This window comes from Saccopteryx leptura, chromosome 1, assembly GCF_036850995.1.
Source record: "Saccopteryx leptura isolate mSacLep1 chromosome 1, mSacLep1_pri_phased_curated, whole genome shotgun sequence".
Classification (NCBI taxonomy): Eukaryota; Metazoa; Chordata; class Mammalia; order Chiroptera; family Emballonuridae; genus Saccopteryx; species Saccopteryx leptura.
The window spans coordinates 96471645-96543733 of record NC_089503.1 but is presented as its reverse complement, the minus strand read 5'-3'; the positions used below and the strand labels follow the sequence as shown (position 1 = coordinate 96543733).

General features: G+C 42.3%; 1 protein-coding gene across 1 annotated transcript; it reads left to right on the top strand.

Moving 5' to 3' along the window:
* Nucleotides 1-22228: 22228 nt before the first annotated feature.
* On the top strand, nt 22229-51519 carry POU2AF1 (POU class 2 homeobox associating factor 1). Its single transcript, XM_066371645.1, has 5 exons — nt 22229-22460; nt 45990-46120; nt 46606-46648; nt 46733-46998; nt 49357-51519. The coding sequence occupies exons 1-5, from the start codon at nt 22445-22447 to the stop codon at nt 49669-49671; spliced, it is 771 nt and encodes a 256-aa protein (XP_066227742.1). The 5' UTR covers nt 22229-22444; the 3' UTR covers nt 49672-51519.
* Nucleotides 51520-72089: the final 20570 nt, after the last annotated feature.

Below are 72089 nucleotides of genomic sequence, written 5' to 3'. Positions count from 1 at the left end.
TAGTTAGTGGTCACTTTTCTGCCACATCTGCTGGAGCTGCAATAGAATAGGAGCACGTGGGTGGACTTGGCTGGGAAAGCATGTGAGCTGATTTGAAGATGTCTGGGAGGCCACAGGGGGCCTGGCACTGCTTCAGGTGCGCGCAGTGGGTCCTCTGTAACTGACTGCTCAACCCGGAATTCAGCGTGCACTGGATTTTAGAACATTACCTAGTGCTAAGGCAGTTTTTGAGAAGTTACATGTAACAGAAGGGTCTATTTCTAAAGTCACACCTACCAGGAGTTCCAACTCTTTGCCCCTTGGTGCTGAGACTATCTGCTTGTGCAGAAGTTCAACTGTTTTGAAGGGGAGACTTGACTCCAAATTGACCCAGGTACAAGTTGCCACTTGATGGCCACCTGCCATTACCCTGGCAGCAGGTGTGGAGGAGAGTGAAGGGCAGCATGACTGGAACTGGACTTTGCAACAGCAGCATCAGGTCTGGGCCTAACTGAGAGAAGACAGGCGCATCTGGCCAGAAAACATTCGTTTTTAAGATGGATTGAAAGGGCAATGTCATAGGCAAAGGCTTTCTAGGTGTGGGTATTCTTTGGAGATGCCCATAGGACTGCCTTGATGGAGGGCCAGAGACCCCAAAGATGGCCTGTGTGCCCCTCCCTGTTTTCACTGGAGTTGGTCCTTTTCTATTGGTTTTATATATTGGGAAATCTGCTTAATTATTAATTTTTTATATGATTTCACATAGGTGGGATACAAAACTGAAACTCATGGACATAGATAAAAGTGAAGTGGTTACCAGGGGAAGGGGGGTAAAGGAAGGAGAAGAGAGTAAAGAAGGACAAATATAAGGTGATGGAAAATGATTTGACTTTGGGTGATGGCTATACAACATAGTCAACCATTCAAATGCTAGAGAAATGTTTACTTAAAACCTATGTATTCTTTTTGACCAATGTCACTCTGTTCAAGTTTATTTTCTAAATAAAATTACAAAAAAAAGGAAAAGAAAATCTTTGTCAATAGAATGGCCTTTTCACCACATGCTGTGTTGCTCCCTTCTTAAAGAAATATCCCCCCATACTGACCAGGCGGTGGCACAGTGGATAGAGCGTCGGAATGGGATGCAGAGGACCCAGGTTCAAGACCCCAAGGTCGCCAGCTTGAGTGCGGGCTCATCTGGTTTGAGCAAAGCTCACCAGCTTGGACCCAAGGTCACTGGCTTGAGCAAGGGGTTACTTGGTCTGCTGTAGCCCCACGGTCAAGGCACATATGAGAAAGCAATCAATGAACAACTAAGGTGTCGCAATGAAAAACTGATGATTGATGCTTCTCATCTCTCTCCGTTTCTGTCTGTCTGTCCCTATCTGTCCCTTCCTCTTACTCTCTCTGTCTCTGTAAAAAAAAAGAAAAGAAAAAAAAGAAGTATCCCCCATCTCCCATATACTTGCTGAGCGCCAGGACTCTGTGGTGCCCACATGCTCAGCATGTACAAACCAGGTGAGGCTCTGCTGGGGCCCCTGGGGGCAGGGATGGGGAACAAGAGCCCCAGAGCTGCCAGGGAAGAGTAACAATGGCTTAGTGTGAGTCCTGCCGGAGGAGCCAGCGGAGGTGACAGTCCACCAGGGCTGTGGGGGCATGTTTGTCCAGGCAGGGAGCCACAGGATATCCCAAGCCAGCCTCCCCTGGCATATATCCTGACAGCACCTGCAGCGAAGCCCCTGGGCACCTGGAAGATGGCAGGAGCGGTTGCTGGAAGCCTGTCCCAAACCACCTGGCTAGGCCAGTTCCTTCCTTATTTCCTGGTTGTGCTAGAGGACTGTCCCTCCCCACACCCCCCCCCCCCTCACCTCCCCACAGCTCCTGGAAAGATTCTCCATGTGTCACTGTGTTCAGGCTGCTGGCCTTCTCCCTTAGCCATCTCAGGGTCTCATGATTCTAGACGTTCCCTGACCTTGGACTGTCCCTCCCCACCTCCCCCCCACCTCCCCACAGCTCCTGGAAAGATTCTCCATGTGTCACTGTGTTCAGGCTGCTGGCCTTCTCCCTTAGCCATCTCAGGGTCTCATTGTTCTAGACGTTCCCTGATCTTGGACTGTCCCCCCCCCCACACCCCCCTCACCTCCCCACAGCTCCTGGAAAGATTCTCCATGTGTCACTGTGTTCAGGCTGCTGGCCTTCTCTCTTAGCCATCTCAGGGTCTCATGATTCTAGACATTCCCTGACCTTGCAGGGAGGGAATTAAGATATGATGAAATAACTTCCAAGGGGGAACAGTCTGGTGGGGACAGGACGTCCCACAGGCTCTCATTGACATTTCTGTAAAATGAATGATTTTGAGTGTGCTGGGGCTCTCCCACTGTGTTAAGACTGTTGGATAAGACAGGTGTCATTGCATTTCGGTGGGTGGGGGTAGTGTGGCAAGGCAACACCATTTCTGGTGTCAGTCCCTTTGGGAGGAGCATGCTTCTCAGACCAGGCATGGCTGGAGCACAAGGGTCAGAGGAGGGAGTCGGGGTGGGCCCACGGGTCGTTCACCAGTAGAAATGAGGCAGTAGAAATGGACTACACATCTGTCATTAGTTTGAACACTGTGTATAGAAAAGGCAGGATCAGTGAACCCTCAGAATAAGCTGGTTACAGCAAGCTCTGTGGCTTGACTGCTTCACCCGGTGTTCTCCGGGCTCATGCCTAGTGTACTCTGGCTATGTTTAGTAATACAGTGGTCAATAATTTCTGGACATCTACTATTGCTGGCATGTGGTCCTTTTTTTCATGTAGTATTTGATTTGATGCTGACAATAGCCTGGTGAGGAATTATTTAACAGATGGGGAAACTGGGACACAGAGTGTTCTGTGAGCCACTCAAAGTAACATAGTTTTAAATGGTAGAGTTAGGATTTGTACCTAGATCTAATTCCAGAGATCAAATTCTTAACAGCTTTCTGCTGTGGAGCCTTTTAAAAAATACCTGCTTGTGTCGACTGTGCTGAGTGTTGCTAAGGGAAGCATTCAAGTTCAAGCTTGAAGGAAGCTTTTCAAGGGGTGGTGGAGCTCCCTGGGAGGACACAGTGTCACTGTGAGGTGGGACTTGGGGAATGGGTCATCCCGCTTGGTGAGTCGTCCTTCCCTCCTCAAGCGCTCCTTCCCATGCTAGACCTCAGACACTCCCGTCTAACTCGAATAATCTGGGAGCCACCCTCATGGCTCTTTCTGCAATCCTGTCCAGCTGTCCCCCAAAGATGGCAGTGACTAGAGGGAATTCTTCTAGGAGTCTGACAGTGCATACAAGATTTACGGCTAAAGTAGAAGATAGACAATGGACAGCTCTCTGGGTGACCAGCATCTCAGGGACCCACACTCAGATACTTCTTGGTTTCAGCATGAACTTCTCAGGCATCCATGGGAGCTGAGACCCACAGTCAGCTGCTGATGCTGCCTGAAGGCATTTGGAGGGCTGGACAGGGGAGCAGGTGTTCAAAAGTTTGATGTCTGTCATTTGCTGTAATCAATCTAATCAGTCCAAGCTGGCCTCACAGCCTATGACAGATGGAAGCATATAGCTGCCTAGATTAGATTATCTGACTCGCTGTTATTTGTAAACTATGATTTAGTAATCTGGTTCCTGAGAAATAATGAGCGACTGCCATGATAACACACCCTTAGTGGAGTTCTGGGGGAGGTCAAGATAGCTCCAGCCCACAGCGGTCTCCCTCTGTGCTTCTAGCAATCTTTGTACTTGTTTATGAATCTAGGTGACTGTATCCTGCGATCTATCATCACTCTCTTACCTATTCTCATACCTCTCAGGTCCAGGCAGTACCATAGGACTTCCCTGAGGCCCAGGTACAAATCCATCCATGATTTTGTGAGAGTAAAAGCTATCCCTTTTAGATGCTTACTATTTTTCAGGCATTGTAGTGTTTTATACCTATTTTAAAAAATCTAATCTTTACAAAAATTTTATAATATGTGCACACAGATTAGATAAGTAACTTGTCCAGAGTTGGTGAAGGCAGGATCAAACCCAGGCATTGGCTGTGAGTTTGGGCTTTCAGTCACCCGGCTATATGACAATGCACAGACTGGAATAGGCTGGGATTTTTATTCTCCCCAAACTTCAGAGCCAAGCAATGGGGGCTGACAGGCCAGGCTCTACTTCCTGAAAATGAAAGCTTGGTGTTGTGGAGGGAGAGCTGTATAAAGCAACAGTTCTCAAATGAGATCCCTGGACCAGCGGTCCCTGCAGTGTTGGGGACCAAATAAATAAACGGGGTAGTTTTGCAATCTGGACAGAGGTGCTGGGCCCAAACCCCACTTCATTTGCCTAGTTAACAAAGAGCTACACCTGATTCTCATTTGTCTCACCCATGTTCTCCGGAGGAGGCTGGAAGCTAGTTTCTTATTAGAATAAAGTAGATTTGGATGGTACGGTGGGGGTTGTCTTTTAGTTGCCTTGGAATCTTAATTGAATTGCTGATGGACCACATTTTGTCCTATGAATAAAAGTGAATGTGCATCTGGGAGCACGGACTTTACATCTAAGGAACAGTAGAGACTGTTTGCCAAGGCGTCCTCCTGAACCTATCTCCCTCTCTCTCTCTCTCTCTCTCTCTCTCTGTGTGTGTGTATGTATCTTTAAGTTCCTATCATTTATTTCAATTCCATACCTTTTCTCATTTGAAGACCCTGTAATAGACTCGTCGTGACTGGACCGCGACACTGCATCACCTCAGAACTTGTTAGACATGCGAATTAACCAGTCCCATCCCAGATCTAACAAGTCATAAACTCTCGGAGCCCTGAGCATGATGCATGCTAGAGCTGACAAATTGCTGGAACAGGGAGCCAGGAGGCTAAGTTCAGGCCCACCTCTGCCTTTGCCTGGCTAGATGACCAGGCACAGATAATTATCTCTCTCTGATCCTGGCTTTCTAGCCCTAAAATAAAGGGCTCATTCCAGATTCGTTCACTTTTTCTTCCAACAAACATTTCTTCAGTGCCTACCTACTATGGGACAGATTCTGAAAATAAAAGGACACTCTGCTGTCTGAATGGAACACAATGACAGCCAGGTGGCTTGGGATCGTTTATGGTCACTCCTAGAGGTTCACCCCTACTTAATTCTTGCTGGAGCAATTATCAGAAAGACTCTATCCTCTCTCTCCTAACTCCTAGATAGATCCACGCTGTTGCCAAGGCTACATGCAAAGGGAGCATGCCTCTGACTTCGCTGCTCCTCAGTTACAAACTTCCAGTGACTCCCTATTGTCTGTGCTTCCTAAATATAATACAGTGAAGACCTAGCCTGCTTTTGGTCCTTGGAAATGACAGAGGCCTTGGACATAGCTCTGCTCACAGGGCCTCTGGATGGTTAGGAGGAAGAGTCCTGGCCAGCAGAGGTCCTAGGTTCTATAGATCATGAATTCAGGGACTGAAAGAAGAAAAGAGGGTAAGATTCTTGTGCATCATTTGCCAAAGCTCTGCTCTTCTTTGGGACTCATTTCCTTGGAAAAACTGGGTTAAATTACTGCCTGTATTTCAAAACCTACACAAAAACTGGAGCAACAGGAAATGGATGTGTTAGCAACAGCATCTGTGTGAGTCTACTGTGGTAACTGCAGCCATGATACTCACCAATCAGCATCATATATCAGCATCCCTGGGGCTTACGGACTGCAGTTAACCTGGATAGACTAGGGAACTTGCTCCCACCTTCAGATGCAGTCACTGATGTCCACATGGTTGCCTCATCCAGGAAAGAGGGTGGGGGCAGTGATTACTGGATCCAGGAGACTTTATGGAGCACATACGCTGCAATTAGCATTGTGTCAAATTTTCAGGACCTAAAAGAGACCAGTGGTGCTTCCCCTTAGGAAGTCATATTTCTTGCATCAGAAGAGGTCATCTGCCAAGGTTTCTGCAGTTTATGGTTTGGCATCATCTATACATTGGACAAACCATGCTCAAGCTGAGGTGGGTCTGGAACGTTGCTCTGGAGCCCGCGCATCTGCCTATGAAGGCCATCTCACTGGTGCAAAACAGTTGCCTCGTTTCAGAGCTAAGTGGTCTGAGTGGGCTGTGGAGACTGGACTGGAATCCTGTGGGAAAAGAGGGAAGGCAAGGATATTTGGAATCCTATTCAGACTCTTAGCTTCAGGGCTCAGCACCTTCTAGATAAAAACCTCCTCGGCATCTGTGGCACAGTGAAAAGCCCACCAGGGCCTGGTCCTCACTCTCCACTATCTGAGTGAACCTGGGCCTCCCCGAGCTCTTTTTCACTTTGCCATTATGGGGACAGCGGCTGGTGCTTAGCTGATGAGTGTTGAATTTGTAAAATGTAGAATATCTAGTTTTAATACCATTGATGGTTTTTAGGTATTCCTTAGCTGGGATTTTAAAAATGTTTTTCTTTCCCTCCCTCCCTCCCTCCCTCTCTCCCTCCCTCCCTCCCTCCTTTCCTTCCTTCCTTCCTTCCTTCCTTCCTTCCTTCCTTCCTTCCTTCCTTCCTTCTTTCCTTCCTTCCTCTCTTTTTTTTCTTTTCTCTTTCTCCTCACTCCCTCCCTCCCTTTCATAGTATTTGTATTTTTTCCAGCTTTATTGAGATTAATTGATAGATAGTATTGTATAAGTTTAAGGTATACAAAGAGTTGACTTGCTATTTGTATAATACATTGCAAAATAATTACCATTATAGCCTTAACAAATACCTCTATCATATCACATAATTAACATTTCTTTTTCTTAATTGCCTTTTTTTTTTTGCAGTGAAAACATTTACGATCCACTCTCTTCACAACTTACAAGCATATAGTATAGTATTATTAGTTATAATGACCATAGAAATGTTTCTCTGAATGTGCCTTGTGGAAATATCAGGCTGAAGGCCTCCAGGTGTTTGTTTGGAGATATATATATTTTAAGGAAGGCAAAATCTCTTTATTTAAAAAAAAAATTTTTATTATTAAAATTTTTTTCACCTTATCCCACCCACCTCCCCCATGGCAATCACCACACTGTTGTCCAAGTCCATGAGTTTATTTTTTCTTTTTTGCTCATTCTTTCTACTCTCTCACCCCACCCCTCCCTCTGATAGCTGTCAGCCTGCTCTCTATCTATGAGTCTGTTTCTATTTTGCTTGTTAGTTTATTTTGTTCATTAGATTCCCCATACGAGTGAAATCATATAGTACTTGTCTTTCTCTGTCTTGTTTCACTTAGTATAATGCTCTCCAGGTCCATCCATGCTGTCACAAAGGGTAAGATTTCCTTCTTTTTTTATGGCCAAGTAGTATTTCATTGTGTAAATGTATCACAACTTTTTTATCCACTCATCTCCTAATAGACAATTGGGCTGCTTCCAAATCTTGGCTATTGTAAACAACGCTGCAATAAACATAGGGATAGGTATACTCTTTATAATTAGTGTTTCAGGTTTTTTTGAATAAATTCTTAGAAGTGAAATTGCTAGGTCAGAAGGAAGTTGCATTTTTAATTTTTTGAAGTGACTCCATACTATTTTGCAGAATGGTACACCAGTCTGCATTCTCACCAATAGTGCACAAGGGTTCCCTTTTCCCCATATTCTTGCCAACACTTATTGTTTGTTGATTTATTGATGATAGCCATTTTGACAGGTGTGAGGTGATATCTCATTGTGGTTTTAATTTGTGATATCTCATTGTGGTTTTAATTTGCATCTCTGCTGATTAGTGACGTTGAGCATTTTTTCATATGTCTCTTGGTCTTCTGTATGTCCTCTTTGGAAAAGTGTCTATTCAGGTCTTTTGCAAATTTTTTAATTGAATTGTTTGATTTATTGATGTTGAGTTTTATAAGTTCTTTATAAATTTTAGATATGAATCCCTTATCAGATGTATCATTGGCAAATATGTTCTCCCATTCAGTGGGTTGGCTTTTCATTTTGTTGATGGTTTCCTTTGCTGTGCAAAAACTTTTTAGTTTGATGTAGTCTTTTGTTTCCCTTGTCCAAGAAGGTATGTCAGAAAAAATATTGTTATGAAAAATGTTTGAGATTTTACTGCCTATGTTTTCTTCTAGAATTTTTATAGTTTAAAGTCTAACATTTAATTCTTTTTTTTTCTTTTTTTCTTTTTTTTACATTTAATTCTTTGATCCATTTTGAGTGGAGAGATAGTTTTTGATCCACTGCTTTCCTTCTTCTGGTGGGAAGGTATCTCTGCTGGATGTCGCTCCTCCATTCCCCCAACCTCTACCCCTGCACCCACTAGAATGGGAGCTCTTTGAAGTTAGAGACCTTACTTTCCTTGTTCACTGCTATCAGTGCCAGATATAGATGGTACGGCAATAGTCAACAAGTATTTGCTGAATGAATAGACAAATAAATGAGTTAATTAAAGAGTAAATAGATGGATGAATAATAAATGGATGGATTGATGGAGAGATTAATGCGGGCATGGATAGATGGGTGAATGACTGATTATGTGGGACTTAACTCTCTTGTGGGGAGGTGGTGTTACAAAATGATAAGAGCTGCTCTTATCACAAGAAAACAATTATAACTATGTGTGTGATGGATACTAACCACATGCCCTCTAGTGATTGTTTCAAGATTTTATATATATATCTCAAATCATTGTTTTGCACACCCGAATATAATAAAATATGTCAATTATATCTCAATTGAAGTAAAACAAAGGGGAAAAAAAAGAACTGAGCTATCAGATTGCCCAGATTGGATCTTTGGTTCTTCTTATAAGCTATGTACTTAAGACAAGTTTTTAAGCTCATTCTGTCTGTCCTCTCATCTGTTAAATGAGACTACTACTTCAAAGCATTGCTATGAGGACTAAATAAAATAATATGTGCAAAGAATTTAGAACAGTTCTTGGCATACAGTAGCTGGCCAGAAATCTTGGCTATCATTGACTCTGCAAACTAGAAGGTACATGGTGAACTCCTGAAGTTGTTTGCTCTTCATCCAACTCCTCCTTCTTTGTTCATTTCATAATTTATTCATAGTATGATTGTGTCTTTTTGCAGAACATGCTAAATAATGGAGGTCTGATTTTTAGAAACAAGTGCAGGGGTTATGACAGTCTCAACATACGATGTTTCAGGTTTACAATGCTCACTCCCATAAAAACTTAACGATATTGAGACATGAGTTTTCTGGCTGTTATGGATGCCTTGCTATGCTATAGGCAGATTTTGGAAGAGAAGAAGTCACAAACCTTCTGGACTAGCCTGGAACAAACAATTATTTAAGAAAGTAGAGAGGCCTTCAACAGATCCTGTACCCTCTACACCAGCTGCTTCTCAAGATTCTACCTGTAGTGCAGGTAGAATCATCTCCAGGGCCTCCTGCATGTCCCTTAGGCAATCCTGACTCACCTCTCCCAGTATCTCCAGCACCTGCTGCAGGTTCTCCTGCCTCTCCAGCATCCTCCTCCCAATAGATCACTCTCTCCCACCTTGCAATGCCCCTTCCAGTGTGCAAGCCAACCACAGGAATAAAAATAAGGGATTTTCCCCCCTCATTTTTTGTCATTTTTTTCTGTTACTACAGTACAGTGTATCGTACAGTATATTTATGTCCTTTTCCTTTTTCTGTGGCTTGGTTGTGCTTTTATGTTCTAGATTAGGATTTTACAACTGTGTTAAGATAAATAAATGACTTAGGCGAGGGTGTTTTTCAACTTACACCAAACTCAGGTTACATCACTGTCAGAGGAATGGAACTGTGTCATAACCTGAAGACCACTTGTACCCTTGCCAAACAATTTAGACTTACTGTGTTACATCTCTGATCTTGCTTTTGCTTTTTACTTTATTATTTTTTTAAAACTTTCTCCTAATTATAACAGTAGTAACATTATGTTCAAATCAAAGCTGTCATATTCATTATTAATAACAATAATGCTAACAACAATAATGGCTACTATTTATTGAGTCTTTACTATGTGCTGGGCAAGATGTACTTTGGTGGCTAAGTCACTGCCTGGACTGTGAAGTCGTGGATACTCAGACATTGATTGACGATCAGCAGCTGACTTTGTCTCTGGACCCACTAGACTCTGACTAGTGTTACTGTGGTCCCACATACCTCACATAGAGTCACTGTTTGATTGAAATAACTGCAGATCTTTTTTCCTTTGAACCTTCAACATGTCTAAAATTCTGAGTTGTCTTTCTCCCTTTCTTACCTTTTTCTTCTTCCTCCACTTATATTTCTATCTCCTTTTCATCTTCTCCATCTCTTCACTCATTCATTCAAATCTCTCTTCCACCAAATTAGAGAAGTAATAGTTTAAAAAAAGCAGTAAAGCCACTGGCCCAACAGCTCCTCTGTGACTGAGAGCTGCCCGGGAGCATGGCACACATGCAGATAGACTTGTCTTGACATGCTAGAGCCTTTGCCTTTTGTAGTAAACTAAACCTTTGATTCACAAGGAAGTGTTTGACTTCACTGAAATTCCTATTTCCATGGTGTTAGGAAAATCATGAACTACGCCCAAAGAAAATCCCGAGTCACTGGAGGGCTTGGTGTTTCAGAAAGAGGAAGAGGAGGGCATTCTTTGTTGCATTTTCAGAAAGAAAGATGATTGACATGCATCACTTCCATTATTGGACAAGCTTCCTTCACTTTACTCTTTTGAACCTGTAGCTCAAATGGAATAGGGTCCAACAGTATCCCTGCTGTCTATTGTTTTGGTGGCTCTGGTACTTGGGAGGTCTTTTAATGCTACACAGAGAAGCTGTGAGACTGAGTGGTCTGAGTCATGGGCATGCAGAGTGGCGGCCAGGTCAGAGTCACCTGATCACTATTTCTTGGTGAGGGATTAAGGAGGGGAGAGTATGGGAAAGGGATTGTGTCTAGGTACACAGCATTCATGGTGCCAAGCTCCCTCTCCTTTGTGTAGGTAATAATGCTCATGTCTTAGCTAGACAAAAGATCTTCCATGCTACACTTAAACTGGAGATTATTTTTCTTCTTAATCAGGGCTTTCTAGGGGCATTCCAATAAATAAGAGTTGAAAGAGTAGATAAGAAAAGAGATCTTGGAAAAAACAAGGGAGACTACCTTTTTATTGCCTAAGTTAGTGCTTTCTAAATCAAAGTGATGTCACTTGAATTAAAGAAATCTTTTTCACTAAAAATAACCAAACAATCAACTGAGTCATGGATTACTTCAGACCTACTGAGTCAGGTTTTTTGAGAGTATGGCTTAGGAATATCTCTTTATAATAATTATCTTGTGAAATTTGAATGGGAACTACTCTCTAGGAATTCTTTTGGGACTTACCATTATTTTAAAAAATCAAGTTTTTTTGTTTTTTCTTTTTACACCAGTGATAATTGCTTGAGCACAGGGATTGTGTCTTTCTCACCTTGGAATCCCTAACATCTAAGTGAATTCCCAGCACAGAATGCTCATAGAGAATTTGTAGAAGTATCATGGAATATATCTCTCAAAGGTGGCCATCAACTGTGCAGGCTGCCGGAGAAGGTACTAGTGGTGATATGAAGGTGAAACTATCAAATTAAGACTGTTATTCAGGGTGTGGTGTCAAAAATGGTAGAGCAAAAACAAAGAAACAATAAACAACCAACCAAACAAACAAATAAAAAGCAAGCAAAGAACAAACAAAAAAATCATTTTTTCCCCCCTGGAAAGACCACATAGTGAGTAAAATAGCCTAGAGGCATTTTCTTTTGCAGAGGTTATTTTCCAAAGCTCCACTGTAACAAGGGCATCAAAGGTAACATAACCACTAAGATTTTTTTAAACTATCTTCCAGGATTATTTATGGCAGTTTTAGGATATAGATAATAATTCAAGACATTTGGTCCTTTTTTTTCTCATCTGCAAAATGAGAATGTATACTTTAAAGCTGCCTGTGTTAAAGAGAGGTTGTCAGTATGGCTAGACTTTGTCTGCCGAGTGTCAGATGGCATTCAAAGATAGCCGTGAAGAGAGCTGGGCACCCTCCAGCCTGCCACAGAGCCCACGCCGTTACCTACAATACAGCCCAGCTTCTGAACACTGGCACCCATCCAGGCCACTGTCTCTTGGGTTTGTGCAATCTCTGTTTCATCAGAATAAATGTTATTTCCTTTTTAATAGTTTCTAGACATTACCTCTAGTTAAAGCACAATAAAGCTGGAAATGCTAACCGTTAAGTCCATTCCTAGATTAGGACCTGCCAGGCAGCTGTCAACCATATTCACAGATGGTGGGTAGGAACAGGGAATGATGAGGTGTTGTCAGGATCCTACCACATTTTTGGAAGGGGCAATAGACTACCTCTTCTCTTGGAAAAGTACAAAGTACCAAAGCTTGAAGGACTAGGGACCCTTGTGCATGAATTTTGAGAACAAGAACATGAAAGGGAATTTAGTTAAATGGTCTCTTGATTGGAATGAATCAATGAAAATTTATTTATTTACTTATTTTTATTTTTTCTTCTTTTTCAAGTGAGAGGAGGAGAGATAGAGACCGACTCCTGAATGCACCATCACTAAGATCCACTCGGCAACCCCCGTCTGGGGCTGATGCTCTGCCTATCTGGAGCCATGCTCACAGCTGAGCTATTTTCATTGCCTAAGGTTGAAGCTTACATGGAGCCATTCTCAGTGCCCCAGGCTGATGCACTCAAACCAATTGAGCCATGGCTGTGGGAGAGGAAGAGAGAAAGAGATAGAGAGAAGGAGGATGGGGAAGGGTGGAGAAGCAGATGGTTGCTTCTCCTGTGTGCCCTGACCAGGAATCAAATTTGGAACATTCACTTGGCAGTGTGAAGCTCTACCACTGAGCCAACCAGCCAGGGCTCACAATAGAAATTAATGTATATTAATGTATATAAAGATTAGATTATCACATTTAATCATTGCAACATTACAATGGCCATTATTATTATTATCATATATTTATTATTTTAATTTGGAAAAGGAAGAGACCAAAACTAAGAGAGTTTAAACAACCCTACCAAGACCACAGTGTTAGCAGTGCAGCCAGGTTCTGAACCAAGTTCTCTGACTCTAAACTAAGTAATTTCTTCACTATGCCCTGTTGCCTTGTCTAGAGGCAAATGCTACAAAAGAATGAAATGATATTCACTTGTAGGAGAGATGAGAAATGGGCTTAGCTAACTTAGTGTGTGAAGGAAACATAGGAGATTGCCTGAAATCTCTCCGTTCCTGTCTATCTGTCCCTGTCTATCCCTCTCTCTGACTCTCTGTCTCTGTAAAAATAAATAAATAAATAAATAAATAAATAAATAAATAAATAAAAATAAAAATAAAAATACTTCTTAGAAAATTAGGACTAGAAGGAAACGTCCTAGCTTGGCAAAGTTTATATACCAAAAATCTATAGTGATGTATATAATGGAGAAATCACAGATAACGGAATTCAATATCCTACCCACATTACTGAGGGCCCATTATTGTTCTAGCTGTAAACATTTGTAAAAATTTTATGTAATTTATGCAAAAATTTGATATCATAATATTTCTCTAAAATAAACAGTGGTTCTTAACTTTGGAATTCCAATGGACTCTGTGGACTGTCTGCCAAGGAAAATGTGGATGTGCACAAAGGATGCCCTTTACAATTACCCAGGTTCTCCTCTTTCTTCTCTATGTCAAAAAACCTTTCTTTAGATATTTGACTTTATGACTTGCTCTGAATTTCTGAGCCAGAGACAATCTTCATAGTGTAGGGATTGTTCAACCTGTAGACCATCAATTTTTCTATGCTCTAGTTTGTCTCTATTTGCATTTACTATAAATCATTCATTAGAAGGTCATATGGATTTACTGTCTACCCAACACCAAATATTTGGCTATATGATGCTAATAGTTTTCTGTTTTGTTTATTGCTATTTTAGGTCCTAAAGCCTAGAACAGAACTTGGTACAATTATATGATATAATCTATATGTTTTATTTTTTGTGTTTAATATATCATATATTTCTAAACATTCTTATGTGATAAATGTTTAGAAATTAATCACATAAATGCAATAGAACAACTTGTTCTTAAAGGGAATTTATCTGTGATTTCTCCATTATATACATCACTATAGATTTTTGGTATATAAACTTTGCCAAGCTAGGACGTTTCCTTCTAGTCCTAATTTTCTAAGAGGTATTTTTATTTTTATTTATTTATTTATTTTTTTACAGAGACAGAGAGTCAGAGAGAGGGATAGACAGGGACAGACAGACAGGAACGGAGAGATGAGAAGCATCAATCATTAGTTTTTCGTTGCACGTTGCGACACCTTAGTTGTTCATTGATTGCTTTCTCATATGTGCCTTGACTGTGGGCCTTCAGCAGACTGAGTAACTCCTTGCTCAAGCTAGCGACCTTGGGTCCAAGCTGGTGAGCTTTGCTCAAACCAGATGAGCCCGCGCTCAAGCTGGAGACCTCGGGGTCTCGAACCTGGGTCCTCTGCATCCCAGTCTGACGCTCTATCCACTGCGCAACCGCCTGGTCAGGCAGTATTTTTATTTTTAAATTACAAATAGATGTTGGACTTTTTCAAGTATTTAGACATTGAGGCAATTTAATAATTTTTCTCTTATACTTTAATGTGATGAATTAATAAAATTTCTCAGAATATAACATCCTTTTATTCCTGAGATAAATCCTACTATATTGTAATGTATTGTTATTATTATAATAGCACCAGACATTATTTCTTAATACATAATTGAATTCAACCAAGTAATGTTTCCTTTAGGATTTTTGAATCTATGTTCACAAATTAAATGAGACTATAATTTTCTGGTGTCGACCTTATCTAGTTTAGAAATCAAGAATTACATTAATCTTTCAGTTGTAAACTACCTGAGATTTTAAAATAAACTATACCTAAGAGTCAACATATTGTTGGATCTTTTTAAAAAATTTAAATTCAATCCAGGAATTTCTTTTTATTGATGAGTTTAATCTTTTTATATTCATTACAGTTACTATATTATAATAATTTAGCCTGTTACATTATATTTATAAGGTGATACTATATATTTTTTAATACCCATTTCCTGTTTTCCATAAAAGGATCCAGTTTTCTTCAGTTGGTTTAAAAATTAAACATTTTATTTCTGTTCTTATACTAAGAACAAAAGTGGCAGTTGCCCCTTACCTCATAAGTACATTTCTTTTTCCCTATTGTTTTTTAAAGTTTATCAACAGCTATTTTTTCCCTTCTATAAAACAAAAACATTGCTACATTTTAATTTTTCTTTGATTTTCTTTAGGGCCACACATTGCATGCCTTCACAAATAAAATAAAACAAAGTAAGATAAAATAAAATGTGAATTGTGTCCCCTGGACTTGTGTAATCAATGTTGATATTTTCTATACACTTTGTTCTGGATTCTTATGGATGTATTTTCTTTTTCTTTTTTTTTCAGCTATAAGAATATTCTTATAATAAATTTCACCCAGGTATTTGACCACTTTTGCTCCATTCTCCCAGACTGCCTTTTTCATTCAAGCACTTTCTCTAAGAGCAATTTTAATGTGAGACCTTGTTTGTTTGTGAATACTTTTGTTATGTTACAACATTGAAATGACAATTTGGCTGTATTTAACATTATATGTTCATGGTCTTTTCTTCGATACTTTAAAAATATTTTTAATTGTCTGCTTGTATCTAGTTTTACTGTTGAGAAGTATACTATCAATATGATTTTGTTTTTCAGCCATTAATATACCTTTTTCCCTAGTAAGCTTTTAGAATTCTCTCTTTGTATTAGTTGTTTTTATTTTATTTATTTAATTTATTATTATTATTTTTGAGGCGAGAGAAGGGGAGATAGTGAGGCACACTCCCACATGTGCCCTGACCAGGATCCACCTGGCAACCCCATCTGGGGCTGATGCTTGAGTATTAAGCTATTTTAGGGCCTGAGGCTGATGTGCTCTGACCAACAGAACCATTCTCAGTACCTGGGGCCACACTTGAACCAACTGAGCCATTGGCTGTGGAAAAGGAAGAGGGAGAGAAGAGGAAAGGGAAGGGGGGAGAAGAAGATGGTTACTTCTCATGTGTGCCCTGACCGAGGATCAAACCCAGGACATCCATACCCCAGGCCAATGCTTTATCCACTGAGCCACCAGCCAGAGCCATATTAGTTGTTTTTAAATTATATTGTAATGTATCCAGGTGTTTTTTTTTATCTTTATTGTTTACTCATGAACAATTTTAATTTTAAATATTTCGTATTTTTAAAATTTAGGTATTTATTTTCTTTATAACATTTTCAAGACAAAGACAAGACAAAAATAACCACTATTACCATTGCAGTTTATCATAGAACTGGCCAAAACTGTAAGGAAAAGAAGAAAATAGAGATATAAGATTGGCAAGGGAATGATAAAACTACCACTGTTTCCAGAAAAGATGATCATCTACCTAGAAAAACCGTCATAATCGCAAACTTTTGGAATTAATATGAGTTCAACAAGTTTTCCAAAAATAAGATAAACTCACAAATATTAAAATTTTTCTATACCAACAATAAACAACTAGAGAATATAACAAAAAGTGAAGTGTTATTCACAATGTCAAAAGAAACTATAAAGTAATAAGAATTAACTTATCTAAGAATACACTAGACTTTCATGGATAAAAATTTAAAACTCTGATAATAAAGAACATAGAATATGATCTCAATAGATGGAGTGCTATCTCATGCTTGGATGGGCCACATTACTCTTAATGACAATAGCAACCCTCCATAAAGCAGTAAATAAATTAAATAAAAACTAATCAAGGCCCTGGCCGGTTGGCTCAGTGGTAGAGCGTCGGCCTGGCGTGCAGGAGTCCCGGGTTTGATTCCCGGCCAGGGCACACAGGAGAAGCGCCCATCTGCTTCTCCACCCCTCCCCCTCTCCTTCCTCTCTGTCTCTCTCCTCCCCTCCCACAGCCAAGGCTCCACTGGAGCAAAGTTTGCCCGGGCACTGAGGATGACTCTGTGACCTCTGCCTCATGCGCTAGAATGACTCTGATTGCGGCAGAGCAATGCCCCAAGATGGGCAGAGCATCGCCCCCTGGTGGGCATGCCGGGTGGATCTCGGTCGGGTGCATGCGGGAGTCTGTCTGACTGCCTCCCCGTTTCCAGCTTCGGAAAAATACAAAAAAAACCCAAAAAACAAAAGCAAAAAAAAAAAACACTACTCAAACTTACAGTTGGATTTTTTGAAGGACTTGATAAATTTATTCTAAAATTTTATGGTGCACTGTAATAATAAAACTTATAAAGTATTAGTACAAGAACAGACAATGAGATCATGAAATAAAATAGAGTTCAAAGGCAGGCTTATATTTGTAATGTAATTATATCTATTAAAAAGAAAAGACACCATAAATGAAGTTAATAAATGACAGACTAGGAGAAGAAATTTGCATTGAATAAAACTGATGATATCTATAATTTTACATGTAGAATATACAAAAAACTCCTGCTAATTAATAAGAAAAATACAGCAAGCCCAGTAGAGAAATTAACAAAGGAATGAACAGGAATTTTAGAAAAGAGAAAATCCAGAAGGTTATCAGGTTAGCAAGCACGTGAAGAGATGCTTAAATTTATTACTACTAGTAATGTAAAATGAAACCACAGTGAACTATAACTACATCTATTAGGTTGGAAAAAATTAGAAAGCTGGATGATGCCAAGTCTGATGGTGAAATGGAATTATGGGAAGGCTCATGAACTGCTGCAGGGATCCTGGGGAACAATTGGTTGTATTTAGTCAACTCAAAATATGCATATTCTTTGATCTAGGAATTCTACCTTTGGGCATATAAATCAAAGGAAATTTTCACATGTCTCTCTACAACAGTACGTATCAGAATGTTTATTGATGCTTTGCTTTGTGGAGGGAGAGTTGGAAACAATTTGGTTAAGTAAAATGCACTGCTTGCAGTCCATGAAATACTTTCAAGCCTTCTAAGTGACAGATGGAATGTATATATTACAATATGGATGGATCTGACAACATAGTGATGAGATAAAAAACAGTATGAGCTCTCTAATACTATAACTCTTACATCAATTAAAAATTCACTGCTGGCCTGACCTGTGGTAGCACAGTGGATAATGCGTCGACCTGGAAATGCTGAGGTCGCTGGTTCGAAACCCTGGGCTTGCCTGGTCAAGGCACATATGGGAGTTGATGCTTCCAGCTCCTCCCCCCTTCTCTCTCTCTCTCCCTCCCTCTCTCTCTCCTCTCTAAAAATGAATAAAAAAAAAATTCACTGCTGGTGGGAATGTAAACTAGTACAACCACTATGGAAAAAAATATGGTGATTCCTCAAAAAACTAAGAATAGATCTACCACTAGAACCAGCAACTCTCTACTGGGTATCTACCCCTAAAACTAAAAAACACTGGTACATAAAGACAGATGCACCCCCCCCCCCCGCCCATGTTCATCACAGCATTGTTCATGGTAGCTAAGACATGGAAACAACCAAAGTACCTCTCAATAGAGGATTGGATACAGAAGATGTGGTATATATATACAATGGAATACTACTCAGCCATAAGAAATGATGACATATTGCCATTTACGACAACATGGATGGATGTTGAGAACATTATACTGAGTGAAATAAGTAAATCAGAAAAAGCTAAAAACTGTATGATTTTATACATAAGTGGGATATAAAACTGAGACTTAATTACATAGATAAAAGTGAAGTTGTTACCAGGGTGAAGGGGATGTGGGGAAGTCCGTGGGGAAATATACGGTGATAGAAAGTGATTTGACTTTGGATGATGGGTATACAACATAATCAACTGTTCAAATGCTATAGAAATGTTTACCTGAAATGTATGTACTCTTATTGATCAATGTCATCCCATTAAATTTAATTTCTAAATAAAATTTAAAAAAAATTTATGTGTGCAGAACAATACATATTTTTATAAGAACAGGTTACAAATGTATTTTATTTACAAGTAAAGGGATTGACATCAACCAGATGGAAATGGTTGCTTTGATTGGAATAGTAGGTGACTGTTGGAAGTGAATGGAGTTAGAAAAAAGAATACAAGTGGAAAGTGGGGCAGAAAGCGAATGAATGAATGAATAAATGAATGAATGAATGAATGGACAAAAGATTGAATGCATAAATAAATAAATAAGAGAGGGACCTTTTGTGGACCAATGATGATAAAATGCTGTGGATAAAGAGGATGATTAAAGGCCAAATGAAAATGGAAAAATAAGGCTTAATATAAATGATTAGCACATAATAAGCATTTAGTAAATATTTGTTGAGTGAATGAAGAAATGAAATCTGTGGTGAATCCTTTTCACAAAGCTACGAGTTCTTTTTTGCAATATGGATCAGTGCTCTTTACTGAATTATTTTAGGAGTTTTAGTTTTGGTATATCAAACTTTTAAAAATGTGAACACAGCTATATTTGGAGACATCTGGATGGCATTAACAGATTTATTTTCTTTCCTCTGCTGCATGAATATTGCATAAACATGGACACCTTGTCTTCTTTTGAACTATGTCATATAGTTTGACTTTTGATTCTGAGTCACAGAAAATGTCTTTTCAGCAAATAGTTGCCATTTTGATCAAGTCTTGGTTTCCAAATATCTGCCCAGATGTGGCCATTAATATCTAGGGTCTTTGCTGAAGGCACTGAAACGGAATCTGCTTTCTGAGCTTCAAGGTTGTCAGAAGTGGTAGAGTTTATAGATAGCCATGATGTAGGACTTGCCAACTGACAATTTTTCCCTCTGCCACTGTACAAGATTTGACCTGTAAGGGCACCTCTGGGTTTGTCCTCTTCCTCCTTTCTTTCCAGACGACAAAGATTTACCCCAGGGGAAGTACACTTCTATCACTCTGTTCCAGGTTTTAATATCTAATCTTATATTACTAGTAAAATACATGGTTGACATTTGGCTTTCCCTGATTTCAATTTAATGAATATCTGTTAGTGTAGTTATTTAAAACTCTGGCTCTAGTCATGTGAGCTTGGGTCTGACACCTAGCCTATACCTATTAATCCTGTGATACTGAGCAAGTCAAATTTCCTAAACATTTGTTTGTTTCTCTGAACAATATGGATATAAGTTTTCTCAGAGTTGTAGGAACTAGGTAATGTAGTTAAAAAGATTAACATGGAGTTTCATTCATAGTAAGTAATTATTATTACTCATGAAAATCATTATGGTATCTAGGCTTGTGAAGAGAAACAAAGATGAATTTTAAAAATTTCTCAATTTTATGGAAATTGGAGAGAATAAGACAGATGCCCAAAATAAAGAGTAATGTGAAGGGGAACTGTGAGGTCATATATTGTCCTAAGAGCCCAGTAAAACATTCTGAGAACTGCTTCTTCATGTCATAAACAAGGAAACTGAGACTCGGGGTGAGTTACCTGACTTGGTTCAAGGGGCACAGCCAGTGAGTGGCAGAGCCTGGTTGGGAACCAGCATCTCTTGTGACTGAGCCAGGCCTGATAGATGTGTCTGGTGTGACTTCCCTGTTTTTTGAGTGAGTCATTTATGTGGATACATTTCTCAAGGTCTGCCCTCAAACTAACCCATTAGTTACAGTGATTTATTAAATCCATCACTCATGAAATGAAATTTTATTGAGGGACATGTGTGCTCCAGGTCCTATGTGAGGCAGCAGGGAGACAAAGACGAAACCTCCCTGAGGAACCTACAGAGTCAGGCAACAATTTGCAGTCATATAACAAACAAAGTGCTTCAAGAGCTAAGAAAAGAGGGACTAGGAGGTTTGCTGGGTTAGAATATTTTTCACCAAAAAAGGTACAATTTGAGCTGAATCTTAAAAAATAAGGAGGTGATTTTAGGTGAGAAACTGGGGAAGAGGAGCCTGACAAGAGTGAAAAGCAAGGTTGCCTGACCTGTGGTGGCACAGTGGATAAAGCGTTGACCTGGAAAGCTGAGGTTGCCGGTACAAAACCCTGGGCTTGCCTGGTCAAAGCACATATGGGAGTTGATTCTTCCTGCTCCTCTGGCCTTGTGTCTCCTTTCTCTCTCTCTCTCTCTCTCTCTCTCTCTCTCTCTCCTCTCTCAAATGAATAAATAAAATCTTAAAAAAAATTTTAAGAGTGAATAGCAAGGTCAAAGGCTGGGAATTGCATGGGTGTGCAGAGTGGAGTTTAGAAGTCACTGGGGAGGACTGGTGGGGGCAGGGCCTGGTCTTGGTGGGTGATGGGGCTGGAAAGATAGACTAGGGCTCAATTGTGAGAGGCCTTATGTGCCTACCGCTCTGTGGTTGAAGAGAGTAGGTGAAAGCATCTTCAGCTGGAGAAGGGCATGGTTCAATCTGGGTTGTGTAAGATGGCTCTGAGGCAGCTTGTGGAACAGAGCAGCAAGGTATGCCCTAGGGGGTCCTTGCCAGGTGCTTCTGACCCCAAACTGTGGGTCCCTGGGGCCTGAGCATTTGGAATTTACATACACAGTGGCAGAAGGCTTCCACACTGGGAAGGAGTCTGTGGCCTAACACCTCAAACACTATCAGATGATGAACCCCATTACTTTCCTTTGCGAAACTTCTTGCTAATAGGTGGGTGGGCACTGGGAGGGAGGCCCTGTTCATATTGTGCCTGCAAGTTCCCTCTGAGTAACCAGCTCTAGTTAAAGAGTATGGGTGTTTCTCCTTTCTCCCTTGAGTGAGTTAGCCTCTTTCTCGGTGGGCATATGGACCATCAGAACCAGTGTCCTCTGTGTTTAAGTATAATTAAAACTTGCCATTTGGGTGTAGGCAGGGGAGGGGCTATTGTATTTTAAAATAGGATAAACAGAAAAGCAATATTAAAAGAGTGAGGAGGTTGTTTAGTGAGGCTTGAAGAGACTACAGGTGTTTCCTCCTGTGAGTGAGAACCAGTGACCCCTGGGAATAGCATTTCCCATTGAGATGGGCCCATGGCGAACTGAGTCTTGCTGCTCTCCTGGTGGTGCAGACGCCTATCGGGGACCAGAGAAAACCTAGACTGTTTCACGGGGTCTTTGAGCTTATCATTTGTGTGGGAAGACACATGACCTGAAACAAATGCTCACACAGTTCACACTTGCACACTTGCACACTCACCACACATCACATTGCACTGTGGTCACATCTGGAGGACCATGGCCGTCCGTGCTGTGTTGTTGTTCGGATCCAGATGGCTAGCTCCTTGAGTGAAGTGGTCTGCAGCCGGTGGGACTCTGAGGGTGCGCTCGGTGGGGGAAGGCAGCTCTGCCGAAGTCAAGCGCATGGGTGCCTGAAAGGGGAGGGTGTGATGACGCTGCGCCCTGTGCAGCGGGAACTCGGGGCTTTAAAAAGCTGAGGAAACAGCCTCTGAACAAGCAGTGGCTACACTGGAGGAAAGCACACCCAGGTCTCACATTAAAGAAGCCAAACTGTCTGCTTCAAAGAAAAAAGGCAACATCCTGTCACAGGCCATGCTCTGGCAAAAATGTAAGTGGTTTGGCAGTGGCTGCCAGAGCCATAGCAGCATGGGTAGGGGCTGTCCGTTGGTTCTCTGGTTAGCCTGCAGTTGGAGAGGTGGTAGGGCGATAGGGGCCACGGGGGTCGGGTTCCCAGCCAGGAGATTAGGGAGGAGGGAGGTGGGCGAGACAGAGCCTAGTGGAGAAACCAGCCTGTCAGAGGTGATGCTGATTTTCCAGGCTGGAGGGAAATGAACTACTGTTCCAAGGTGGGACAGCTCATTGTGCCTTCGAGGCTGTGCATGAATCACTGTGGTGAAGAAAGGGCAGTTTATGATTCACAAAACAAAAGTCAAATGTGATATTGGTTTGAGGCTGGGAGGGGAAAGCCGTGGAGTTCTTTACAGAACTTTATTTTATAAACAGCTACTGGTTCAATTCCGGAGGCCTGCTTCTCTCTGAATTACCTAGCTTTCTGCTTGACAGAGATGTGATTTTTTTTGTTGTTGTTGTTGTTCTGTGAATGCGTTAGGACAATGTGGAAATTTGGCTTTCTCAAATATCTTTACTCACTCCTCTGCTTTGCTTCTTGTCATTCTTCCCATTCTGTAGTGAGACTTGTATGTCCCAGTGCAAAAGGCCACCAGGCTTACCTTTAACCTTAATGTTTATCCCTGGAGTTGGATGGAACAACTGTGAACTTTATTTTCCATTATGTGGGACTGAACAGAGACTCATGTTATTAATAATTGAAATCATACAGAGATTATCTACAACATTCCTCTCTGAAAATAACAGTCATCTCAACAGCCTCATGAGAATTGAACCTTATTGGGACTTAGTTCTGTATTTCCTCGAGAAAGAAATATGACAAAAAAATTGCTCTATTGGTCTTTTTAAAGGTGCGTAGGTCTTTTAGAAGCTTTTCAGTGAATTCAGGCATGCCCTACCTCAAATAAACTTAATCTAGGAGAATCTAGATTTACAGAAAAAAAAAGATAAAGTAGGAAGTGTATTTATTTTACAAACAGATATTTTAATGGAGCCTTTAAAGTTCTAAAAGTATAACTTCATTGATTAAAGCACAACTTACAGTCACTTTATCACCAATTCATTGTTTCTTTATTTCTTTATTCTCTAGAATTGAGCTAGTTAATGTGTAATATGGAGGAATGATTTCAAAGTTCCGCATATTGTGAGGTCTCCTTTTTTTTATATTGGCAAGATACAATTATTTTTAAATAAAAAGGAATGAATTCTAATTTAGGTTTGAGAGCTATACAATCCTTCCAAGGTAATCGGGGATGTTCTTGTAGGAGTGGTGTGCAACTGCTACCTGAAGGAATATTGAGCAAGATCCTAACTTTTGGGGACAATGGCAGCTGGCCCCATGGGCAGGTGGGCTTCAGTGTCTTTCCTGGGAGCTGCTGTGTGTCCCTATGCCGTAACACTTAGAGCTGAATCGCTGGTTTTTATGTGAGCTCCTGGAGGGACTTCTGCTTTGGTTCCTATCTGCAGAGCAAGTCGTTCTCCTTTTATTTTGAATTTTTAGGTTTCTCACATGTAAAATGGGGTCAGGGTAATACCCACTTTGCCGAGTTTTCCTTGATAAGCCGAGATACCAGCAAAACGATGTTGACTGCTCTGTTTTGTTTCAGTGTTTGTGACAGCGATTGCTAAATTACGTTCACATTCTCCCCTCTTGGTTATGCACTACACTTTTTCTTTTTTAATTCCTCCTAAGAGACTAGAGATTTTATGACAGTATGCTGAAGGCATGCTTCCTGCTTACACCCAGGAGCTCAAAACAAGGGCCACAAAATTCCATCTTTAGGGAGGCCACGTTGTAAGCTTGTCAGTGGAATAACTGGGTAAAAGAGCTTCATGTTGGATGCACACTGTTAAAATTCTCTGTGTTTTGGCACCTTAAAGAAAGTTAAGAAGGGCTGTGAGCGCTGGACCCGTCCTCTTAGCCTGGATCCAAGTAAGGCCCTTGCCTAGGGCATCGAGGGCACCTGGTTGACTAAACCCAGTGGGAAAACCAGCAAAAACACAGCAGCATTTGTCAGCCCACTTAGAATCACCTGATGGAAGAGCAAGGGTTGAAATCAGACACTAAGAGTGCTGAAAAAGCACTTTCTTTTTTCAGAAAACACCCTCGAGGCATGAGCTGAAATGACTGTACTATGAGGTTCTGGAAAGGGTTAAAAAAACATTCACTCTGTAATTGTCGCCTCCTCCCTACCTGGTCCATGCCCTTTGTTTGTGGACTAAATGTGAGCATGGGCTTTGGTTCAGATCAGCTCAGAACTGCTGACACACAGAAGTGGAAATCTTCAAGCCCCATTCATGGACTTGAGATTTACTTGACTGATCAATTGGATAAAAAAGTCACTCCACCTGCAAATTCTCCCCCGCTTCTGCCTTCAACCCTGCAGAGACCACATGGGCATGCGGCACTGATGTCCACCCAACGCGAACCCTGTGGGGGCTGTCCACCAACAGTGCCGCAGAGGCCGCGGGAGCGGTAGAGTAAGATGGGTCTGGGTTGAGAGTTGGCTCTGCAACTGAGTTATTTAACCATGTATTCTTAACCCCCACCCCCCAATGTGGGATCTAATCCCTGCCTTACAAGGATTTTGCCAGAGCTAAATTAGAGAATGTGGAGAGTGTATCAGGTCTCCTGAGCAGTAATGATAGTAATGAGAGAGCATCTCCCTCCTGCAGCACCTCCTGTGGGCCCATCTTGAGTGACTGGAGTCATAACATATTCTTTCATGTCTATCCTTTTTTATGCTTTGATTAGAATAGTGAAAAAGACAAAATCAAAATACACTTGAGTACCCTGGATTGCCGGTTTGATACCGGGTCCTGGCACATACAGGAATAAAATCAATGTTCCTGTCTCTCTCTCTCTCTCTCTCTCTCTCTCTCTCTCCCTTCCTCTCTCTCTCTCTCAAACCAATACAATAAACATTTAAAAATATATATACTTGAGTAATAGAATCTGACAAACAGTTTTCCAAGGTTCTATCTAGATCAAGGGTCTGCCCACAGTAGCAGGAGTGCCCAATCAGTCCCGAGGCCTGTTTTTGTAAATAGGATTTACAGGAGCACAGCCCTGTCTATTCATTTATATATTGCCTGGGGCTGCTTTTGCTAAAACTGGAGAGTTGAGTAGTTACTACAGATGCCGTAAACTCTAGGATATTTACTATTTGGCCTTCACAGGAACAGTTTGCCAACCTTGGGTCTAACATGATTTGGGTAGTTGTTTTGGTAGTCCTTTCCTAAAGCCATTCAGTATCTAAAGCTTGCTGCCAATTGATTACCATATTTCCCCATGTATAAGACACACACTTTGGGGAAAATTTTCGGCTCCAAAAACTTGGTGTGTCTTATAGAGTGGTTGTAGATATTTTTACTTGCATTTCCCGCCTTTTTACACTTGTTTTTGTGCTTATTGCTGAAGATGGTGATTTGTCATCAGACACAGATGAGGACAAGCTAATGGACGGGAGTTTTTGACAGTGATGAGGAGTTGTATGAATTTATGATAAATCAAACTTGAGTTTAATAACTTTATGTAATACATTTTTTTTTCAAATTTTGCTCCCCAAAATTAAGGTGCATCTTATACACGGGGAAATATGCTAAATGATTTGCACAATATCAAATTAGATTTGGTTGACTTCCCTTTTAAAAGCAATGAAACTGTGTATAATGAAAAATGAATGAATTGAACAACTGGTTTTTTTTTTTTTTATTATTGTTACTTGTGTTAGAGAAAGATCTATGTGATAACAAAAGGCAGGCCTGGTTGATTTTCTTGGCATTCCTTTGCTGTAGTGCCCAAGGAAACACCTTACGAACAGGTAATATTTATTATCAAATTATTATGATATGGATGTGTCTTTGCTTTCAGACAACATGAACAGGGTAGAGGTTCTACCAGACAGATTAGGGTCTCAAATATCTTATTAGGCCCGGCCAGGTAACTCGGTTAGAGCATCATATCCTGATATTTCAAGGTTATACGTTCGGTTCTCAATCAGAACCAACCGGGGAGTGCACAGATGAGAGGAACGGTAGGTCGATGTTTCTCTCTCTTTCTCTCTAAAATCAATCAATAAAATTTTTTTTTAAATTCTCATTAACATAAACCTCTAGATTTACTCCAGGGTTCCACTAAATGCAGTTAAAGATGTAAGGCTTTTTTTTTTTATATATTATTATTATTATTTTTTTTTATTTATTCATTTTTAGAGAGGAGAGAGAGAGGGGGAGAGAGAGACAGAGAGACAGAGAGAGAGAAGGGGGGAGGAGCAGGAAGCATCAACTCCCATATGTGCCTTGACCAGGCAAGCCCAGGGTTTCGAACCGGCGACCTCAGCATTCCCAGGTCGACGCTTTATCCACTGCGCCACCACAGGTCAGGCAAATGCAGTTAAAGATAAGAAAAATTTGTCACATACATATAATTTTGGGGACTTTAGCTCCTGCATAAATTCAGGCAAACTTATAAGATGTAATTTAGGTCTGTAGAGTTCCTCTTAATATTTCTATTCTTTTACCACCTTTGCTTTCTTAATAGGCCTAGTAAACACCTTTCTCTCTTACTCAGTTTATTTATTGCCTCAGTGTTTCTGTTGATAAGGACAAGTGGGCTCCAGAGGACACGTAGAGATTCCGGTGCACAAAGGGAGGTGAAACAGTAACACACATCTACTAAGCACACAGAGTACCTGGTGAAAGAGCAGGCTTTTCCCAGCTACTTTACCTCCTTCGCCCTCAATTTACTGAAAAATGCCAACTTTGTCTCCTTTATCCCCAGAAAGTTCCTGAGTCAGAGAGATTTTGAAGCTCTCTTTCAGTTCAAAGCTGTACGTCTGTTCTGTTGTAAGGAACAAAAAAGAACCAAGTTCATCTATAATGATTAGCTAAATAGCTGGACATTTAATCAATTTCATTAGAAGTCCTTTAAATTTTTGTTTTTAAACTTTTTCAAATAAAGGTGTTAGGCTTTTTGTTTCCCCCTCTGACTTATTTCTAAAGCTTATTTTCCCACAAAATAAAGATGTACATCAATTTCTCACTTTGAGTTAACCATACCAAAGATGGCCAATTGATTACAGTCATTAACATAATTTTCACCTTTATGAAATATTTAGCTACATTCCGTTTTTCTCATTTCTGTAGAACAACTGTTTGATAAATGTGGGTCTGCCTGAGATGGAGAGGCCGTCTCTGAAACCCTGTGGTCCTGGCTGTGTGAGGTTATACACAAAGCATTGTTCTTGCAGACAGGACATGTGGATTCTGCTTTCCACTCCCCGGGTAATAAGTGGACGCCGTAGGAAGCCACCTAACTGTTCTGTGTCTCAAGTGTTCCAGCTCTAAAATGGAACTTACCCTTTCCCGGCTCAGGGCAAGGAGACCGAACTTGACTGAACTCCTTTTCCAGCTCTGATTGTTGAGCTTTCATGAGTGATTATAAAAAGAATGCATGTTTTCAAACATGAGTCCTTAGTTTAACAGAGGGATTTTTGCATCTACTTAGAGCAATGCTTTTCAACCATGGCTACACACTGGAATGCTCTGAGAGATTTAGGAAATACTGATGTCTGGGTCCCAATCTGGAGCTTCTCTTAAAATTGCCCTGGGCATTAGACATTCTTTTCTTTTTTAATTTCTACTTATTTTTTAGAGAAAGGAAAGGAGTGAGAGAGAGAGAGACAGGAACATCAATTTGTTCCTGTATGTGCCCTAACCAGGGATCAAACTGGCAACCTCTGTGCTTCAGGACGATGCTCTAATCAACTGAGCTATTCAGCCAGGGCTGGGCATTAGATTTTCAAATGACTCCCAGGTGATTCTAATGTGCAGTCAATGTGAGAACTACTGACTTAGAGGTTGAAATTGATGGCTTCTAATACACTTTTTTTTTTTTTTACAGTCAGAGAGAGGGATAGATAGAGACAGACAGGAACAGAGAGAGATGAGAAGCATCAATCATCAGTTTTTCATTGCGACACCTTAGTTGTTCATTGATTGCTTTTCTCATATGAGCCTTGACCGTGGGGCTACAGCAGACCGAGTAACCCCTTGCTCAAGCCAGCAACCTGGGTCCACGCTGGTGAGCTTCGCTCAAACCAGATGAGCCCTCGCTCAAGCTGGCGACCTCGGGGTCTCGAACCTGAGTCCTCAGCATCCCAGTCCGATGCTCTATCCACTGCGCCACCGCCTGGTCAGGCCTAATACACTTTTGAATACTGCTCTACTGTGAGCAGAAAATGTTTAATGCTTTTCATAGGAATAAATATCAGCTATGGGTATTGATTACTTATTTGATGCTGTGCAGTGTACCAAATGTTCTGTTGGATCAGTCTGGATTACATTTGGTTGCTAGTGAAGAGATCTGAAACAACATGGGTTTCAATAAGACAGTGATATTTGTTCTCTCACATAAAAGAGAACTATTCAGGACTGTATGGAGTTTCTACAGTGCCCACAGTGTCCCTGGGCTACTTACGTCTTTCTGGTCTGCTGTCCTTGGCATGTGGCTTTTGTCCTCAAGGTTGCCTTAGAGTTGCCACTGTAGCTCCAGTCATCACTTCTGTGTTCTGGACAAGTCAGAAAAAGAAAAGGGAAAGGCAGAAATATCACGCCTCTCTGCTGTTAACCGTCCCCTCAGCAAGCAACCTCTACTGACGTCTAATGGTCATTCCTATCCACAAGGGAGAACCGTGTAATTGTTTAGCTGGTTGCGTTTTCACCCTCTGAAATGCAGGAGTTAGTAAGGAAGAAGAGGGCTGATGTTGGGTGTAGCAACTGTCGGTCTTTGCCACACTTTGAATGTATTATCTCATTTAATCCTACTCTATGAGGTAGATTTTGTTTTAACCTCCATTTCATAGATGAGAAAATGGAAGCTTTAATATTTGTCTAAATAAAAAAAGATTAGGTTAGTAACTTGCCCATACAGCTAAAACCATCGGAACCAGACCCCAAATATTGTCTTGCTAAGCTGTCCTGTCTCCTTGCCAAGGTTCCCTTCTCACACTCAGAGCTTAGAGGGTGCTCTTGGTAAAAGCAAAGGCCTTCCATGTTAGATAAAGAACCAATGGCAAAAAAAAAGCACAAACTAGCAGATGTCTGTTCATAACTTGAAAATTTACCAACCCTGGCCAGATAGCTTGGTCAGTAGAGCATTGGCCCAAAGCACAGAGACTGCAGGTTTGATCCCCTGTCAGGGCACATACAGGAGCAGATAGATGTTTTTGTTTCTCTCTTATCTTCTCTCTCTGTAAAATCAATAAATTTAAAAAAAATTTTAAAGAATATTTACAGATATCACATAATTTAATATTATTTTGGGGTTGAGAGAAAATGCTTTCATTATACAGAAACAAAGAAGGGTTCCAATCAAGATACGTAAAGAATGCTTTCAAACCAGTGAGAAATTCAAATCACAATCAATTACAAATCAGTAAGGTGTTTTAATAAAAATGGGCAAAAAATTTGGAAAGATAGTTCATAAAATAGAAAATAATTATATAAAGTTATATAAATATCAAACAGAAGTTAAAACAATAATGAGATTTCACTTAATTCACCAAAATGTTTAAAAATAAGATTTTTGATAGTTTGAGTTTAATAAGAATGTGGATCTAACATTGCTTCAAAGATTTTAGAAAACATATTGGCATTATTAACTACATTTGAGCCTAACATACAATCTGGCAATATTTAGCAGAAGTGCATTGTGCATATACAAATAAGCATGTATAAGAGTATTTATAGCATTACTGATCACAAAAGCCACAAACTAGTAACCATTCAAATAGCCATCCGCTCCAAATAATAAATCAATGGAACACTTTTCAACAATAAAAATGTTAAACCACAACAACATGTAAAAAGATAAATGAATTCAACAGTTTGAACCAAAGATTCAACATAAGTAATAAAGTTTAAAAATGAAAAAACCTAATATACAATGTTAGAGACCATAATACTTATAAGCTTTGGAGAGGAGAGAGAAGAATGTTTGGGAGAGAATATGAGGGAAACTTCTGGGATTCTCAGGATTCTGTTCCTTGAACTATTTATCTAATTAGTAATAATTTATTGAACTCCATATATTTTAATGTACTTTTTGTGTATATATTTATATTAATGTAATAAAAAATTGTAAAAAGATGTTTGATGCAGTTCAGAAAAAAGAAAAATGGAAACATATATAAAGGCCCTTCAATATGTTAAAAACTTAATTTTGATGCATGTGTTTCAGCTTACTTATTGAGGGAAATAAGGTCTCTGGTCTGCTGCTGTTGCTGCACCTCCTTTATGGGGCTCTTTGCAGATATTATAGCTGCAATGCAGGCCTCAAAAGAGAGAAGGGGACCTAGAGTCTCCCCAAAATAACCCAGACCACCTGATTTCTGCCCAGCACTGATGGAGAGTTTTGCGTAGCAGCCTGTGCTGGGAACCAAGGCTTCTGCCTCCTTGGCATCTCCTTCTTTCTGAACTGTCTAGACTTAGGAAGAGTCAGGCTACCTCTTGTGTGTGTGTGTGTGTGTGTGTGTGTGTGTGTGTGTGTGTGTATGTGTGTGTGTGTGCGTGCATGCATGAGAGCAGGGTTTTTTGTTTTTTTTTTTCCTTAAGTGAGAAACAGGGAGGTAGAGAGACAGACTCCCACATGTGCCCCGACCGGGATCCACTCGGCAAGCCCCCTATGGGGTGATGCTGTTGTTCCATTGCTCAGCAACTGAGCTACTTTAGTGCCTGAGGAGAGGCCATGGAGTCATCCTCAGCGCCCGGAGCCAACATGCTCCAACTGAGAGCCATGGCTGCAGGAGGAGAAGAGAGAGAGAGAGAGAGAGAGAGAGAGAGAGAGAGAGAGAAATGTAAAGAGAGAGAGAGAAGGGAGAGGGGGAGAGGTAGAGAAGCAGATGGTCCCTTCTCCTGTGTGCTCTGACTGGGAATTGACCCCGGGACATCCACATGCAGGGTGACACTCTACCACTTAGCCAACTGTCCAGGGCTGAGAGAGAGAGCAGCGTTTAACTTTTAATTAAAGAGTGATAACTCTGTCCATTCTTAGCCTTTAGTGGGCCCTCTGGGGCAGGCAGACCTGAGTGTGACTTTCAGGTGTATGCCTCACTGGTTGTATGATGCTGGCTAGTCCATACATCTGCTACCATTTCTTTATGTATGCAACAGGAATGCAGTTCCTCATAGCATTGTGGTAGCCGTTCTCTACTGTGCTTGGCATTAAGTTGATACTCAATAAATATTAGTTATTATTGTTATTTCCCATTCTTTCTCACATTTACCTCTGAGGATAAAGGTTATGCAGTTAATTCTAGATTACAAATTGTATGACCTGTGAGTTCTGCATTTCTTGTGAAATAGCAGAATGTTATTTCTAGTTTTATATTTCATGGTGAGTTTAGTGACCGGCTCTGCTAATGGTTAAACTTGCCATTCTGTGACCAAACTTGGAACTTGGGCCACAATATCCTACCAACCTTGTAAGATCTGATGGTAGAAGGCTCGTACTGCCTGGCAAAAGTTTGTATTTATGTTTGTTTGTTTTTTATTTTACAAGATTGAACTGAGATGTTTATAATGTAGCTGCAAGGAGAATGACACTTCAGTATGCAAAAAATAGCACAAATGATACTGAAAACTGAAACAACAATGTGCTGCCTCTTTTCTTAGTAATGGTTTCATTAGTATCACTTTCTGGGAAGAGCAACTAGCCAAAGCATTATAAACCAGAGCTGTTCTCAGACCAGGTGTTGGGACCAAAAAAGGATTTGACGACACTGAAGAAGAGCTTAATGATCTTTCAATCCTCTGGGAAAAATCATACATTTAATTGGAAGAAAGAAAGAATCCAAAGATTGTTATAACGTTCCAGAGTTGAGAAATACTGGGGAGATGGAAAAGAAATGTAAAAAAGAAAAGCAAGAGGGTCATTAATACGAGCACGTTTTAATGCTGAGTGAAAGCAACACCAATTCAGGAAAGAAAGAAGAAGAAGAATCAACCTACCACTTACCACCGCTTGTGTGCATGCCGCCATCCAATAATAGAACTATTTACAAATAGAGAATTCAACTAATAAAATATATTATATTCAGCAGGAGAGAAGTGAATATGAAATTAAGGGAGGTGTCAGGGAGCATATAGGCCTGGATATGAGGCCTCAAGAATAAATGATAATAATACTTTTTGCAGATACTGGGAATGAAGAGGCATATTAGGACACAAAGTGTGAGCACTGGGAAGAAAATCCAAGGATATCTAGGGTGATGCCTACATTTTTTGTCATAAATTGCTTTATTCAAACAAAATCTACTGCAGAGCTCCAATACGAAAATAAAAATAGAACAGTTTTGGGGGGGGGGGTCAAAGCTTGAATTGCACATTCACCCTCTGTTCCTTCTCTTTATTGGCAATGACAGGCACCTTAGCTGTATTCCAGGGTTCTTTAGGTTACACAGATTGACAGCCCCGAGCTGGACCATTCCCCAATTCCTTCAGCAGGACCCATAACACCTGGTGATAGGTCCTTGGTTATTTCCAGGATAAGGACCTCATTCCTAGAGAAAAGTGAGTCACTGTGAAGCATGCTAAATTGATCTCCATGAAGCTTTGAAGCTGTGAATATCATGTTTTTAGTCTATGGGGGTATCTTGTGAATTATGAAAGGCATAAACTCCTCAAAGACTGAGCTAGTGACTTCTTTCCCAGACTTCATAGTCTACCATCTTCTCCAGTGTCCTTCACAAGGAAATCCCTGGACATCATGAGGTCATTGGTTAGTAAACCAGAGACCTAGTAAAAAAAAAAAAAAGCTCATCTTGACCTGCAGTTATAAGTCACATCATGAATCAATGATAAGGGCTACTTTCACTTACACAGGCTGTACCCCAGGTTACCATGAAGCTTGGGGCTTGAGTAGTTGGGCTAGACCCAAAATGCACAGCTTTTTGGGGGGCTTGAACAGTCCTTCCTCCAATCAAGTGGTCTGTGTCTGACGGGTCTCAAAAAAAGTTTCTTTTGTAAGAATATCTTTGCTTTTGAAAACTCCAAACTAGATGTTTAAATCAAGAGACAAGCAGTTAAATTTTCTCTCCTCCAGCTGCTTACCCATAAGTTTTTCTTGTTCTATTTCAGACTGGCAATGCTAGATCCAGGATAGAGGTCTTGATCTAATAAGTAAAGAAGTATTAGTCTCCTCTATTCCACCTCCTTACTCAGATGCTGCCTTGCTATAGAATTGGATTGAGCACCTTGTGTTGGCTCATTCCCTGATATGGGTCTCAGTGTACATCCTTTTTTCCCTTTTTAATCCCCACTGCAGTCAATAAAGCTGAGATAATGCCTGATATGTCAGACAGAAGTCTGCCTTGCCTTAATAGGTCCATCATGCTCCTTCTTGGGATCATTCTTTAAAAACTCAAATCTGGCCCTGGCTGGTTGGCTCAGTGGTAGTATTGGCCTAGCATGTGGAGTCCCAGGTTTGATTTCTTGTCAGGCACACAGGAGAAGTGGCCATTCGCTTCTCCACCCTCCCCCTTCCCTTCTTTCTCTCTTTCTTCTCCCACAGCCATGGCTCAATTGGTTCAAGTGCATCTGCCACAGGCACTGAGGATGGCTCCACAGAGCCTCTGCCTCAGGTGCTAGAAAAAGCTTGGTTGTGAGCATGGCCGCAGACAGGGTTTGCCTGGTGGATCCCAGTCAGGGTGTATGAGGGAGTCTGTCTCTTTATCTTCCCTCCACTCAGAAAAGAAAAAATCCCCTCAAATCTGGCACAAACCTAGTCCTCTGGTGGCTTCTGAAGAAAGAAGTCCTTCTGCTTAGCTTATGGTATCTTTATAAGAGGCCAATGTCAGGATTTTAATGTCTCCTGTCCAGGCTTGCTCTGTTTGCAAGTCAGATATTTGACCAGTCTCTCTGCAGCATCATTGGCCTTCCTGTGTCCTAAACAGGGCTGTCATGCTATTTGGAGACAACAGGCCCAGGTATCTGAGGGATGACTTACAGGAGAATAATGAAGGTAGGTTGACACGAGCTTTGCTGGTGATGGAAGACCTTGAGTGCATGAGGATAGAGACATTCAGTATCAGGATGTAGCAGCACAGGGGCAAGTTAGGGCCCCTGTAGCAGGGGCACTTCTCCAGTGACTGATGGGCCATGGATTGTTGGCTGAGATCAAAGGAGAATTGGCCAATTGTTGAGCACCTATTATGTACTGGGTGTGTAACTGTGTGAATTTTATACATTCCTCATGATAATCCCATGAGATGGATGTTATTTCATTTTGAAAATGGGAAAACTGAGGCACATACAGGCTAAGTGATTTCCCAAGAGTCACACAGGGATAAGCTATGTAGTAGCTGTTTCATATTAGGTCTGTTTAAGCCCCAAACTATATTACACCACTTTTTAATGCCGAGGACTTTAGGATTGCATTAGATGCTTCTTTCCCTCCCAATTAAAATACATCCACCCTTAGATGGAGGTGGACTCTGATTTCACTGATGGTAGTGGTAGTCTGAGTCAAAAGGCCCTGAAAATTTGAATTTGGGGATGTTGTATTTGAGACTCAGTACAGAACCTCTGAAGCCAGCTGATTTCTATCTCAGAATCTGAGTTCCCAGGACTGGTCTTCCTCAGGGACTAATCAGCCAGGAGAGGACAGGTCCAGCTATAGAAAAATCTTTGGTTTTATCCAGGATCCCTCAACTGGGAAAGCCCTGAACATCTGAGGCTATTTTGTTTATCTTGGTATGGGCTGAATCTGGCCCCAGAGCAGACTCTCTGCATTGGAGACAGAATGATTGTGTCGCTTTCCTTTTCGTACAGCCTCATATAGACTGGGGCCCCATCTTTCTGCTCATTCAAGCTCTACTGAATCAAGCGGAGGTGGAAACCAGCCAGATAAGCCAATAAGCCAGGACACTTCAACTCTGAGGCAGATACAGCTTTGTCACAGTTCAGAAGTCTAGGTTTGCTGTGCAGTTATTGGATTATGTCTATATACCCCATGACTAGACTAGACTAGACTAGACTGGACAGTAAGCTCCATGATGGCAAGGACGTGGGTTACTCTTCTCAGCAAGTACTTGTTCAGGGAATGCTCTGCCAGGGGTCTCCTGGTCTTGCCCCTACCCTGGGACATGATGTATCTGAGATTGGAACCCTTTCTGCTCTGGTGACTCCAGTTTCTGTAAAAGGCAGGCAGACGCAGCTGGTTTCTCAGGTGGACCTATCCACTGTCATTTCAGTCGAAAATACCAAAAATAAAACTTTGCGGGAAATTGTTTGGGTCTCTCAGTTCTCGTCACTTCTCTTGTGAGCAGACTGCTGGTAAACTTCTCATGGACTTTTCTTTTTCAGCCGGTAAACATCATTTTTTTTGTGGGGGATTGATCATCAAGGGAGACTGAATCAGGGTGACACAAGCCCAGACTCCAACTGGAGGAATGAGGGCTAGACTTGGACAGGGGGCCATTCGACGCCTGACCTCCAGGGTCACCCAGAGGAATGAACGTGACCTGCCTGGGTAGGGAGGAAGCAGGCAGTGAAACAGACAAGGACTGTGCTTGGAGTTAGAGGTCCTGGGTTTAGTTGATGACACTATTATTTACAACTGCTGTCCTTGGGCAAGTCACTTAACATCTCTGAACATCATTTTTCTCATCAGTCAAAAAAAAAAAAAAATGATGAGAGGAAGACCTCTGTGGCTTATTTCAGAAGTTTGGTGAAGACTCACAGTAAATCATTTGTGTCAAAGGCTTTGTGAGGCACTGAGCATCACAAAGGTGAGTGTGGTTATTTCGGAGTTCCTGGGAGTTAAGGTCGTGACAAGGTAACACATGGAGCTTTGGCATACACTCATTCAATACACTTGAGTCTCCATAGAGAAGGGGCATTACAATGACACTGTCTTGGGAAGTAGAGAGCAGAATGCAACAGCCTTCCTTGCTTTCCTGGTCTGCAGGAAGCTTAGAAGGAGGCTGACGCATAGTATGACAGGTGCTGAGAGCTCCTGGGGGAAGGGTTTCTCAGTAGCAATCATGAGAGGAGAGTCTGAAGGCTCTGACATTACAAGCCTTTTGGTTGACTTTGATCAAGGTCATTCAGGGGATGGGAAATTCAGAACATTTGGGACAATCCATGTAATCTTGAGACTGCAGAGTGGGGGGCACCTTAGGCAGGAACTTGGTGGATGAGAGTGGGTTGTGGGTAAATGGACTCTCTACTCAAGTTTAACATTTGAGAGGAAGCCAACCACCCTGGGCGTGCATTCCAGGCTGGTCATGCCTTCCTTTATGTAAGGGTGTAAAGCCAGGAAGCAGGGCCACTATCACAGCAGCCCAGCCCATGCAGGTTCGCATTGTATTCGGACAGTCGGTAAAGAAACCATGGAGCCAAAAACTGGTGGGCCATAGCCTTTAATCTAGCTTGCACCCGGCGGGCAAGTAAAAATACACACTGGGCTCCAAAACCCAGTCATACTCAGTGCTCACAAAGCCACTGACTTATCCGAGTTTCCTAGAATCAAAGGTTTCTAGCTCACCAGCCTTCTTCTCCTCAGTTCCCCATCTCACTCAGCACTCCGCCATCTTGGCTGCTTCTCCTGGCCTCCTCCACGTGGCCTCCTTTAGCTGCTGGCTCTACTCTCTCCGCTCTCTCATGCTAACCTCAGGAACCAAGAGCCAAACTCCCGCTCCGTTCCCATTTTATAGTATAGAAATCCAAACCCTTAATCCAATATACATAATAGGGAAGTCTCTTAATACAAAGTCACTTCTCTGAGGCATGATAGGATTGTACCACCTTACACCAAAAAGGGTAGGAAAGGCTTAATCCCAAAACCAAGCCCCAGGCTACAAGGATTCTGCCTGCCTTTAGCCCACCCCAACACACATTAATATCACCTGGGCAACGGCCTCTTTAACAAAGTGAGCATAATACATTTTATCTGCCCAACAATCCACCCCTATGCTCACTTTACTACCCACAATTTACATCACCAGCATTCCTGTGCAAGGAATTTAGAACATTACACAGATTACAACAGCAAAAATCATAGTTTCAACAATTACAAAGGTACATTTCACCAGTCTCTGAGCACTTAGCCCTAAGCGCAAAATGTCCTCGGTCTTCTTTCTAGCCACGGGAAAAGCTTCCCGGGGTAGGGGAGTGCTTCCAGCAAAGCCATCCCCCACCCCCATCAGGGTATTTTACATTGTCCAAAATCCGTAATCCGAAAGTCCATCCAACAAAGGAGCCAATGCCCACTCCGGTCGTAGTCCAGGAAATCAGTCCACGCACGTGGGTCATCAGCCACCCCCCTCATTCCTGCCGTCCTGGCAGGTCTTACACTGTCCCAAAGAGGGGCACGTGGCAATGGCAGTCAGCATTTCCATCTCTGCTCCGGAAAGCATGTCCAGCCCTATTTCCCAAAATCGCAGACCTACCAGGGCCAAAGTAGGTGCTCCTTCCAGCTGTGCTTTCACCTTCTGGAGACTGCGGATTGCAACTCCAGTCCGATTCTCCTCATCCTCCAAAGAGGGACTGAAAACACCAGCTCCAGCTGCCGGGCTCGAGCTTCTGTCTGCCGCCTTCTGCTCCGCAGACCTTGCAGCTCCGGACCCGGCCTCAGCTTCAGCTTCAGCTTCAGCCTCAGCCTCAGCCTCAGCCTCAGCTTCAGCCCCGGCCTCCTGCCGCTGCTGGCTCTCCGCAACATCCAGGGCAAGCTGCAACTCACGAACCTCTGAATCCTCCTCCAGTGTTTGCTCCATTTCCAGGCGAATCTCGAACACCTGGTCGGCCTCCTCCTCCAGCATTTCCTCCAGCTCCAGGGTCAGCATCGGTTTCTCCTGCGTTTGCTCCAACTCCTTCTGCTGCTCGGTTTGCAGGTCCCAGGCAGCCTCTTTCACAGAGCTCTCGGTTTCCTCACGCATGGCTGTAAAAGTCAGCCAGCCTACAATCCCCAAAAGGACAGCCATGGGGAACCCTAAAACTAGCCAGTCCTCTACTCCACCACTCAAAGGCTCCTTGCCGATCTGTATCGAATCCTGCCACAGACTACGCCAAATGTAAAGCCAGCAGCCACAGCCAGGGACACTATCACAGCAGCCTTCTGGCCTATGCAGGTTCGCATTGTATTCGGACAGTCGGTAAAGAAACCATGGAGCCAAAAACTGGTGAGCCATAGCCTTTAATCTAGCTTGCACCCGGCGGGCAAGTAAAAATACACACTGGGCTCCAAAACCCAGTCACACTCAGTGCTCACAAAGCCACTGACTTATCCGAGTTTCCTAGAATCAAAGGTTTCTAGCTCACCAGCCTTCTTCTCCTCAGTTCCCCATCTCACTCAGCACTCCGCCATCTTGGCTGCTTCTCCTGGCCTCCTCCACGTGGCCTCCTTTAGCTGCTGGCTCTACTCTCTCCGCTCTCTCATGCTAACCTCAGGAACCAAGAGCCAAACTCCCGCTCCGTTCCCATTTTATAGTATAGAAATCCAAACCCTTAATCCAATATACATAATAGGGAAGTCTCTTAATACAAAGTCACTTCTCTGAGGCATGATAGGATTGTACCACCTTACACCAAAAAGGGTAGGAAAGGCTTAATCCCAAAACCAAGCCCCAGGCTACAAGGATTCTGCCTGCCTTTAGCCCACCCCAACACACATTAATATCACCTGGGCAAAGTGAGCATAATACATTTTATCTGCCCAACAAAGGGTCACTTGGCTCCTAGACCCTTTTGGTTTGGGGCGCTGTGGTTCTAAGACCGAACAATCCTCTGCTGTCACCCCAAATGTACATTAGGAACCTCCCCTGGCTTCTCTTTATCAGGGTGTTCCCTGTAGATCCTTTTGGCCTGCTTGACTTTCTGGGGAAGTTCTAAGTCAGGGGTCTCAAACTCGCGGCCCGCCCACCAATTTTGTGCGGCCCGCAGACTAATCAAACTTCGTGGATTAATCTGCGGGCCAGTCTGCGGGCCGCACAAAATTGGTGGGCGGGCCGCATGCGGCCCGCAGGCCCGAGTTTGAGACCCCTGTTAAGTGCTCATGGCCCTCCTTAGTCTTCCCAGTGACCTGCATATGGTTGATGATGAGTGAGCTCTGTGGGGGCCAATGGGAATAATGCCTCTTAAAATGGGGATGGGGGCGGGGGGCAAATGCCCTTCCTTTCTCTGATCAGACCAAAAAATCAGAGTCATCTTCTGATAGAGACTTCAAGATGTCGTGGCTTACTCCTTTGGCTGTCCCAGCAGTCTTAGAAGCAAAATCCAACCGTAATTCCGTTGAAATTCCACTTTTTCATATCTTTGGAAGGCCTTCTTTAAAAGCACCTTTCTCCTCCTCTGCCTTGGGTGTTATCCAGATTGCTAGAATATAAAGTGTTGATATTTCCTGGCTCGCAGGGGCCTCTCAGTTCAAACATCAGTGAATAGAAAGCCCACATTGGCATGCATATGGGATCTCTTTGTTGGCCTACATTAAAAAAACAATGAAAGGTAAATTGCAATCTAGTGTGAATTGGGTGGGAAAGCCTTTTTTGTAAGGTGTCAAGTCCAATTTTGGCCAAAGCCCAAGTTCTTTCTTCCTGTTTGGAAAAAAAACCCAGCCACTGTCCATGAATGGAAAGAAAAATTTGAAAACATTGACAGGTAGACCTTTACTATAAGAACACTCGCATTAGTGATTAAATAAAGAATACAAATAACCCTTTAACTGACCTGAGCTAAACTTTCCCAGGAGTCCTCAGCTATCTTCAGCCTAGAACACAAACAATCTTCTTCACATTAAAGCAAAAAGTGTCAGAAACTTTTCTGACTTTGTTTTCAGTTAGAAGCTAGGGCAAGTTATTAGCCCTAGGCTTGAAATCCTATTGTTCGCTTATTTGTTTTTGGTTTTGCTACAAGTAAAGAGAAAATTATTTGTATTATATTTCTTCTTAATAGGTCTTTTTATAAAAAATAATACTGGAGATTCAGCAGCAAAAAAGAAAATATTTACTGTAGTTACCTAGAGTGTGTCACGTCTCCTTCTGGGTAGGGAGGATTTTGTCTTTCAAAATGTCCTGTGTAGCTGCAGCTTTGAGGTTCAACCAGTCAATCGTAAATGGAGAGCAGTTTCAGGAGCTGCCTTGTCAAGATAGGTGGGATCGGTTCCTCTTCCTGGTTCCCTAGTGAGGAAAATATGGACTAATTCTGAATCCCAACCAGCCCTTAGAGCAGCAGTCCCAACTGGTGTACAATTTACTGTCTGGCTCTGGTGGCTCTTGGGAAATCTATAACAGGACAATGGCTAGGAGGACAGTCTTCTTGCAAGAGAATCTTGAAGGCTGCTCTAGGAAACAGCTGTTTTAAAGGGGCTTTCAGAAGGCCTCCCAGCGGAGAAGTCACAGGGATCAATGCGAGGGTGTCCGTGCTGCTAAGAGGCACCAGTGAGGACCTACCTCTTAGCTGAGCAGCCTCCTCACTTTGGCATGAATGTGGTTTGCATTGGTTCACGGGATAAACAAGAGCTGACACTTTTGCATATTTTCCCAGTGATACTTATTATGTCTTCATCAAGGCACTGGAGGGCCATGTTTATTTAAATCAGAAGAATCCACATGTTCCTAAGCTTGGTACAAAGGGAGCACAATGCCTAGATGTAGCCAGTGTGCTGTCTGAGGGGACCAGTGGGCTTGAAGCTGTCATGGTCTCTGCTCTCAGTGGAACAGCAGCTGCAGGACCCTTATTTTTGTGATGTGGAGCATGTCTGGGTATGCGGCAGGGGGAACTGAAATATCTTCTGCTGACTTTTTATACCTTCAGATTTTTTTTCGTTGCTCTTTTTGGAAAAGGGAAGCCCTTATTGGGGCAGAAGGCATAGGTTTTTCTGTAACCCCCGCACCACAGCCCAAACTCCACTGGTGACCGATTTCCAGTGATGGAAAGGCAGTATGGCTGAACATCTCAGCCTGAGAGAAAGGATTCCTCATGAGGGCCACGAGGCTTGTGTGTAGGTAAAAAGATTTTTCTCAGTGATGGATACTTGAATGTCCCCTGAAGACTTAAAGGGCCTTCAGAACACGGGATCCATGGTGAGAAAGCTGTGGGCTTTGAGGGTGTGCTACCTGGGGATGCAGTTTGATCAGGGGGCTAGTAACATCTGTGGTCAGTGCTACTTTGGGAAATTGGATTTTCGTCTTCTGTTTAATATTGTTTCAATCTCCTGTTTTATTTTCCTTGGCTCTTCTTTTGTTTATTATTATTATTATTTTATGAACGTATTTTAATAATCTTAAATTTTTTCTTTTACATATTCTAGTTTAGCTGTTTTAAAGCTAATCCAGTGTAAGGATCCAGAAGCTCCAAGACAAAGCAATCATGATTTCAGACAACCTTCTTTTCCTTTTCCAAATTTATATTTGTGGGCCCATTTATCATGCTGGCGGCAGTAGGGAGCACAGTGTTTAATGTGGAATTAGAAATGTTCATTGTTGCTTCACAAAGGGTGGTGTGAAACACACCAATTGCAAGCTTTGAGCCATCGGGCTCTTGTGGGGATTGTCTTGAGGCTTCAGATTCTGATATTTCATGGTCACTTTGCAAAGGTGTTATCAGAAGCACCCTCACCGTTGCCAGCTCCCCTGGAGTCAGTTATAGGATTCTTTGGCAGCTGGCAGTGGACTCATGGGTGGGCAGTCAGGAGCTCCTTGGGACTGTGGGAGTTCTGTGACTGCAATAGGTACTGCTCTCCATATGGTGGTTGTGCCAGGGCACACCTGTTGACACTGTGGGTTCCAAAGAACTCCAGACATCAGAGGGTGATGCCCTCTGTTCATAGCACCTCCCCCCAAGCCCTCTTTGTTCATTGATTTAAAAACAACAAAAGGCAGGAAGCCCTTGCTTGACAAGATCCTGGAAATGCCCAGCTGGCCACTTTGCAGCCAAGTATTAGAAGTGTCTGTTCCTGGGAGGGAGTGGGATCTGGCATGCTCGCCGTCCTTCCCCAGAAATGTGCATGCAAATTGGGCAGGGGTGGGGGTTAGCTGTATACCTTTCCTGAGATGTGTGCATGTGGAACTGAGCCTTTTCTTGTCCCCAACTAAAGTAAGAGTGTGACCACAGTGCTCAGACGCCCAAATAACCCTATGCCTCTAGTTTCTTTTGAGTGCAGAATGCCTCAGGATGTACTTTTTTGGCCTAAGAACAGCTGGAAATGGAACTGGAGACAAATTTAGGTTGAGTGATATGGGTATGAACAAAGTCGATGTGACCATAAGTGACCGTGAGAATGACTATACAGAGAGAGGGAGGGCAGGCGCCCTCCTCTGTTCTCTGCCATGTCAGACCACACCTGGGGCGTCGGTGGTCAGCACTGGTCATCACCCGTCATAAAGGGAATTGTTATGTGGAACTTCTGCAGAAGTGACATGCGTAGAAGGAAGGTTGGAGCGATTTGAAACATGTCATTAAGAAATAGCTGAAGTAAAGGAATATTCATTCAGACCATAGGGCACCTGTTATCTGTCTACAGATGCTGGAAAGGGCTGCTACTATTACTATTACCAATGAATATAAGGGGGGGGGGCAAAAGTAGGTTTACAGTGGTTCATATGGGAAATAATACAATAACTGATAAATAATAATACAAGAATAAACTCTGTGTTTCGCATACTCACAACTGTAAGCCTACTTTTGCCCCACTCTGTATTATCTCACATTTGTCTGATGCTTACTCGGTGCAAGCTCTGCCCTAAGGATTTTCATGCAATTCTCAAATTATCCTACAAGGTACATACCAGTGTAATCCTCTTTTGATAGAGGAGAAAGCTATTAATAGGTTATGAAATGTGAGTTCCATGAGAAGGTAATACAAGGAAAAGGGGTGCTCTGTTACTGCGAGGCAGGTGCAGTCAAGAAGGAGTTTTCTGATACTGCGGCTGTTCCAAGGAGGGTGGGGATGGGTGGAGAGAGGGGGCAAAAATAATACATATTGAACATTCACCATATGCTGGACATGGCTTTGGGAGCTTCCCATGTATTATTCCGGTTAATCCTTACAACTATTGTGTGAGGCAGGATTTATCTCCATTTCATGGATGAAAAAAATCGAGAACCTAGAATGTTAAATAAATCACTTGAATACAGGTATTTCTGGCTCTCAAGTCCATTGTTGCTGCTACTTAGAACGAAAGTGATGGTGCACAAGTGGTCCTGAGGCATAGATAACGGCTGCTCCCTCTGCTGTACACTCCCGTTTCAGCCTGAATTCACAAGTTGTAAATGTTTTGTTTGTTTGTCTCTCCCACTGGCCTGCAAAATGCTTGTGAGCAGGGGTCACGCCTATCTTGTTCGGTGCTGTATTCCTAGTGCCTGAGGATGTCTGAAAGAATGAATGAATACCAGTAGAGGTCCATTTTTATAATAAGGGAAGTTAAAAGCAGGATAATTAATCTATCAGGATGTTGGAGGTAGTTTCTTGTATTAGAGCAGGGATGCATTATTAGTGATTATCATGTCAGCATAATTTCCAAATCACTTGAAGGATTTTGATAAAATCCTAGGATCCCTAGGCCCACAATAGATCCCCAGAATAGACTTTCCAGATGCAGGGGCTGAGTATCTGTATTTTGTATTGCTGCTTGGCAAGGTTAAGAACTCTCGCGGATGGATCTGAATTTAGGGTTCTTTTTCTCAACGTCGTGCGCTCCTGGGGTCCTGAATACCCCTTGCCACCTTCTGCTGCCTTCTCTGCCTGCTGGGCTTCAAGCCCCGCTGAGTGTGTGCCTGGAGGTGAGACAGGCAACAGGTGGAGTTCTGGAGCTGAGTTAGGCATAGGATCTTATCTGTGGGGTATTTACCGAGCAAAGTTCAGCCAGGGCAGTGCCGGGAGTCCGGGTTTAATAGATACCCCGGCTTCCGGGCTTTTGATTCAGTCCCTGGGGCTCTTATCGGTGGATGATAATGAACAACTCGTGTGAGTCCTAAGGACCAGTGCTACATGCTACCCTGGGCTGTTGACTGTCTGAGTAGGCAGATTGTCACTGCCCAGTGATGGCTGCTTTTGGCTTGCTTTGCCAGGGCAGAAGGAAGCCTGTCCAGCCCCTCACTTTGGTTTCCTGGCTTTGATGACAAAGGCAAAGGGAACCTTCTCTTGAGCAGCAAGGTTGGACACCTTAGGGCACATGGGTCACCAGTGGGTATTTGTCATGTGTCCTCGGAACCATGGAGAACGTGGGAATCATTTGCTCCAGCCCCTTCTAACAGCCCAGGAGAGGTGAAAGGAAGATGAATGGCAGATAGCACATTTTAAATTATCACCCAGTCAATTAATCAACAACTTTTAAATTTTATTATGAACATACTATTTGGGAAGGTACAGAGATATAAGGTACAATATCAGACCTTGAGAAGTTCTTAATCTGCTTAGGGGCATTAGAAATTTACAGCAAAAAAAAAAAAAAAAAAAAGAAGATAATTATTACGTAGCAGACTAAAATTTCATTCAATGTTCACTCTGTATCTGATTTTACACTAAGCATATACTATGCTTCCCATTTACTATGTCACTTACTGCTTATAACATTTCTTTAGTAAGAAATGGCAGGTTAAGAGGCACAGAGGGGTATAGTAACTTGTCCAGGATCACACAGCTAGAAGGTCGCAGGTATGTGCCATCTGACTCAGAGCCCCCGATCTGACTGTTGTCCTCTACTGCCCCCTGTGATGAATACTAGCCAGATCTGGAAGTGTGTGAGAGATAGTGGGATGGAACAAATTACGTGGGTTGCAGTGGTGTATCAACAAGGCTGCACTAGTCTTGGGTTAGGGAGAATTAGAAGATACCATCATGAATAGGGTTCAGCCTGTCAGTCACTCAGCTGGCAATGTGGGACCTGGACCTGGTGGTTGTTCTGGAATCAGCCCCCAGAAACATGCCCCTGTCTAACTGCATGGCCATGATGGTGATCCTTGTGGAGACTTCCCAGTTTTCCCAGGAGGGGGAATGGCCTCTGGCCCCTAGCCTGGTGCTGGCCTTGCTCCTCCAGCAGTGACGAAGGTGGTCGCCATCTTTCTCCTCTGGCACTGCCACAAAGGTTAGGAAAAATCAGGGGTTGAGAAAAGTGAGGATTCCTGACTGGGAAATCTCAAGTAAAGAGAGGAGGTGAGACAGGAAAAAAAATATGTAGACTCCTCTAGCTAGACCTTCTGGCTAGAGTTAGGGTTTTTATGTCATAGTTAGTGTGCAACGTTATTGGAAAATGGGTTGAGATCACCCTGCGGGGCACTTTCACTTTCGATTCTAGGCTAAGGAGCTCGGCCTTAATCGTCTCTAGGTGGAGGGGAGCCACAGAGGGCCGGGGCGGAGGGGTGACAATACTGGGAGAAATACTCCGGGAGGTCTCACGTGGTCCTCTGCGCTCAGACACAGACTCGGCGAGCAGGCAGACCCTTGAGGAGAGTGGGCACTTTGAGAGGGCTTGCTGAGAAGGGAGATGAGCATCAGTGACACTGCTTTTCACAGCTGCAGCTCCAGAACAAGCCACGGCCCCACCTCGGCCGTACCAGGGCGTCCGCGTGAAGGAGCCGGTGAAGGAGCTGCTGAGGAGGAAGCGCGGCCATGCCAGCAGCGGGGCGGCGGTCACACCTACCGCGGTGAGGGGTCCACTATGGCCGGAGTGTGTGTGTTTGTGTGTGTGCGCGCGTGCGCGTGTGTGAGTGTGTGTGTGTGTGTGTGTGTGTGTGTGTGGTGGGGGGTGGCAGTCAGGCAGCTGGAGAATGGACTTAGGGTAGAACAAGTTGGTGGTTCCTAGAAGTGGGCTGAGGGATGGAGGCCCACTTGGCCCACTGAACAAAGTTAATGCCAGGGCCTGAGTGAGTAGATGACTGACACATCCTCGTGTGAGTCGGCCTGCTAGAAGAGGACATCGCCAGTTCCCTAAGTGCACAGACTTCTTGCTAAATGGAACAGGAATCTCTCAAAAGTGCAGGTGGTGGTGGTTTTGATGAGAGCTGGTGTTTTCTTCTAACAAGTCAGACTCTCCCCTACACTTTCCTGCCGCGGGGCCATCTGGGCAAGATTCCTGCAGAGGGCTGCCTGGAGATGGCTGGAACTGACCCTGGTCTCTTCTCTCCTCCAGGTGGTGCTGCCCCATCAGCCCCTGGCCACGTACACCACAGTGGGTAAGAGCTCCCCACAGCCCCGGCCTCCTCCAGGTGCGTCAGCTGGGCAGCACCTGCAGCTCTGTAATCTCTTTCTTTCCACAGGTCCTTCCTGTCTTGACATGGAGGTCTCTGCCTCCACAGTGACGGAGGAAGGGACCCTGTGTGCTGGCTGGCTCTCTCAGCCTGCCCCTGCCACCCTCCAGCCTCTGGCCCCGTGGACACCCTACACGGAGTATGTGTCCCATGAAGCTGTCAGCTGCCCTTACTCAGCTGACATGTACGTGCAGCCAGTGTGCCCCAGCTACACTGTTGTGGGGCCCTCCTCCGTGCTGACCTATGCCTCCCAGCCACTCATCACAAATGTCACGGTATGTCACACATAGGCAGAGCTGCACCAACCTATGCCTAGGGCACCCTTTTAGAACATGGGCTGGCTTCCTGACTCCAGATCTTTCTTGCCGTTGATTCCCAGGATAATTAGGTCATCTCAGCTCACCTCATCCTCCCAGAAGGCCTGCCCTTATTCCCATTGACCTAAAATGTCTTCCACGAAGAAGGGTTATGGCTTCCTTGCTATGTCAAATTCTCCATAGGGTTGGGGCATTCTGCTTCTCTGTACAAAAGCATCCCTGCTGCCCTGCAAGCAATGAATCTTGATTATAAGTCTAATGTTTTTAGTAAATGGGGTACCACGTGAGATATTCATTGGGTCTCCTGTCAGAGCAAGACTTTTCTTTCTATTCAGATGAGTTATTGAATGATCATTCACTTAGCTATGAGGTTTACCAGAGATTTCTAGGCTGAGCCACAGGTGATACACGTTTTTAAAAAACTGTACTTTTGATAAAGTCTAACCTACCTGCAGGGTAATTTTTTTGAGTTATGCCTCTAGTGTCAGATTGCTTGAATTCAAATCCCTGCCTCTTCATTTACTATCTGTGTGACCCTGGGCTAAGTGACTTAATTTCACTGAGCCTTGGTGTCCTCATCTGTAAAATGGGAATACTAACAAGATAATTGATATCAGGATCAATTGGATGGTGCTTGTAGAGGTTTCAATATAGTTTCTGGACTTAGCATAGTTCCTGGCATAGTAAGAGCACTCAATAAATGCTAGTTATTATAATTGTCTCAAAATCAACCACCACATTAACCAAGGGCTGCCTTCATATGCCAGATAGAAAAGGAATGACCTTCTCCCACAGGAATGGAGGAAGGAAGAGAAATAGTCTAATGTGATTGGTACCCATTTGATCAAAGAAATGGGAATCCCTTAAGTGTTCAGACAAGAAAATGCCTATGGTTATAGCTGTGTCCAGCTTTAGTCCAAGGAATCCTGGAAAGTGGACCTGGGGTCTTCTGAGAAGTTGCAGAGCCCACCCTGGGTGGTGGAGCTTGCTTTGGTTCTCTAAGACCCCTGCATTTCCCTCAAGGGTAGGGGAAGACTTTAGCCCCTCTCACATCATTCATGCAGAGACATTCCTCTTCCGCTTGCTTTCTCAGTGATGGGAGACACTGATGATGCAGGCCCTGTCTCTCTTGAAGGGTTGAGCTGGGATTTGTAGGGTGGTTTCTGTGCAGGTGAGAGGTATTGTTTGTAGAGTGCCTAGAAGAATAGCCCTGGCCTTTGGAGGTTCCTGAAATGTCCAAAGGGGCCCAGCTCAGAAACAGAGGGTGATGAGATCATGGGAGGTGACTGGAACTGTGCTGGCCCAAGGGAACCATAATGCTGAAGCTGCTATGTGGAACCAGGATTTTATCCCTGGGCAGGAAGGTAGCCACCTTTGTGACACAGCTACTATGCTAATTTGACAGGCTTATTGTTTAACTCACAGTATTTTAATTGCTTCTAAGATGCACATCCTGCCCTTAGCATTTTAATATCTCTGAAATTGGGATGCATTTTTTAAAATAAATTTTTATTAATGTTAATTGGGTGACATTAATAAATCAGGGTACATATATTCAAAGAAAACATGTCCAGGTTATCTTGTCATTCAATTATGTTGCATACCCATTGCCCAGAGTCAGATTGTCCTCCGTTACCCTCTATCTAGTTTTTTTGTGCCCCTCCCCCTTCCCCTTCCCCTCTGCTCCTTCCCTCCTGCTTCCTCCCTCCCCCCACCCCTGGTAACCACCATACTCTTGTCCATGTCTCTTAGTCTCGTTTTTATGTCCCACCAGTGTATGGAATCATGTAGTTCTTGGTTTTTTCTGATTTACTTATTTCACTCTATATAATGTTATCAAGATCCCACCATTTTGTTGTAAATGATCCGATGTCATCATTTTTTATGGCCGAGTAGTATTCCATAGTGTATATGTGCCACATCTTCTTTATCCAGTCTTATATTGAAGGGCTTTTTGGTTGTTTCCATGTCTTGCCACCATGAACAGTGCTGCAATGAACATGGGGCTACATGTGTCTTTAAGTATCAATGTTTCTGAGGTTTTGGGGTATATACCCAGTAGAGGGAGGGATGCATTTTATATTCACTGAAATAGACTTCAGATGTGGAAGTAGAAGTACCATGAGCAAGAACATAGAGGTAGTGAGTCACAGAGCCAGGGATATAGAAGTGTGTCCGGCTTCTCTCTTCTGGGAGACTTGGAGTTGGTGGAGGAAAGAGCCTAGTGGAGGGGAAATAGAGATCCCTTAGAGGATGAGGGTGGGCAGAAACACCCCAGGGCTACTAACTCTCAGTCCTATGTCTCCCCCATCACAGACAAGAAGCGCCACCACACCCACAGTGGGGCCCCAGCTTGACGGCCCAGAGCACCAGGCACCCCTCACCTACTTCCCATGGCCTCAGCCCTTGTCCACGCTGCCCACCTCCACCCTGCAGTACCAGCCTCCAGCCCCCACTCTGCCCGGGCCCCAGTTCGTCCAGTTCCCAATCTCTATCCCTGAGCCAGTCCTTCAGGACGTGGAAGACCCCAGGAGAGCCATCAGTTCCCTGACCATCGACAAGCTGCTTTTGGAGGAAGAGGATAGTGATGCCTACGCGCTTAATCACACACTCTCCGTGGAAGGCTTTTAGGGCTGGCTCCCGCCTGAGAATCTTGGTCCCTGAATCTAGAATTGAAGCTCAGATTTATGCCTATACGGAGTAGCCATGTCGCACTTACACTTTTTACCCCAAACTTGAATTGTAGGCTGACATCCTCCCTCCCACTCTCCCTCCCTTCTCCTTTGCTATCCTCCCTTTCTTCCTGTCTTTCTTTCTCCCCCTTTCTCATTCCCCACCCCTTTCTGAACCTTTTGGGAGGAGGAATTATAGGGACTTTAGAGATAGTATTTGATGGCAAGTGTTGCGTACCTGTGGTCCATACAGGTGCTCATTTCTGGAGAAGGGCCTTCTCTGGAGTGCCCACTGCTTCGTTGGAGGAGCGGCCCTCTGAACCATCTCCATTTAGGCCAGTGAGCCTGCCCTCTCCCATTTTGAGATATATGGGGTACCCTGTGGGAAAACCGGCCCTGCTGGCACCCTGAAGGGCAGACCCAACACCACAGTTCTTGAGCTGTCTACTCCTACAATTGCTCCTTTGTTTGCTGTTCTCAGTGTTGGCTAGATTTGCAGTCTAGGCAGCAGAGTCTCAGGGCCTGGGGCTCAGGGGGCTGGTGGGTTGGGATGGGAAGGAGAAGGAACACCACATTGCCTGGGGGTGTGATCAGAGGGACAGAGGAGGGATGGGTCCATGGTGTGTGAATATGAGGTGTGTGAATAGGGGGCGTGTGTCTACAGTGGGGGGGGGGTGGAGGGGGAGGGAAATTTGGGATTTTATAGGAGAGTAGGAGAGTTGAGGAATGGTTTAACTCTAGATTAGCTGGTTTAAAGAGAATAAACAAAAAAAAAACTACCTAAATAAATGTTTTTGCCACTTTCTTTGAGGATACTTGCAAGGAAAGCTGAGATCTTAAAAACAGGATGAGGGATGTGTCTGGCTTTTTCTTCCCACCTCCAGACCTTCTGTGAGGCTGTGCGTTGGGTCAAGACCACTGGAGCTCAGCGATGCCTGGGCCCTGGCTCAGGGCCATCACGTGTCCTCTGTGAGGTCTTAACAGCCTCTACGAGCCACCATTATGTGGAGCCCTAGTGCCATACATCCGGGCAGCCTCGAGAGCTTCTGCCAGAAGTACAATCGGACTTCATTTTAATTTTTGTTGTTGTTGTTGGAGAAAGATAAGATTTTCAGGGGCCTGGGAACAGTTGCCACTGGAAGTGCTTATTTACTGACAGTGACTATGTGCTTTGGGAACTGGCACATTTGTCTGCTAATGACATCACTGTCACTATTAGGCCGACACATTAGTTAGTGGAATCCATGCAGAAGTAAAGAACTTTTCTGGGTAATGACAGTTCCTTTGACACATTTCTTTTTTATTTAAAATAAAAACTCTGGAGAAAGTTGCCTTTAAATTCTTTTTTCTTTTACTTTGGGTTTATTTTGATTCAAATTTCTTAGTATCTGACTAAAATCCCAATACAAATATCTTGAATAATTTTTTTCAGACTTAATTTTTAGATGTAAAAGCTTAAGATAGCATTTTGATGACTAATTTCCATCTCTGTTGCTAGTGATAGTGAGTTGGCCTTGTTGATGATTAAAAGCCCTGGTATCTTATAAAAAAACACTATGCAAGACTTTCTGGCTTATTGTTTGAGGATTTGAAAGGCTGTAAAGGTATTGCCATAAGGGTGTGTAAATTGGCAAAAACTAGCAAAGAAATGAAGTATTTTACATATTTGCTAAGATTTAAATGGTGTCGTTTTGTTTTGTTTTGTTATCCTGAGGTAAAACTATTTTGGTTGCAGTAGTCCATCTAGGTTTCTTCCTGAGTTGTTTCTGCTAAGTGGATACACTTTCAATAAAGACTTACTCAGACATTTCTGTGCCAAAGTGATTTATTTATTAAATTTTAACCCTTTTAGCTAGCAGTCCTATGTCTGGCAGAGTCATTATCAAATTGTGCTTTCATTAGTCTTGTTAATTTTGCAACCTGATCCGCAGCAGAAGGAGGTAAAACCAGCCTCCCTATGGCTGTAGCCTCTTTCTCCCAAGCAGAACCTATGAGGCCAATAGGCAGGTCTCCAGGTGAGCTATCTGAGGAGAAGAAGGAAAAATTTCAACCCGATTGCTCTTCCTGTAACTTCTCATGACCCTGGAATAAATTCAACCACTGGCATTTCCACAGCAGGCTCATAAAGACCCCAGGGTATGTGACATGATGCAGAATGCTGTGCCCGAAGGAAGCCATCTCTAAGGGCCAGACACAAAAATGAAATAGAAATTCAAGAAACCAGCCCGTCACCTCTAACACCAGTCCTTGGACTGAATCATGGTTTGAAGCTGTCCCTTTTCCTGGTGATTTACTGCGAGCTTCTGGGCGCTCACTGCCTTCATTGTTAATCTCTACTGGGTAACTATTATTATTTTTAATAATCCATCTTATTCTTCCATATGTTTTGTTTTCAGGGGTTTTTTTGGGGGGTGGGGTGGGAGCAACAGTGCAACCCGTTGTTTAGCTCACTTTAGATGATTAGAATTTTCTTTTCTTTTTTTCTTATTCTCCATGCTGATCATAACCCAGAAAAAAAGACATGAAAGAAAAGGGATTTGAAAAGTTTTCTCCTTTGATTCATTACAGCTCATCTGTAAGGGAAGAGCTTTTTAAAATGTGGAAGAAGCCTGACCAGGCAGTGGTGCAGTAGATACAGCGTCGGACTGGGATGTGGAAGGACCCAGGTTCAAAAATCCGAGGTCGCCAGCTTGAGCGTGGGCTCATCTGGTTTGAGCAAGGCTCACCAGCTTGAGCCCAAGGTCACTGGCTTGAGCAAGGGGTCACTTGGTCTGCTGTAGCCCCCTGGTCAAGGCACATATGAGAAAGCAATCAATGAACAACTGAGGTGCCGCAAGGAAAAATCGATGCTTCTCATCTCTCTCCATTCCTGTCTGTCTGTCCCTATCTGTTCCTCTCTCTGTCTCTGTCACACACATACAAAAAAATATGTGGAAGAAGTGTGAGGCACTTGGTCAGCAATGTGAGGAGGGTGACCAGCTTGGTGTAGATTGGTTCTTTCCCAGATGCTGATCCCGAAGTCTGTCTATTTCTAGCATAATTTAGGAGAAGGAGATGAGTGTGTGGTGAGATGAAGAACTGAACATCTAAAGAATGAAATCATACCAAGTGGCTCAAATTCTGGGATCATTAGTCTGTACCCATCTCCAAGTGGAATTTTGAAGACATGTACTAAAGGTTAACATGAATTTCTTGAAATCAGAAATTATAAATAACTTATTTCATGACATTGGTTAACATAATTATACAGGTTTCAAGTGCCCAATTCTACAATACAACTCTGTACACCGTATTGTGTGTTCACCACCCAAGTCAAGTCTTCATCCATCGCCATTTATCCTTCTGTATCCCCCTCTACCCTCTACCCCGCAATCACCACACTGTTGTCCATGTACATGAGTTTTTCTCTTTTGTCCTTTGTTGCTTAATCTTTCCACCCCCCTGTCATGACTATAACTGCCAATTTGTATTCAATCCCTTCACCTTTTTCACCCAGCCTCTAACACCATCCTATCTGGCAACCATTGGTTTGTTCTCTGTTTTTTTGTTTGTTTATTTTGCTCTTTAGATTCCTTATATAAGTGAAATCATATGACTTTTGCTTTTCTCTGCCTGACTCATTTCACTTAGTATAATACCCTCTAGGTCCATTCAGCTTGTAAGATTTCATTCTTTTTTTATGGCTGAATAATACACACACACACTCACACACACATACACACACACTGTATCTTTATTCATTTTTTTGATTGAAGCATTTAATACATTTGCATTTAAAGTAATTATTGGTAATCATTTTATTGTTTTCTGATTGTTTTTGTAGTTCTCTGTTCCTTTCTTATTCTCTTGCTATCTTCTGTTGTATGTAGATGACTTTCTGGAGTGTTGTGTTTGGATTCCTTTCTCTTTATTTCTTATATATCTCTTGTAGATCTGTGGTTTGTGGTTACCATGTGCTGCATATATATTACGCTAGGTTTATAGCAGTTTAAGTGGATATACTTAAGTTCAAATACATTTTCAAATCACTATCATTTTTACTTATCCCCCACATTTATATTTTGTCATTATTTTCTACTACTTTTGTGTTTGTGGATTTACTATTGTAATTAAACATGATCTTCCTACATTTGCCATTTAGCTTTGGTACTAGCTTCAATATTGGTTGATCTACTGCTTTTATTATACTTATCTTTGTCAGTGAGAACTTTTTTTTTGCAATACTTTTATATTCACACCTTTTATTTTCTTTATCCTCTTCCTAAAGAAGGTAATTTAACATTTCATATAATACTCCAGATTTTTCTTGTCTGTGAAGTTCTTTTTTTATTTTTTTTGTATTTTTCTGAAGCTGGAAACAGGGAGAGACAGTCAGACAGACTCCCGCATGCGCCCGACCGGGATCCACCCGGCACGCCCACCAGGGGGCGATGCTCTGTCCCTCGGGGCGTCGCTCTGTCGCGACCAGAGCCACTCTAGCGCCTGGGGCAGAGGCCAAGGAGCCATCCCCAGCGCCCGGGCCATCTTCGCTGCAATGGAGTCTTGGCTGCGGGAGGGGAAGAGAGAGACAGAGAGGAAGGAGAGGGGGAGGGAAGGAGAAGCAGATGGGCGCTTCTCCTGTGTTCCCTGGCCGGGAATCGAACCCGGAACTTCTGTACACCAGGCCAATGCTCTACCACTGAGCCAACCGGCCAGGGCCTGTGAAGTTCTTTATTGCTTCTTTGATTCTAAATGCTAGTCTTACTTCATAAAGTAGAGTTGGTTGTAGGTTCTTGCTTTTCATGACTAAATATTACATGCCTGCAAATCTCTCTAGCCTGCAAAGTTTTTGTTGAGAAATTAACTGACAGTCTTATGGGAGCTAAATAATTTTCTCTTGCTGTTTTTAAGATTGTCTTTAATCTTTGCCATTTTAATTATAATGTGTCTTGGTATGGGCCACTTGGGTTCATTTTGTTTGAGACTCTGTGGGCTTCTTGATACATCTACCAGGTTAAGGAAGTTTCCAGTCATTATTTCTTCAAATAGGTTTTTAATCTCTTGCTTTCTTTCTTCTTCTGGTACCCCTATAATGAGAATGTTGTGCTTGATGTTTTAGAGGTCTCTTAAGCTATTTTCATTTAAAAATATTTTTTTTTCCTTTTTGCTGTCTGATTGGGTATTTTCTGCTACTCTATATTCCAAATTGTTGGTTTGATCCTCTGATTCATCTAATTGTTATAGATTCCATCTAATGTATTTCTCATTTCAGTTATTGTATTCTTCATTTCTCACTGGTGTGGTTTTTTTTAATGCTATCTCTTTTTCTATGTTTCTTATCTTTTTGCTGAAGTTTTCACTGAGATCACTTATCGTTCCCCTACATTCATTGAGCATCCTTATAACCAGTGTTTTGAATTTTAAGTTCTTTTTTCGGAGTTCTGTCCTGTTTTTTTATTTAAGACATCTTTCATTTTTCTCTGCATTATGGTGGCCTCTCTGTGTTTGTTTCAATGTATTGGGTAAATGTGTTACATCTCTTAGTCTTGGCATAGTGGCCTTCTATAGTAAGTGTCCTGTGGGGCCCAGTGATACAGTCTTCCTTGTCACCTGAGCCAGGTGCTCCAAGCGTGTCCTCTGTGTGGATTGCATGTGCCATCCTGTTGTAATGGAGACTTGATTGCTGTTGGCACATCTGTGGGTGATATTAACCCAAAGGCCAATGGGCTGTGAAGACTATATCAGAAACCTGCTGTGCAGGGACTGACCCCATGGAGTAGGATTCACTTTAATGGGACTCTGGAGCCTCCCAAGTCCATCCTTTGGGTGTGTTGTTTGTGGTGTTAATTTTGTGGTGCTCTCATGTGGTCTGAAGATGGCCACCAGGTGTGTTCGTTCTGGGATCTGTTGGAAAAGGCTCTAGTGCAGGCAAAGATCAGCCACTGCTTGTGTCCAGCCGAGGCCATCTGATAGGAGCTACAAAGTGATCTGCAGTTAGTAGCTGTTTGCTCTGGGCTTGAAGGTACTTGCCAGTATTTATGCTGTGAATCCAGGATGGCTGCCACTAGTTCCAGGTATGGGGTCACTTAGCAAGAGATACAGGGCACACTGAGGCCAGCTACTGTTTGTTTAGGACTTGTGGAACTTTGAGAAATTTTAGGAGAGTCTGCAGGATGGTCCAAGGTTTACTGCTTGTATGGATTAACATCTGAAAGAGGTTTGAGTTGGGCACATGAATTGGGTGGGGTGAGGTCTCAGAGAATCACCAGTGTAGGGTGAGAGCACTGTTAGCCAGATTAATGGAGACTCAGAGTTAGGGCCTGTTCTGTTTGTTTAGCCTATCCTACCAATCTTTATATGGCTTCTTCTTTATATCCTTAGTTTTAGGAGTTTTGTTTAGTTAGTCTTGGGTTTTCAGTATGGTTGTTCAATAATTTAGCTGTGATTTTAATGTAGTCATGGGAGGCGGTGAGCACAGCATTTACCTAATCTATCATCTTTACCAGAAGTGAAAGTTTATTTTTTAAATTATTTTGTCACATAGCCAACAATGTTATTGGCAACATCTAGATGATTTCTACTTTTATTTTTAAAAGCCTTCACCCCAGTTTACATCAGTTCATCAAGCAAGTATTTATAGTCTACCCTGTGCCAGACATTATGGATGAAGATAACTGGATGGTTGGAATGTCCCCGTGGGAGTAACTAAGGGGGTCTGCATATCACAGAATCTATTCCAAAGGGAGCATGGAATGAGAGGCGGCTGTGAATGTTTCATGCATGTGTTCCAAGATCCAGTCAGCCCTGGATCCAGAGTGGATGTGCAGAGAGAAGGGAAGCCTTTTAGGCCAGCTTGCTGGTTGCTTGGTGACCATGAGGCCTAGAACCTAGATAGTAGTGTTTCTCCTCAAAATCATAATATATTCTCTAACAGCCCCATGGCATCCTAAACTTTCACCTTATGGTACTGATTATTTATACTAATTTTCAAATCCCGTGGCTTTTACTACTAGATGAGGTGATATCATTTTAGACCCACAGCATACACATATAGATAAGATAGATATATGGATGTAGATATGCACAATTAGATAATTAAATGAATTACACAGATTGTAGCTGAATTTCTTATCATTTTAAAAAAAATATTTATTTATTTATTTCAGAGACAGAGCAAGAGTCAGAGAGAGGGATAGACAGGGATGGAAAGAGATGAGAAGCATCAATCATCAGTTTTTCATTGCAACACCTTAGTTGTTCATTGATTGCTTTCTCATATGTGCCTTGACCGTGGGCCTTCAGCAGACGGGGTAACCCCTTGCTCGAGCCAGCGACCTTGGGTCCAAGCAGGTGAGCTTTTTGCTCACACCAGATGAGCCCCCTTGAGCTCAAGCTGGCGACCTCGGGGTCTTGAACCTGGGTCCTTCCGCATCCCAGTCCGACACTCGACCACTGCGCCACCACCTGGTCAGGCGGATTTCTTATCATTTTGTTCTCTTATGATCTCTACAAAGCTTTGCCCTCAGGTGACCTAAAGCCAGTGGGGGAGTTGGCAGAGGCAGCAGCAGGGCTATGTGCTGAGGCTACTCTTCAGGTGTGTGGATCCTGAAAGTTGTCATTAAGATTCTCAGCCTGCTCTGCCACCTGTGAGTTCAGATTTTTTTTTTTCTTCTCTCAGTCAAAGGGAGTATCATTTGCCCATTTCTTAGGGATTTTTGAGGATTAGTAGATTATGGTTGCAAAGCATTCAGTGCCAACTGATACATGGGTGCTTTTCAAAACTGAGCCTCACGTAATGGTAGTAGCTTTATTTCCATTATGCTTTTTTATTTTGCATTACTTTTGATATTTTCTTCACCCATTTGACAAATATTCTAGTGAGTTAAATTCTGCAACTCTATCCTGACATTGTTGACCTGGAGATAAAATCAGATCCAATAGATTAAGAGCCCAGTCCCAGGAGACAACCCTTTACCTCCTTCAGATACCAACCAATTGCAAGTTCAGGTTGTCACTTGTGCTTCTGACTGACTGTCTATAGATTGGAGATTCCATTGACCTCCTCTATAGGGTTTGATTAATATGGCAGCACAGTTCACAGAACATTTTACTTAACAGCCAGGTGGAAGAGAAACAGGGGACAAAGTAAGGGGAAAGGCCCTGGAGCTCCTATTCTTTATCCTACCAAGCGCGCCACTCTCCCCCAATATCCATGTGCTCACCCACCAAGAAGGTCTTTGAACACCACCTTTCTGGATTTTTATGGAGGCTCCATTACATCTGCGTGATTAATTAAATCATGTCAGTCAATGATAGATTGAACCTCCAGTTTCTCACCCCTTTCCCAGAGGCTGGTTGGGGGTTGGGGTGAACAGTGGGACTGAAAGTTCTAACTCTCTAATTGCATGGTTGATTTCCCTGGCAACCAGCCTCCATCTTCTGGTTCTGAAGATTTCCAAAAGTCACCTTATTAACATAACAAAAGACACCTTTCTACTCTCAGCTCTCATCACTTAGGAAATTCCAAAGGTTTTAGGAGCTCCTGGCCAGTAATGGGAGGAAGATGAAATCTATATATATATTTTATTGTTCATCACAGTATCAGAGTGGGCAGCTATTATGCCAGCCCTGGTGCTGGGACACATTCCAAATTAATAATGTGTTGCCTTACTTCTTTGTATTCTGGTGTATTTAACACAAAGCAGAATATTCAAGGTGTTGAAATAAAATTAAACATTTTGGTCAATTTCAACATAAGATTTTGTTCTGGTAAATTATTCATTAGAGTCTTTAAATCTGTATTTTTGTTTAAAAATACCTTTCAGAGGAAGAAAAAATGCAATCGATATGAAGTGTTTACAGAGATAATTTGAAATAGGCATTTTTCTATTCTAAAAGTGATTCTCTTTCGTTTATCAAATGACTTAGACTTACATGTCTATGTTCCCTTCTCTTACTAGAAAGAAATAGCATAATCCCTTCTGCAGAAGCCCATAAGATGTCCAAGGGGGCGACATCCTCTCAAAATGTCTAAATGACATGGCCAACCTGGGTTTTTAGAGACATGCTTACTTTCTCCCTAGGGAAGTAAGTCAGGATAAAGATTTTTTTCAGAGTTTCAGTGTTTGGTCCTGTTCACCTCCCAGGAATAGTGATTCTGGTCTATGTTTTGGAAGACAGGAGATTCTCATAATATTGAAGGAGCTTTTGAGCAGATCTACCAGCTCACTGCCAAGTTCCAGGGATGAGTACAGACTTCTATGTGCTTGCTGTTATGTTCTATGTCCAAGTCTTGATTAGAGGCATGCTTGCAATGGAATGTCACAAGCAAGGAAGGGAGCATCCTTAAAGGAGTCACTTACACACATTTGTGTCCTTTCTCAATGCCAGGTTTACTAGAGGAGACCTCCCAATAAGCCAATAGAGTTACACACAGGTTTCACAAGGGGGGGGGGTGCTTATGCTATAGAAACGAGCAGAACAAACACCCTTCTTGAAGTCCCAATCGTTGGTGGCATCTACAGATGGAGAGGCTAGTATTGGTTAAGCCAGGCAGCTGCAGTAGCAGCAACTGTCCAGTGGAGTGGACATCTGACAGAGCTTTAGTCATGACTCAGGGTACAGCCAAACTCCAGCATGGAATGATTGGAACTCTGAGTTCTTAGAATCCACAATGGGTGGAAGTCCCACTCATATTGGTCTTCAAATGAGTCATTATCCCAATGTCTTGACTTGTGGTTTTGGGCATTCCAGGCCTATCCCAAAAGCTTTCCCATTATATCCTATTACCTCAGTCTTGATATAGCACTTGACATAACAGTCATAACTGACAATAACTCTATATTGGGTTCTCAAAAGTATTAAAAAAGTCTGCTCTGCTCTTGTTCCATACATTGAGTAACAGGCCCTTCCACATATCAATATCCTTGGTACCTCATCTAAGGCAGTGGAAAAAACAGTTCGGTGCAGACAAAACGAGGTTTGAATAAAGATAACATATGTGATAATATAATTAAAGTGCCCACTGTAACGTCTGACACATCATGTCTTTCATGCTCCTCTTAAGTAGAAAGTTAGAAAGTCTTGCATCTTCAAGTTTTAACATTTATAAACAGCTCACAGGTAGGCTAAAAACACTTTATAAACAAAATTTAAAAATAAATTAGTTTTCTTATAGCTGTTATTGAAATAGAATCTTCTGGCTGGAAAATAATTTACCTTCCTGGGTACAGCAGTCATTTCTTACCAGTTGTAGGTCTGAAGTAAGAGTAACTTTCATTTTCTGAAATAATGTAGTTGTAATAAACTTTATCTTACCAGTAACCACATTTATTAAAATCAGAATGTATACACAAACTTATTGAAAATGCTATATATTCTTCTGGGAGAATTCAGTGTAATGCTGTGGGTTTATCAGAAGCTTGTTCATGGCACAGGTGGGCTGATGGGCTGGTATGCAGTGGGGAGAGGGGAGGGCCATCTACCAGAGGCTTGATTTCTCAGGGGCATGCTCTGAGGTTACCAGGGAGAGTTTTGATATTTCACACCAGCATTTCTTTATTTTCTATGCAACTTTTTGTTATGAAAACTTTTAAACAAGTACAAAAATTTAAGGAATTGTACAGCAGGTGTTCATATACTCAACAAATAGATTCTACGATTAACATTTATTTTTATTTTATCACAAATCTGTCCAATCTATCTATTTATCCTTTATTTCTTTGTTAATCTCGATTATGTTAAGATGTATTTCAACATGAGTTACAGATATCAGTACACTTACTCCTGAATACTTTAGGATGTATTTTTAAAGTAATATTAGTTAGGGTTCTTGTTTTCTATTGCAAGGCCCAATTTACATATAGTGTAATATAAATTCAGTGAGTAAACTTGTGTAATTTAAATCTTTATCATGATACAAAACATTACTCTCAACCCTCAAATTCCTTCTTGTCCTTTACAGTCAATCTTCACCTCCTTAGAGGCAACCACTAATTTTTCTTTTTGACATAGATTAGTGTTATTTACAGAATTAACACAAATGGAATCATATGCTATTCACTTTCTTGTGTAACTCTTCTTTCACTCAGCATAATGTTCTGTATTCATCCATGTTGTTGCATATATAAGTAGGTCTTTTTTATTGCTGAGTAGCATTCTATTACATGAATATACCACAGTTTGTTTATCCATTTTCTGATTGACACTTGGGATGGTTCTAGTTTTTGACTATTATAAATACAATTGCTAAAATATTTTTGTACAAGTTAGTTTTCTTTGTGTGTATGTATGTGTATAGATATATTAATATTTTTATTTCTCTTAGTAAAATACCTAAAAATAAAATTACTGAATTACATAGTAGGTATATGTTTAGTTTCATAAGAAATCTGCCAGATCTTTTTTCAAAATGTGATCCCATTTTACACTCCTACCAACAACATTTGAGAGTTTTGTTAGTACATATTCTTGCCAACATTTGGTTTATTTCACTTTGGTATTAGTTCAAATTTCTTTGAAGACTCAAAATAGTAGATGTTTTGTCCTGAACTTATCAATTGCTCACTTATGGCCCTTTGTAAAATATCTGTTCAAATCTTTTGATAATTTAAAAAAATAGCCTGACCAGGCAGTGGCGCTGTGGATAGAGCGTCGAACTGGGTTGTGGAGGACCCACGTTTGAGACCCAGAGGTCGCCAGCTTGAGCGTGGGTTCATCTAGTTTGAGCAAAGCTCTCCAGCTTGGGCCCAGGGTTGCTGGCTTGAGCAAGGGGTTAGTCTGCTGTAGCCCCACGGTCAGGGCACACATGGGAAAGCAATCAATGAACAACTAAAGTGCCACAACAAAAAATTGATGATTCTCATCTCTCTCCTTTCCTGTCTGTCTGTCCCTATCTATCCCTCTCTCTGACTCTCTTTCTCTGTCAAAAAAAAAAAAAAAATTAGGACCCGGGTTCGATTCCCGGCCAGGGCACACAGGAGAAGCGCCCATTTGCTTCTCCACCCCTCCGCTGCACTTTCCTCTCTGTCTCTCTCTTCCCCTCCCGCAGCCGAGGCTCCATTGGAGCAAAAATGGCCCGGGCGCTGGGGATGGCTCTGTGGCCTCTGCCCCAGGCGCTAGAGTGGCTCTGGTCGCAATATGGCGACACCCAGGATGGGCAGAGCATCGCCCCCTGGTGGGCAGAGCGTCGCCCCATGGTGGGTGTGCCGGGTGGATCCCGGTCGGGCGCATGCGGGAGTCTGTCTGACTGTCTCTCCCCATTTCCAGCTTCAGAAAAAAAAAAAAAAAAAAAAATTAAATTAAAAATGAAAAAATATAGTATAATTTGCCTTCTATTCATTAAGTTATAGAAATTCTTTGTATAAGCTAAAGACAATTCCTTTGTCAGATGAGTGTTTTGTGAATATTTTTCTCCAGGCTACAACTAGGCTAATCATTTTTTTTTCCTTTTTTTTTAAATTTAAATTTTATTTATTCATTTTAGAGAGGCGAGAGAGAGGGAGAGAGAGAGAGACAGAGAGAGAGAAAGAGAGAGAGAGGAGAGAGAGACGGGGGAGGAGCTGGAAGGATCAACTCCCATATATGCCTTGACCAGGCAAGCCCAGGGTTTAGAACCAGTGACCTCAGCATTTCCAGGTCAACGCTTTATCCACTGCGCCACCACAGGTCAGGCCTAGGCTAATCATTTTTTAATAACTTATTTTAAGGAGGATAAGTTTTTTAATTTGATGCATTATAATTTATTATCTTTTCCTTTTATGGGTGTTTATTTCTGTGTCTTATTTAAGAAATCTTATTGTATTTTATTCTAGAAGTTTAGTAATCTTATGTTATATTGAAACATAAAGTCCATTTTTTTTGCTGTTGAAATGTAATGACTATATAAATATAATTCTGTTTCTAGACCTTCTTATTCACTAATGGAGTTATCTATTCTTAGGCCAAGATCATACTGTCTTAATTAATATAGCTTTGTTCTTCCTTTTTCAGACTGCTTTTAATATTTTAGGTTTTTTTCATTTTTATGTAAATTTTAGCATCATTTTGTCAACTTCTGCCATAAAACAAAAAACACTAACAACAAAAAAGTCCAGTGAGATTATGATTGGGATTGCCCTTAATTTGTAAAAACTGATATCTTAAAATATTGCATTTCTAATCCATGAACATGGTATCTCTACATATATTTGGATCTTTTAAATTTTTTCTCAGTGAGATTTTGTAGTTTTCAGTGTACCTACATGTTTTTAAATTTTATTTTTAAAATTTCTGATGTTATTATAAAAAATTTTATTTTAAAAATTTATTTTGTATTTGTTGCTAGTATACATTTAATATATGTGGATTGACTTTATATTCTCCAATCTTGCTAAACACATTTATTGTTTCTGGTAACTATTTTCTGTAGATTCCTTAGGATTTTATATGTAAACATCCATGTCTAAGCAGAGGTTTTACTTCTTTTTTTGTGTGTGTGACAGAAACAGAGAGAAAAAGAGAGAGGGACAGATAGGGACAGAGAGACAAAAAGGGAGAGAGATGAGAAGCATCAGTTCTTCTTTGTGGCTCCTTAATTGTTCATTGATTGCTTTCTCAAATGTGCCTTGACTGGGGGGCTACAGCAGAGCAAGTGACCCCTTGCTCAAGCTAGCAACCTTGGGCACAAGCTGGTGAGCCTTGCTCAAACCAGATGAGCCCACGCTCAAGCCAGAGACCCTGGAGTTTCGAACCTGGGTCCTCTGTGTCCCAGCTCTATCCACTGCGCCACCACCTGGTCAGGCTTACTTCTTTTTTTTTTCCAATTTATTTAGATTATTTTTTTTTCTTGTTTTACTGCCTGGGTTAGACCCTTCAGTAAAATGTTGAATAGGAACAGAGAAAGGCAACAATACTTGCCTTATTGAGAATCTCGGATAGAAAATACTCAATATTTCAGCATTGTGTATGATATTAGTTGTGTGTTTTTTTTCTATGGATGCCCTTTATGAGATTAAGGAAATACCCCTTTGCCTCTAATTTTCTGAGTTAAAAAATAGTCACATAATTTGTAATATAATTTCTTTCTTGAGCCACTGAGATTATCATGAAGTTTTTTACCTTCATCCTGTCAACATGGTGAATCACATTGGCAGGTTTTATTTGTTTTTTTGTTTTTTTTTTTTGGCAGGTTTTATTTGAAAGTTACAAAAAAACTTGTATTGCTAGCATAAATCTCATTTGGATACAATATAACTATTCTTTGGTAATTTTTTATCAATTTTCATAAGGGCTAGTGGTCTATAATTTTCTTTCCATGTAATGTATTTATCAGGTTTTGTTATCAGGTTATGCTAACCTCACAGAATGATTTGGGAAATATTCCTTTTCCATTTTCTGTAGTAGTTTATGCAAACTATTAGTGTTAATTTTTTTCCTGCAATGTTTGATATAATTTACAGGCAAAATTATCTGGGCTTATAGCTTTTCTGTGGGAATGTTTTAGATGACATATTGAATTAGAGTTCTGAACCTTCACTATTCACATTTTTGACTGGATGATTCTTTGTTGTGGGAGGCTATCCAGTGCACTGCAGACATTTAGGACCAACCATGGCCAGATGATAGTAATTCTTCCTTAGTTGTGACATCAAAATGTCTCTAGACATTCTCAAATATTCCCCGAGGAGCAAAATCACTCCTGGTTGAGAATTATAATGATATTTGATCTATATTTTAAAGATCTATCATAAGGTCAGTCATTTTTTTAAAATACCTTTTCTAACATTATATATTTAGTTCAAAATAGTTTTTAGTTTCCCTTATGTTCTCTTCTTTGGTTCATAGGTTATTGGCTGTATTTTGTTTATTTACAAATATTTTGTTATTTTCTAGATGTTATAATATGACTGGTTTGCAATTTAATTTCATTGTGAGAGAATATACTCTATAAAATGGCAATATTTTAAAATATATTGAAACTTGTTTTAAAAACAAAATTTAATTTTTCTTGGTGGACATATTATGTTCTCTTAAAAAAAGCAAATTTTTAATTGTTGGATGAGGTGGTCTATAAATGTTAGTTCAGTTGAGATGGTTGATAGTGTTGTTTAGGCCTTTTATATATTTACTGATTGATTTTGCTTAGTTATTCTATTAATTGCTGATAAAGGGGTGTAAAGCCAGTAATCAGGGCCAGGGCCACTATCACAGCAGCCTGGCCCTTGCAGGTTCGCATTGGATTCGGACAGTCAGCAAAGAAACAGCGGAGCCAAAAACTGATGGGCCATAGTCTTTAATCCTAGCTTGCACCCGGCGGACAAGTAAAAAATACACACTGGGCTCCAAAACCCAGTCACACTCAGTGCTCACAAAGCCACTGACTTATCCGAGTTTCCTAGAATCAAAGGTTTCTACCTCACCAGCCTTATTTTCCTCAGTTCCCCATCTCCTTCCTTATCCCAGATACAAACTCTGTACAAACTGGCATCTCACTCAGCACTCCACCATCTTGGCTGCTTTTCCTGGCCTCCTCCACGTGGCCGCCTTCCCCTGCTGGCTCTACTTTCTCTGCTCTCTCATGCTAATCTCAGGAACCAAGAGCCAAGTCTCGTTCTGCCCCCATTTTATAGTGTAGCTTCACAACCTTTAATCCAATATACAAAATAGGGTAGTCTCTAATACAAAGTCACTTCTCTGAGGCATGATTGGATTGTACCGCCCTACAGCAAAAAGGGTGGGAAAGGCTTAATCCCAAAACCAAGCCCCAGGTTACAACGATCTCCAACACACATTAATATCACCTGGGCGATGGCCTCTTTAACAAAGTGAGCATAATACATTTTATCTGCCCAACAAGGGGTGTTAAAATCTCTAACTATAATTGTGAGTTTATTTCTTCATTTCATTCTGTTAACTTTCGATACATGTCTGTTGAATCTCTGTTATTAGGTATATACACATTTATGTTTGTTATGCCTTCCTTGTAAATAAATCTCTTTATCATTAATGTACCCCTTTGTCTCTGGGCAGATTGTTTGTTTTGAAGTCTACTTACTTTATTTAATGTTAATGTAGCCACTTTAACCTCATTGTGCCTACCATATGCTCAATGGTATTGGTGTTCTTATAGTGTATCATTTATGAAGAGATTTAGCTTCTATGCTCTCCTTTGACCTTCATAGCAATCTTACAGAAAAATGATGCTGTTATCTCCAGTTTACAGAAATAAAACTGAGTTCACAGGAATTAAGTGACTTTCCAAAGGGCACAGTGGTTAATGAGTACCAGCATCTGGTTTGTTTTACTCCCATCCCTGGCTGTAGGCCATTTTGATATGCTTTTCTTCAGAGATTAAGTGGAAAGGGAATTGGAGACATCCAATTTGGCATGTCAAATGGTAAGTAAGAACAACTGTAGTAAGCATATGTGGAAAAAGTGGTTCATTTTCTATCATCTAAAGACATGAATACCCACAGTTACTCTCCAGAGCTCAAGACTGACTTTAAAAAAAATGTTTTTGATTTATCAAAGTGGTGAGACATTCATCAGAGGGTGAATGAAATCATCAAGAGCTCTGAATATCAAGGGGGTGTGTTCTGTGAACATCAGTGTCACAGCACACATTTGACAAGCACCAGCTATTCATCTTCATTGCGTTGCATGTAGAACAGTTTGGCCTAGAGGCAGAGGGACAATAAGACAATTGCTGGTTGGCTGCCTGCCCTACAATTCCATGACTTTTTGACGGAAGCCACAGGAAAAGCTGATGTCACAAGCTGCCACTCACCTGGAGATCCACCTTCCTTGCTTCTCACCTGGTCAGCTAAGCCCCAGGTGGCCAACCTGTGGGTCCTCCTGGGGCTCCAGCTGGACGCAGGAGCTCAAGTATGCAAATATCAATTGCAAGTTTGTATTTGTGCAGACATTACCTTTTGGTTTTAAACCTTTAATGCTCACTAGGAGGGAATTGGTCTAAGGAAACCTTTTTTTGTTTGTTTCTTTGTTGTTGAGGTGGTAAATTTTATGAGTTGTAGACATAAACATGATTTTATTAAATATTCTTAGCTTTGTGACAGTGATTTTTCTAAAAAAAACAAAACCAAACCATTTTGCCTTTATTTGCCACCTAGTCCACTCCACTTCAATCACTTGCTATTCCTTAAATAAAACCATGGACCTTTCTGCCTCTGTGTCCTTGATCTTTCTTTTTTTGTTGACTCACCTCCAGTGCCCAATTTAAACTCCCACGGTCTGGTCAAAGTAAATGAGTCAGAGCTTCCAAGCCTCATTGAAGAATCAGAGCTTCCAAGCCTCATTGAAGAAATCCTTTCATCTCTGGTGAACATCAAGGATCCCCTGGAAGGAATTCACTCCCCTTCAAGAGGTACGGGTCAGCAGGGCTTGGACTTTAAACCCATGCAAGGACAAACCCTTCCGAGTTATATGACTATCACGCCATCCCTCGGCTGTCTCACCCTCTGTTCATCAGGATGTTATGTCCTGTCCTGTAAACCTCTTTGCATTGATCAGGAAGGGGATAAGCAGTTAGTCCATTCCACTGTGGCCTGTTAATTTCTGGAGAATCCTGGCATAAGTGATTTGTATACTGCACAATAGGATCATACAGTGGGGATGACCTGCAATCCAGTGCCCACAAACTTCAGCTGTATTACCTCTTAGGCTTAGAAGGCTGATTACCTAGTCCCGAGAGCCTTTGAAAAAAATCAGCCTTCCCCTCTCTGGCCTAAGGACAGCAAAAGTACAGACAGAACTTCTTATGCTTGGGGTAAGAGTTATGTTAAGGTGACTCCCACCACCTTCTCGCCACATGGGGTTAGGAGTAAAGTCAGGAGTTTGACAGGGACAGAGAGGGCTGAGGAGCTCTTCAGCCTAGTCCCACTCCGTTCCTTTATTTGTAGGCTTCATCATAGCCACACAGATGTTGAAGGTCATTGTTGGGCAAACAAGTGCGTTAGGCTTGCTCGCTTGTACTTTGCCTGACTGGTGCACAAGCACAGGACAGCACCACCTGTGTATAGTCTGTGAAAGGCTGCAGGTGCTTGCTCTCAGGGTGGCAGATTGTAGATTGTGGATTGCCTGCCACCATTGGGAGGAGCCATTTTTTGCTATTGTTTGCCCGATAACGGGTTGTTCCCTTGCCTGTTTCACTTACGAGCCCTCAGAGAGAGAAGAAAGAAGTTTGCCCTGCCTGCTTGCTTGTCTGCCGTTGCGAGACTAATAAAAGGAATGGCCCACCATCCTCTCTGGCTCCATAGTTCCGTTACCTTCTGCCTGAATCCAAGGATAACCTTCATGGCCACGGCCACCAGCCTTACAGTCTTATTCTCCTCTTTTCCCACAAGGCTTTTTATTATTTAATAAACATTCATATACCGTTCTCTATGTGCGAGGCATTACTCTAAGTACTTCACAGTATTAACTCCCTTCATCTCACAGTAACCTCAGCAGTTTGACTCTGCAGTCTGTGACTGGCTGACAGCATGACCTGTGAGGTCAGACAGGTCTAGTTTCAAATCTTGATTCTATTACTCAGTAGCCACGTGATTATGGGCAAGTGGCTTGCTGCCTCTCTGCTCTCATTTCTCCATCTATAAAATAGGTCCTCAAAGGATTGCCATGAAGATCAGATGAGATAATATATGTAAAGCATTCTTCAGCCCTAGGGCCTGGCGTCTTGAGTGACTGTGGCTGGGATGACAAGGGAAAAGAAAACCTGTTCTCCCAGAGACTCCTGTGGGAGGCCTAGGAGATCCAATGCCAAATCGGTCTTCCCGTACAGAAGACCACCTGCAGTGCTCTGCAGACACGTGGCCCCTCCCACTGAACTCTGGAGCTCCCTCAGGAGATGACCAGAGGTCTCACCTACATGGAGATTTGCCATCCCCTTAGACAATTTGCTGACTGTTGAGGGGTGGAAGGGAACAAGGGATGACATTGAGTCAGAGATCCTAACAGAAAAGTCTAGGACTCCGTGCAAGTAGGAAACTCAGTCATGTGCATTTGTCTTTTGATCAGATCCACTTCTCTGCTGGGGGGAAGAGGAACCTCTGGTTCACAGCTGTAGAGCTGGCCTCCTCTACCCCATCCTCAGTGAGTGACAAGAGCCTAAGCTCTCCACCCTCTTTATCTGTCGTGACCCCTTCCTCCTGGAGAAGAAGACCCCGATGGCCTCTGCCCACAGAGAGACCTAGGATGTGGGATCCCATCCTCTTCATCATCAGGGAGATAATTGTGCTCTAGCCCTGTCCCTTTTTGCAGGAGGTAAGGGCTAAGACAAGGGTCTTGAGCAGGAACCTGGGATGTTCCCAGAGAAGACTCAGCAAGAGGCTAGGGTCCTGGATGGCAGAGATGGGTGGCAGAGATAGTTTGAAGGCCCAGTGTGATAATAATAAGGCAAACTGAGACTGAAGATAGCCTTTGTCTCTTCAAAACTTCGCTTTAGGCTGGTGCTTTCCTTTAGACCTGGCACTCTTAGACTCTCTCCGGCCAGCAGGCCCCACTGCCCCCGGGGTGGAAGGACCTGGATTGGTGGGCAGCCTCAGGAGTTGGCATTGGTTCCAGCCCTTCGCTCCTTCCCAATCCCCACAACCCCACACCTGCCAGGTAGACAGTTAATGAGTGATTTATTAAGTCCCACAGGTGATATTCCTCCTCTTTACCACAAAAACCCAAGTGGCTAAAGGGGAATCTAATTTGATGGTTTAAGAATTTGGAAAACTTATTCTGCCGAGGAGTGTGGCTTGGATGTTATGTCTCTTAGAACTGTTTCTTTGCAAGAATGGTTCGCCAGGGGACTGCAGGGTGTGGTGTGGGCAGTGAATTCCACCCTGAGCAGCTCCTCAGGGAAGGGGTTTCTATCAGATCCAGATAAGGCAGGCAGAGCTCCTGTGAATGTTTAATCAGGACACACGGGCCTTGGCTCTGTAAGGGCAGTGCTCAGAAGCTGTGTGTGCAGATTCTGGCTGAGCGCCAAGGAACGTATTTGTCCCTCGCACGTTTTAAGAGAAAAATTACAGAGTGACTTACCCCAAAGTCAGCCACAGGGTTTCAGATGAATACTCCATGCCACAGTGTCCCTGAGACACCCAGGCTCCAGCAGCCACGCTGGAGTTCTGTGTGGGCTGGGCTGGGAAGGGCAGAGCCTGGGGCTCCACCCCTTATTCTCCGTGAAAATGTTCCCTGTCCTAACTGACCCTTTCCAGACACCTCCTGACAACCCCCCCCTTACTCTGTCCACTTTCTCTGTTCAGCCAGGTCTAAACAGGGTCAATCGAGTGGTGGCCTTACAGGAAGGAAGAATATTCTCTTTAAGCTCTTATACTGGCTACTTTTTATTTTCAGCTAACTTTCTAGGGATTTGGTTTTTCTGGGGGCGAACTTCTGACCTCAAAGCTAAGGGGTTCTGCCATGTCAGGGACAAGACATTAGAGGCTCTGAGGCCGAGTCCTGGGTCCCAGCTCCGCTTCCACAAACATCCTCAGAGCTCAGCAGAAAAGCACTGTAATCCTTCTTCTCCACCCAGCTCCCCTCATGGGTATCACATGTCCTTTCATTCCTGCTCCTGTGGGGTGTGTATGTGTGTGTGCATGTGCGTGTGCATGTGCATGTGTGTGTGCGTGTGTGTATGTGTGTGTAGGGGTGGCAGGGCACGAGCTCTTGGTGTTTTTCTGCTAGAAATCCTGGAGTTGTAATGGAATATTTAGTGTCCATTCAAGACTCTGCTAGCGCCATGGCATAAACTGCAGTTCCTCAGAGGTTTTTAGGAACAATAAAAGTTGCCAACAATCAGTGATCACTATTTGTGCTCTAGGCCCAGGGTTAAGAGCTTTATCCATTACCTCATTTAGTTACTCACTACACTTTCTGAGCTAAGTATTATTATCAAATTCATTTCACAGATGGGGCTAAAGAGACATAAATAGGTTAAGCAACTTATTTAAAGTCACACAGCTATTAAGTGGTCAAGCCAGAATGGAAGCCAAGATCTGAGTCTGCACTACATCCTTCACTACCACGTGCTACCATTTCTTTCATGGAAATAATTAAAACAAATTTATTTTAAATGTATAGCCCTGCCGGTTAGCTCAGTCGTAAAGTGTCGGCCTGGCATGTGGAAGTCCTTGGTTCAATTCCTAGTCAAGGCACACAGGAGAAGTGTGTGCCTTCTCTACCCCCTATGCCTCCCCTTCTCTCTCTCTTTCTTTCTCTCTCTTTCCCTCCTGCAGTCATGGCTTGAATGAGCAAGTTGGCTCCGGGCACATAGGATGGCTCCAGGCCCTTGCCTCAGGCACTAGAATGGCTCAGTTGCCGAGCAATGGAACAGCAGCCCCAGATGGGCAGAACATCAGCCTCAGATGGGTGTGGCTGGGTGGATCCTAGTCTGGTTGCATGCAGTAGTCTGTCTCTCTGCCTCCTTGCCTCTCACTTGATAAAAAAATATGTAAAATGATTTCACAAGTAACATATGAATACATTATTCTTGTGAAAAAATTAAAACTGCTCAGCTAAGATTTGAATTCTCTTTGATGAACATCCCTTAATTCCTGTCACTTTTCTCCACTCGGTGGGTAGTTATTTTGAGTTTAGCTAATACAATTTCAGACCTTTCCTTATGTATTTACACACATGAAATAGATGCACAGAAAACATCAGCCTCAGGAGCTGTTCATTAATACACAGATACTGCTAGTCAGCATCATTCTGGAGTTGCTTCTCTCACCTCGTGATGTGTCTTGATCCTTTGCGTGTAAGTGTAATCCACGTCAGCACATTCACCCCTTCCCTTCTGCTGCTGCTGAGAATTTTATGAGTATGAACCACAGTGTTCTTTCTTCTATTTTCTTTGTCATTTTCCAATTGGTGGACATTTGAGTTGTTATCAAATTTTAATTATTATAGTGTTTCAACCAAGATCCTTGGACACAGCTCCTCTGCACTTTTGTGGTTGTTTCTCTAGGGCAGAGGAAGCGGGATTGCTGTGATAGGGTATGCAAACTTTAAATTTTAATGGTTACTAATAAATGATCCTTTGAAGTGGCTGCACCAATAAATAACTTCTTAAAAAAATTTTATTGAATTTATTGAGGTGACATTGGTTAATAAAATTATACAGGTTTCAGGGACACAAGTCTACAATACTTCATCTGTGTATTGCATTGTGTGCTCACTACCCCAAATCAAGTCTCCCCCCATCACCATCTCTCTATCTCCCCGATACCCTTTTCCACCTTCCCCGCCCCCTTTCCCTCCTGCAATCCCCACACGTTGTCTTGTCTGTAAGTTTTTTTCTTAATTCCTTCACCTTTTTCACCCAACCCCTCAACCCCCAGCCCTTCTGACAGCTGTCAGCCTGTTTTCAGTATCAATGGGTCTGTTTCTGTTTTGTTTTTTAGTTTATTT

Bases quoted from the DNA above. Each gene is read 5' to 3' on its own strand.
- POU2AF1 (XM_066371645.1), top strand. The intron at 46,121-46,605 runs GTGAGGGGTCCA...TCTCTCCTCCAG, and splicing joins CGGCGGTCACACCTACCGCG to GTGGTGCTGCCCCATCAGCC. The intron at 46,999-49,356 runs GTATGTCACACA...CCCCCATCACAG, and splicing joins CACTCATCACAAATGTCACG to ACAAGAAGCGCCACCACACC.